A 72,089-nucleotide genomic window follows, 5' to 3' on the forward strand; every position below is an offset into this window, starting at 1 on the left:
GTGCTTTTTATTAGTGGGGATTGTGATTTTTGTAGGTCAGGAGAATTTTGGGGTGAGTATATGGGCAATTGTGTTCATTGGCTCCATGTATTGAGATGGGCCAGTTTATAGTTAATGTTTTTGTCTCCAATCTCTGACTGTAGGATGAGCAGTAGTGGTTCGACAGTAGGGCTCTTTGGAAGGGTGGAAGTAGGCTTAGTTGTACATATGAGCCAAGTCCCAAACGTAATTTCCTGTGACATCACTTCCGTCTACCATCTAGTTCGATGCAATCAGCCGATACCTTACTTCCTGTTGAAGAGAACAGGGCGGAAGTGCCCATAGTTTACATGCTGAAGGGAGGAAGAGGAAATTAGGTGCGGTGACACATGACCTAGGAGTCACCCCATAAAATCCCCACTCTCCCGGTTTGGTACACAGGTGTCCACACTAATAGGAGGATTAGTGAGTAATTGAAACATCTATATAAACTGTGAATTACTGACGGACGGTTCCCCACTTGCTGAAGAAGCCCAGTAGAGGGCCTAACGCATACAGGTGGGATGAGTCATTACTTTAGACGTTTTTTCATTTGTGTCAGCGATATAAGCTGATGATTTGCATGGTTTTTAGATACTTTTGTAAGTATTCCTAATCCCTGTATTATGTTTTATATAATAAATATTCAAAGCAGAGAGCAGTATAGTTCTCTTTTATAATTTTATGACCACACATGAATGATTGAGACCCTAAGAGGAGGTCAGCAAAGCTCACAGATAACTTGTGGAGGAGTACCCCTGTGGCATCCTGTGAGACATCCTAAGAGGTGATTGTGACTCTGCAGTGGGGTCATTATCTGGAGGTGAGCAGGCATTTTAGCCAAAGGTGGTGGTCACCAAATCACTGGATCACAATTATTTTTGGATTACTACTTTGAACTGTCACTTTGAGTTACACAGCGGGGGATATTATACACTGGAACTTTGTTTACTATTGTTTTTCAATACTTTGATTGTATTTATATTGGTTGCGCTACACTTATTATGGTATATATTCTTTTGCTATTCAGCTGCCACCTGCACGGGTATGCCCGAAGGCAGCAACCTGGGAGCCGTTCTGCAGCAAAGTGCATTACTCTGCACTGATGAATACCAGGTGGTTCCTTAGATTTGTGTCTCAGCTTGCACCTTTTCCAATCATGCAGACATCACCTGTGGCAAGCTATATTATTCTTGCAGCTGCAAGTATTCTCTGTTTGCTCAGTACTCAGCCATCTGATGGGTAACTATAGAAAACGAATGGCTGTAGAATTCATTGATAATGTCATCCCTCTGCTTTTCTCTACTTTAAAATGATTTACGGTAGGTACTTGTAATGTTGTAGGTTAGGTGTGATTGTCCATTGTTATAATTTATGTGTCTATAAAAAAGAAATTAAATATATATATATATATATATATATATATACATATATATATATATATATATATATATATATATATATATAGTGAAAAGGTTGCTGCCTATATTTGAATGTTTCAAAATTGTATGGGTCAAATGTTATCACAGAGCCCTATTTTTTTAAAGCTAAACTTGGGATCAGCACCCAATCAGCATCCCCACCCCCACCTCCCCTACAGGCCTCCCAAAGCTATATACCATACTTTTTTTTTCTTTCAGATGAAGCTTTTTTAAAATTCTTCAGACCATCATGTGATACAATAAAGTCCCTTGCTGCAAGCTGGGCTGTCCTCAATAATGCAGATAGTAACCCTGAGTATTGCTGGGTGTCATTTAAGAATGAGGAAATTTTTTGCTAAAACGAGAGTACTGCAGAGACAGCACTGGATTAAAGCTTAGTATTGCAGCCTAATGCCTCGTACACACGTACCGATCGTCGGCCGACCGATCGGCCGTCAAATGTCCACGGCTGTCGTGTTTGTTGTTTGTCTGTTGAAAAGTGCTCAAAACTTGCCCAGGACTTTTGTCTGCCGACAGAAAATGACATCAGAACGTTCAACGCACGTTCCACGCACTTCCGCCGCTACAAAAGAGGAAGTGAGTGTTTGGCCGTGACCCTTCTGGGCATCTCGCGCTGATTTCGGTAGCATTTGTTTGGTTGACGACATTTCGCTATTTTCCGAGACATCATTCGAGAATTTATTATGGAGACCGTGGATTCGACCATTGCTGTACTTAGCGTTGGAGTTTTGGCTCTGAAGCGACGTATGAGCAAGAGGAAAAAGAACCGGACCTCCTGGAAGAAAAATTGGTTGCTTAACCGTGATCAATTTTCCCACATGTCCTTGCTGAGGGAGCTCCAGGAAAATAATCCTGATGACTTCAGGAATTATTTGAGGATGACGGATCCCATCTTTTACCGTCTTCTTGCCCTGGTGTCCCCCTATATTCTGAAGCAGGATACTTGTATGCGGGTTGCAATTACTCCTGAGCAAATGTTAATTGCGACTTTGAGGTATCTTGCAACAGGGAGAAGCCTGCAGGATCTGAAGTTCACCACAGGCATCTCCCCCCAAGCACTTGGTATCATCATCCCTGAGACCTGCTCTGCTATCATCAAGGTCTTGCAGAAGGACTATATCAAGGTATGTTTTATTTTTTACATTACATTACATGTATTAGTCGTTTCACCCGAATTATGATGTTTTTGGATGTACAGCAATTGACACAGGCCATTATTTTGTAACTACCCTCTGTCCGAATGTACATAGTAGTAAAGATGTAGATTATCTTAACCATTTGTAAAATTACCCACTAACCACCCCACCATTCTCTCCTATGTGTCCCTAAACGCATTGCGTATTAACAGTATTTTGAATTTGGGTCATTTTATTACTTTCCCTCAAACAATTATTCCTTGGACAATGTTTTAGTACCTAGTTTATGATTTATCTTAAATACATCAGTCCATCCATTCCCACCTATGATTGTGTATGTTTATGTAATGATGTTAAAACCTTCACTGACCACAAGCCCTTATTGATGTATAAATGCCCAGTTTTACTTACCCATCCCTCCACCCACATGCTAAATCTAAAAGTCAGCATATACCAAAGCTCTAGCTCAGAGGTCTTAAAACTATGGCCCTCCAGTTGTTCAGGAACTACAATTTCCATCATGCCTAGTCATGTCTGTGAATGTCAGAGAATTACAAGGCCTCATGGGATATGTAGTTCTGCAACAGCTGGAGGGCCGTAGTTTGTAAATCTCAGCTCTAGCTGGTGAGTATAATGGGCCATACACACTGTAAGATTTTCAGAACATTTTTTCCTTACGATTTACCAAAACCAGATAATATGAGGTCAAACAAACACTTTCAAATCCTATGCAATCTGGCAGGCCCTTGCACTACATAGAAAAGGTAAATCTGAAGGAAAAAGTCTTCAGAGAATCTTATAGTCTGTATGGCCCTTTACAATATAAGAACAATAGGAGGTGTAAAATAAATGTATGTAGATGTTACATCCCCAAATCCAAACGATTGCCTTCCTGTTGTTTATATTTTTAAAAAGTTGCATAAGCATTTAACAGACAACTGTGTGTGTAATTAATAATGTGATGTGCTCAAGCACTAAATCTTGTTTTTTTTTGGTTTTTCCCCCACAGTTTCCTTCAAACGCAGAGCAATGGCTGGAGATTTCTGCTCAATTTCTGGAGAAGTGGAATTTTCCCAATTGTGGGGGTGCTATAGATGGGAAGCACGTCCGCATTGTCCCCCCTCCGAATTCCGGCACATTTTATTATAATTATAAAGGATTTTTTAGTATAGTCATGCTAGCCATAGTTAATGCAAACTATGAGTTTATTTTTTGGATATTGGCAAAAATGGCCGCAATTCGGATGGGAGAGTTATTGAGCAGACGGAGTTCGCTCGTCGTCTTCATAACGGCACTCTGAACCTGCCATCCAGGGAGCAAACCGTTGAGGGTATGAGCTTTGTTTTTATCGCAGATGATGCTTTTGCGCTTGGGGAGCATCTCATGAAGCCCTACCCTCAGAGGAACCTCACCCCCGACCAAAGGATCTACAACTACCAGTTGTCCAGAGCTCGCAGAGTTGTTGAGAATGCCTTCGGGATAATGGCCAACCGGTTCCGTATATTCCTGACGTCCATACACCTGGCACTGTACAAAGTTGATAACGTGGTCCTGTGTTGCTGCATTTTGCACAACTTCCTACGCAGGAATGCAGAAAATTATGTTATGCAGCAACTGGATACTGACCCTGCTATGCCAGGTACAAGTGGAGAGGAGTCCAAATGGAGTCCATGACCTCAATGCAAGTTGGACACTCAGGATTGGCATCACAGAGGGCCCGTCAGATCCGCCAGGAATATCTGGAATATTTTGTGGGGAGAGGAGCTGTGTCCTGGCAGCAATCAATGTCACACACCCATTAATGTTGTAAAAGATTTGACACACAAGATAAATGTCACAGATATCAGATTTTTCAACACATTAAACCAAAATTACCTTGAGTACCTTGAGTGTTGAGTCACACTTATGCGATGCGGGAAGTCTGCGACTTTGCAGCCTTCCTGCATCGCATAATGGTGACCCGCCACTTACTTTTTGCACAGGATTGTATTCCACAAGTGTGAAGCACTGTGCGATCCAATCCAGATACATCAGAAATAAAGGTTCATGTGCGACTTGTGTGCGTGTTCAGTGCGAATGTAGCCATACAAAGTGTATGTCTCAATTCACACTGCACATCTGATGGCATGTAATATCGCAGCGCACTGCTCCTTTATTACATGCGATCAGATGTTCAGGCCAAAATCAGCTATACAGTTTGTATGGCTCAATTCGCACTGCACTCACACAAAAGTCGCACATGATGCATTTATTCAGCCGCATCAGGATAGGATCGCACAGTTGTTCACACTTGTGTGATCCGATCCTGTGTGAAATGTCAGATCGCACTGTGATATGCATTACAACTGGTGGGATCTTTAACATTTCATTGACACCTCCAGCAACTCGCATATGGCAGTGTCCAAAATGCTTTCATTAACATGTAAATATGTGAATAGGACAGCCATCATACATTTAGTGCTTCTTTACACAGCTTTAGACCTGGACCCCCCAACGAAAGTCAAATAAAGAACTGAACACACATTGTTGAATGTAAAAATGTTTTAGTAACAAACATTCACAGGGTTAGGGTTAGGGTGTTGTAAAGTGCTTTTCCCAAACTTGGGTACACTCTTAACAGCTGAGTGTAATAAATATGCCATAAAAGATTATAAAAAATGTGTAACATCAGGAACATCCCAATAAAAACATTTAAAACTTATTAAAATTTTGGTTTAACATTTGCCAATCATGTCCACAAAATCGCGCATTTTGTTCTGTAATGCCATTGCAGTCTCCTTTATTTTTTCTAGGTCTGAGCAGCATTGTAGAGCCTCACGGGTCAATTTTGCTAAAGTGCAACTATGTAAAACATGATCTGTAAAAAAAAATACAACTGAGTCAATGTGAATCATCTACATGAGGTCATAATAGAGAAACATTTGGTGTCCAGGTTATCTTAAATTACTCTCGAGTTAATACCTACCCTGTTCTTATGCTCTTTTGCCCTAGGCTCTTCTTCTTCCTCCTGTCCTCCTCCGATGCTGTTGCTGATGATTCTGCCGGTCTCCTGAGCTTACTATATATTCATTAGGGGGTGAACGCATGATGACGTCATTGTGAGGGCATGGTCGTAATGTATATAGGAGGAAGAAGAAGAGCCTAGAGCAAAAGAGCAGACAACATAAGAGCAGAAGATTGGACAGAAGATTGGACAGCAGAAGAGTGGAGAGGAGAAGATCCAAAGAGCAGAGTGGAGAAGACCGGATGAAGATATTTAAGAACATTTCAGAAACGTCTCCTGTCGTTATTCACATACACTCCCATTTATGTGGTTAATGTGTAGGGGTACTATGTACCCCATACCCATTCACATAGGGATTTGGGTCTGGGATCTGGGGGCCACCCTTTGTTAAAGGTGGCTTCCAAAGTCCTAGGAACCCCCTGGCCGCATGACCCCCCAAAACCACCATACAGGGTTGTGGGGATGAGGCCCTTGTCCTCCTCAACATGGGAGCAAGGTGCTTTTGGGTGTGGGGTGCAGAGCCCCCCCTGGCCCGAAGCAACAAAACCCCCCCATGTTGAGGGCATGTGTCCTGCTGTGGTCCAGGGGGGGTTTGGTCCGCGTGCTCGTCCCCTTTCCTGGCCTGACAAGCTGCATGCTTGGATAAGGGTCTGGTATGGGTTTTGGGGGTAACCCACGCTGTCTTTTTGTTGTGGGCCTACCCTCAAACTCAATACCACACACAAAGGGCCTGCTTGGGAACTTGGGGGGGACACCCACGGTGGGTTATTCAATTTTTCTGTGTAGTTCCCCCTCAATAATCTTCACAGCGCAAGTGGCCCCGCAAGTGGCCCCGCAAGTCAGAGCATCCTGATCCGACTTACGGTGCGACTTCCATTCAAATAAAGAGGCTCCCATAGGGAACTAGTGTTGACAATTGGAGGCTAAAAGTAACACTGATAAAAATCATTATGAAAAAACCTACGTGGGCACACAACTGGCTCTCCGACACTTGGTCCAGGATCCTCCAAATTTTCTGATGTGCTGGCAACGCTGCTTGGCAAGTTGCCAGGAGATGTGGTTTTCGGATGTGTTAACATCTGACCTGGCTGGAGATGCCACATCCTCACATGAGGGAACATCTGCAATGTAAATTTGTAAGGGAATACAAGAATATAAGGTTAAACAATCATTGCAAATACACATATTTCTATGATCCCACTACCCAAAAATCTGTGTCTACCAACCTTCATGTTGCTCTGGTGTCTGGTTACTTGTTGGCTCCACCAGTATTATTTCTGGAAGAATGTCTTGATCTACATAATACAAAAAAGTTGCCATATCATAAAAGTCACAAGAGGTACATTTGTTAGGACATGGTGCCCTGCTTGATAGCTATTTTAGGAACAAATATTAAGACATGTACATGGTTATCTACTAAAAATATGGTACATTAATGTTTGACTGTGCATAGGAACCAATTACCTTTTGGAGAATGTGTGCCAGCATCTGGGCCCATGTCCTCAGCTTCTTCCTCCACTGCAGATGGAGCTGCCAAACCTCTCCTCCTCCTTTCCCATTCTTTGGCTTTTTGTTTTCTTTTTTCTCCTATTTCAAGGTTTGAATAATAGAATAATAATCTGTGATTAATAGGAATGTTTGCAGAGAAAATTCGTGCAGGAAAGAACGTTCGTTGCAACACAATACATATATTTTTAACTATGGCTTCCTGTCTTTTAATGTAATATACTTAAAAATCAACAATAGATCGATCTAATCACGACATGACCAATAAAATGAGTAATAGTACTTTTTATATAGACATTAGAATCTAGACATGTTAATACAACATACACCAAATTTCAAATAAACATATTGCATGATAAAAAAAAAAAAACTTACTTTTTTTCAAAATACGATGGATTTGCCCAAGCTGATCCTGCTCACAATGTTTGAGGTCGGACCATCCTTTCCTAATTTGATCTTTGGATCGCTCCACACCATATTTTTTATTTAAACAGGCCACCACCTTGTCCATGATGCGGTCTTTCCTGGCATTGGGCCGATCGTAATTATCCAACTTCCCATCCTAATCCATCCTTTCTAGGATTCCTACCATCTCCACCATTTCCCCCTTGCTCATGGGTGTAGCTCTGGTTTTTCTGGTGGCCCAACCACTTCGGCCCACACTAGTTGAACTCTCAGATCTTTCAGACATGTTTCTTGTCCAAGATTGTTCCACCGCCTCAGGTGTGTGTGTGTCGCATGTAGGCCTGATCTTCGGCACGTACACACCCCTGCACAAGCCCGCCACTGGAGGAGGAGTTGACGCATGCGCTGTATTTAAAGGACGCCAGATCTTTCGGTCGACGATTCGCTAGCGGACATATCATTGGTTGGAGCACGATCGATCGGCGAATCACGACTCTTCACCGCAAACAAAGGTACGACTATTTGATTAGAAAGTGTGTGTTTTGGGTCGTATACAGCTTTTATTAGGAATATCTTTATTATGTCCCAAAATACATGCTATTTTCATATGTTTTGTGTTGTGTCTTGCAGGCATATACTGTACTGGAAAATGGTGGACACTTTCACCAGCCATGAATTTTTGCTTCAATTCATTGAGGAGTACAGGCAACTGCCCTGTTTGTGGCAAGTAAAATCTGCAGACTACAAAAATAAGCATCTTAAACAACAGGCCTATGAACATCTAGTGGCCTTGTACAAGCCCGTATATCCGAGGGCAAATATAGAATATATAAAAAGAAAAATAAACAGCATTCGCACTGCCTACAGGCGAGAGGTCAAAAAAATTGAAGATACCACAAAGTATGGAGCAGCTGCAGAGAATATCCCTGTACTACGGCTGTGGTACTTTGACAACCTGCGATTCCTGGCAGACACAGTGGAATCCAGGCCATCAATTTCCACGCTGCCTTCAACTTTGTCAGAGGCCTCAGTCTCTGTTGATCCCAGCCAGGAGGAAGATATCCTGGAGGAGAATTTGACTCAGGTATGGCATTTCACAATATATCGTCTGCTAAAAATGTAATCATGTAACAAAATTATAAGCTAAACCATAATTGACCCTTTATGTAAACGGGCATAGCAAGGGGTTGGCATGACAGGCAACCGCCAGGGGCGCAGGCCAAGGGGGGGTGGGTCGCAAAAACATTGGCATTGTTTTAGTGATTTTTTAACAATCCACTCAGCCTGCACACCCCAGAACCCCCAGTTTGCAGGCGGATTCATGCAGGTGTAAAACATTGAGAGCTGCTTCATGCAGGTGTAAAACATTGAGAGGTGCTTCATGCAGGTGTAAAACATTGAGAGCTGCTTCATGCAGGTGTAAAACATTGAGAGCAGCTGAGCCAACAGGCCAGGAAACTGAGACTGCCTGTCACTGCATCCCCAGCACACCTTCGGTCTTACAAACACTGCTGCATCCCCAGCACACCTCTGGTCTTACAAACACTGCTGCATCCCCAGCACACCTCCAGTCCTAACAAACACTGCTGTAGCCTCAGCATTCCTCAGGCTCAACCTTTTTTTAACAAAACTAACAAACTACCAGCTCCTGCAAATGATACATCCATCCTTGCTTCCATGTCTCTGGTCTCTCACTCCAGGTCAGCAAGGCAGGTGGCTTCCTTATTCCTGTTTCCCTGCAACGCTTCACCCTCAATGCCCTACATCAAGCCCTCTGCAAGTTCAGGCCCCTCTCTCTCTGCAACCCCCCTCCTCTCTCTCTCACACCCCCTCTTTCTCTCCCTCTCTCTAGCTCTCAACCCTCTCTTTCTTGTTTTTCACACCTGAGACAATGATTGCCCACTAGAGAGCTCTACACTGGGCAAACAAGGGACAAATGAGAAACATTTAATGCCCTTTTAGATTTTTTGGGGGGGTTACATTTTTACATTGATCTTGGGGGGGGGGGGGTTGTTGCCAAATACAGCTCCTCAACAAGGGCACTGGAGACCCTAGATACGCCACTGTATGTAAAGTCTGCTATTTGTTCACAATAATATAACAAACATGCATTTTTATATACACTATAACATTCTAATCAATTGTTCATTTCATCAACAGGGAAGTATCACTGAGGAGGAGGCAGGTTGCAGCCAGGAGCCTGGGGAGCCCTTGGAATTATTTCCACCACCTCCTGCCAAACGGAGGCAAAAAAGGAAACACGTGGATGAGATCACATACCAGTTCATAAGCGAGGCCACCATAGCCCTCCGTAGGAAACCTGAAGCACATGAGTCCTTCGGGAATATGACGGGCAAAATTTTAGGGCAAGTGGAGCTACTGCAGCGGCACTATGCCCAAAAAATAATTTTGGATGTGCTGCAAAAGGCGGAAAGGGGCTTCCTTACGGAGCACAGCCACGCGTGCGAGGAGCACCCGTGCCCTCCACCTCCACAACACCCACCACCTCGCCAAATGCCACATGGCCAGTGGCAATATGGGCAGCATAATCCCAACATGCCCTCATGGCAGCCTGATAACAGTTATCAGCAATTATAATTTTTGTACCCTGTTATTTATTTTACCCCTGTTTCTCATTTTCTAAGTTAATTTTGTCCAAATGGACCTTTTTTATGTTTATTTTTATAATACGGAGAGTATTAATGTTTTCAGTTTGTTTTTTCTGATTTAAAAAAATAAATAAGATTGCACTTAAAAAATGGATTATCTTAATTTGTTAACATGTTTAATATTGTGCATAACCAGCAAAATATGTTTTATACATTAATTCCTAAAAGAATAAAGGGACATATCAATAGTTAGATCTATGCAGTCAAAATACAAAGATAATGGTGAAGAGTTAAAATTATTTAATTCTAAATTTTGATAGAACAGATAGAATAGACAAACATTATCTTCATCATAACAGAACACATGCCTTTTTATTTGAAAAAGTATTGCATTATGAGCAGCATCTTCCTTCTTCTCACATTTATCAAGATGAGCATGTGCTCCGCATTTCACATATTTTTTGGACTGCCGCGAGCCGAAAGTTCTTTCTGGATCAAATGTTGAGTTTACTTGAGAAAATTCTTCCGGGACCTTATTTGGTTCCGATCATGCGTGTTGAGATTTGTAGATGTGTGTCGGCCGAATTCTGTACTGACTGGCGAACAATCGGCCGTTCTGGTGTCGGCCTACAAAAATGTTAATGCTTGCACGACAGATTCTGTTCGGCCGAAAGTGCGCTGTCGGAAGCATCATACTAACAAGCCTACAATCGGCCACAATCTGCATGTGTGTACGGGCCTTAAGTTGCACTTTTTTAACAGGCAGGTGTCCTAATTTACAAAAAAAAAAAAAAAAAAAGCCTAGAGTTGGGCTTTCATAATTTTTTAGAGGAAACAAATAAATGGAGGTATTTTAGAGCACTTTGGTTTTAATTTTATCTATGTGCCAGTCAGATTGGCATGTAGTTCTGTTTGGTTACATTATAACAAAACAATGTTGCAGAATTTATTTTATCTTCCAGATCGCAAGCATGCAGAATAGAATTTGGAGAAGGGACTATTTTGACTTGAATAACACAAGTAAAACATCAAACATGGTGGACACAAGCAGCAAATGTAAGATAGCAATACACTTGTGTAGGAGCTAAAGAGACTACGTACGTTACCACTTACTAACACAGCTAACAGAGTGCCACCTACTGTCCCTCAAGCAATTCTATATCTGCAGCTGTTACTGTGTTCCAACAAAACAGCGCTAAGAAAAAAAGTGTTATTTCCCAAAAACCTGCCTTCATAATGAATTTTCACAGATTCTTAGGTCAAAACCCAGCTGAGGCTAAGCAGGAAAACAGATTACATTAGTAACAGCTGCCAGGGAACTGCGCAGACCTTAAGGTTGGTCTTGTAATAATAATAAAAAAAAAAAAGAGAATAAAGAAGAACTCTTGACAAATATATTTTAAAAATCCATGTAGCAATCTTGCTTATTCTTACAGAAATCATGAAAACCTTTTCTTTTTAAAGTCAAAAGAATCTGTATTAACTAAGGGTTGTCACAAACTAGTTGCACTAAAATCAGGCTGCAGTGGAAGTGGTTGTTCTGTAAGCTGTTAAACAAGAGGATAAAAAGGACCTTCTCTCCATCATTACATTATTAGTACAGGAAACAAGGAGCATGGGGGTACACCCAGGGCCCTGCACTCACGGGACACAGGCTAAGTGACACTGGGCATCATTCCACCTGGAAGATTGGTCACGGCTAAAAGTTTGTGTGGTGGGCAGCTCCGGAGAGGAGGTGGGTATTGTAGGCAGAGTTGCTTTTTTATTTTTACAATTAATGGAATACAAACAAATTAAATTAAGATGGTCTTTAAGTGGTTTAAAATTAACTGCCATTTTATTACCAAGAACAAAAGCTCCCATACTCACTGTGGGGTTTCATTGCGGTGTGCTCCTGCACACAAATTAAGGTGTAGTATTTTGTATGTTTACATGTGTTGAAGTGGGAGTAAACTCCCTTGGTTTATTTTACCTATAGGTAAAATAGTAAATAGTAAATATCTCCTAAACGTGCACCAGTCAGAAGATATTTACTTCAAAGCCACCGGTGACGTCACTGGCACATGTGCTCTGAAGGAACAGCATACAAGTGCCATTTCTCCAGAGTCCTGTGCCGGGAACAGCTGCTCCCATGCGCAAGCACGGGAGTTACATTGACGCAGCTCGTCAAATCAAAGGACGGAGCCCGCCAGCCCAGAAGGATAACTGGATGAAGAAGGAAGCTTTGTCAGCGGTAACAGGACACTGCTAAAGGGCTTCCTTTTTAGGTACGTTTCACATAAGTAGTAAAAAAATACCATGATGAAACAAGCCATCGTCCCAGATAATTTCACATAATGTGCTATATGCGATACATTAAAACTTTGTCTTGCAGGTTAAAAAAAAAAAAAAGATGGTTTACTACCGCTTTAATGCAAAAGAAGTACTTGGAAAAGTAAGCAAAAGTTGTACTGCCACCTTTTTGTAACACAGCACACCACAATGCACAGTATGTGTGTTGTAGTTTGTTGCAGTGCGGGCCCATTGGGACCTACTGTGCTGTACGTTGGGGTGCTATTCTACACATTGTATATTATTGGGTGCCACAACACACTGAACAGAGCATATCTGTCGCAAACAATATCTGGATTGGAAAGATTTGGTTAGATTTCCTCTTTAAAGTTATTCCACAAATTGTAGTTTACGATGTTCAAAGCAAAAATTATTTATTGATCTGAATTCCAAGGTATTCCAAGGTATTAGAAGAATGGGCGAAGGAAAAAGGACTCATTTCACTTTCTCTCAATTTATATCCAACAAAAGATTTCCTTTGGCTTTGCGTTCCCGCTTCTTGGCACAGCCCTCCTCAGCCAATTAAAACTTCAATGCAGCAACATCCTATAAAACAGGGAAGGAAAGCTTTGCAATTCTTTGTTTATTGAAAGCATTAAAAAAAAGAATAAATAGAAACAACATTCGTAAGAGATGTCAAAGGAGCGAAGGAGAAACTGACATTCCTATACAAGATTTTTTCTTTTTTTAAGGCGTTGTTATTCACTGTAAAAACAAACAGCGCTAGATTAAGTGTGGGGCACTCACATTACAAACGATACTGTATTCTGGATTTCTCATCAAGAAACAGGTTCCAAGTTAGACATGTTGCCAAATATGTTTTAACTGTTTGCAGCGTCAGGCTGACCTCCTTCCTAAGGCACTTAATGGAAGAGTGTTTATGCATTGTTGCACTAAAGGTGCCCCCAGACAGTAGATGGTGGTTGGAAGAGTAATCACATTTTTTTCATGGCAATACCTACAATCATATAGGCTGAGCATGCATGTTTATACACGTAACAGACATCTTCAGTGCTCATCTATGTGCAAAAGAATAGTAATAACCAGCCAGTAAATTTTAGCCCTGCTAATTATTTCCTCTCTTTAACCACTTTACCACCGGAGGATTTTGCTGTCTTACGTCCAGGCCACTTTTTGCGATTCGGCACTGTGCGATTTTAACTGAAAATTGCGCGGTCATGCAACGCCGTACCCAAAAGAAATTTACGTCCTTTTTTTCTCACAAACAGAGCTTTCTTTTGGTGGTATTTGATCACCTGTACGATTTTCATTTTTTGCGATATTAATTTAAAAAAGCAACAATTTTGAAAAAATAACAATATTTTTTCTACTTTGACAGTTAAAGAATATCCAATATAATCAATTTTTGTCATATATTTAGGCCAAAATGTATTTAGCTACATGTCTTTGACAAAAAAAATCTCAATGAGCGTATTTTTAACCGCTTTATAATTGGAAGGTCTTACCCCATTCCTGACCAGGCCATATTTTGCTATTCGGCACTGCATTAGTTTAACGGACAATTGCGCGGTCGTGCAACGCTGTACCCAAATTAAATTTATGTCCTTTTTTTGCCCACAAATAGAGCTTTCTTTTGGTGGTATTTGATCACCTGTGTGATTTTTCTTTTTTGCGCTATAAACAAAAAAAGAGCGACAATTTTGAAAAAATAACAATATTTTTCACATTTTTTTATATGAAATTCCCCCCCCCCCAATAAAATGTAAAAATCAAAATTTTTTATCGTTTTAGGCCAATTTGTTTTCTGCTACATATTTTTGGTAAAAAAAATCGCAATAAGCCTATTTTGATTGGTTTTCGCAAAAGTTATTGTGTTTACTAACTAAGGGAAAGATTTCTGTCATTTTTGGTGTTTTTTTTTTTTTAACGAGTAATGGCGATTTTTTTTTTACGGGACTCTGACATTGCGGCGGACAGATCGGACCCTTGACTGACATTTTTGACACTTTTGGGGGGTACCAGTGACATTACTACAGTAATCAGTGCAATACATATGCACTGTTACTGTAAAAATGACACTGGCAGGGAAGGGGTTAATTTTTATTGGAGAGGGAGGGGTTAATGTATGCCTGTTGCTTACTGACGTGTGTGGGGGTAGGTGACTGAGTGACATAGGGACAGATCGCAGGTTCAGCTATGCTGAACCTTGCAATCTGACCCTGCCTGTCACTTAGGAGATCCGCCCGCTTTGTTTACACAAGCGAGCGGATTTCCACACAAGATCCCCGACGATCTGGGAAGAGCAGTGGTGATCACCGCCGCTCCTCCCCTGGCCCGACTCCCGCTGTAACTGAATACAGCGGGAGCGAGCCTCCGGAGAGAGGGCAATGTCTGGTGACGTAGGTCTACGTCGCCACACGATAACGAGCCACTTTGCCGCAGTACAGTCAACGTAACTGGTCGGCAAGTGGTTAAACTGGCAATGAGGCATCTTCAAAGGTTGCAGACTACCACCAGACCTACAACAGTTAATTGATACAATAAATGCCCAAAAATATGTTGACACCTGGCCAATGGCCATCACACCTATATGAGTTGGTTCGACATTCCATTCCAAAACCATGGACTTAGGGATTGATTTACTAAAGGCAGAAAGACTGTGCACTTTGCAAAATGCAGTTGCACATTGCAAGTGCAGTTGCTCCAGAGCTTAGTAAATGAGCAAACGCTCTGCTGACTTCCATCATCCAATCATGTGCAAGCAAAAATGCTGTTTTTTGTCCTTGCATAGGATTGGGTATTCTTTGCGAAGTGAAGCCTTGCATCATTTGGTAAGTTCTGGATAAATTGCACTTTGCAAAGTACACAGTCTATTTGCAGTCAGTAAATCAACCCCTAATGTAGTGTTGTCCATCCCTCCCTTTGCAGTTATGACAGCCTCCACGCCTCTGGGAATGGTTTCCAAAAGATTATGGAGTGTGTCTGGGGTATTAGTTCCAGTATTTGTGAGGTTAGGTACTGATGTTGGATGAGAAAACTGGCTCACAATCAGTTTTCCAATTCATCCCAAAGGTGTTAAGTAGCACTGAGGTCAAGGCTCTATGTAGGATATTCAAGTTCCTCTACACAAAACTCATGCTGGCTTTGTGTACAGTCATGCTAGAACACAAAACAGCCCTTCCTAGAACTGATGCCAAAAGGCGGAAAGTGCACAATATGTAAAATGTCTTTGCATGCTGCACCATGAACAGTACTGTTCAGTAGAAACACCCTAACTCATTCATTTTGAGGGGGGTCCACACAACCTACTTTTAGCCATATAGCGTACAACTATATTTTGCCAGATGTACTTATCATCATCTCATCTACTGGTATTTTACAACAGGATCAAAAAAAGACTTGTAAATTAGTAAAACCTCTAAATTAAGGTTGGTTTCAAAAAGAAAAGAAGCATAAGTTGGAAGTTGGAAGACTATGCTTTTACTGTTGCAGGTAGAAGACCCTGAACAATCTCCAAACGAGCTAAGGAAGGTACTTGGATGAGAAGTGAAACGTCTTCAACATTACAAAGCAAGTACATCTGAATATTATTGTCATGGGCTTCCATGTCACCTAACTGTCCCCATGACCCTGCACGGTTGCCCTGTTCTGCACACATAACCCATGTATTCCACACCATCTACATTCATGGTGCCTGCTGTACCTGCATGTGAATTTGGCAAATGCAGGCTACAAACATGCCCTCTGCAAATGCTGTACTGCTCTGCCAGGAACTGTGTGTCCATGTTTTCTCTACTCTGCAATGCCTGTCTGAAACCAAAGCCATGCTCCTGCATGTGGTCAAATCAGAAGAGGGTAGAGTTTGTCACTAGGACAACCTAAAGCCAAGCATCAGCTTGCCTGGCCTACGGAATCCTGCCCCAGCACAGCTTTAAATACTTTAGCAGGGGCCAGGGGCCATCAGACTTCTTCCATGTGTCCTTTTTGTGTCTGAACCTTGAACTGTGGCTCACTGCACAGGACCTGTCCCCTATTCCCGCCTCATATCCTGGAGTCTCCTGTGCCCCCTGACCTTCCACTTGCTGTTGGACCCTTCACAATCACCAGAAGCAGCAAGTGTGAGTAGTCCACCCTGCTGCTGTGATTGCTGTCCTATAACCTGCTGCCCTATAACTGCTCCCTGTGAACTGCTGCCCTATGATTGCTGCCCTGTGAACTGCTGCCCTATAAACTGCTGCCCTGTGAACCATTGCCCTGTAAACTGCTGCCCTGTGAACCATTGCTCTGAGATTGCTGCCAATTCCTTGCAGTGACAAGTTTGTGACCCAGGACTTAATTGTTGCTATATCAGATTGCTGTCTGTCCATTGCCGTGCCAGGATTGATGCCCTGTGACCCTATACCTAATCCGCATGGCACCACAGTGCAATTTGTCCCTTGCAGAGCCTAGATTGCTGATCCCTGAACCTACATTCATCCCTTGCTACACTGGATTGCTACTACATGGACTTACTCCTTCATAAACCCCTCTGTTGGTCAAAAAAAAAAAAAAAAGAAAACCTTGTCCAGGAGTGCAAAACTGCCCTTGATCTCCATATGCGTACTGTTTCACCCATACCGTCACATAGTGGTGGGACCAGACTACTGAAGATAATGGAAAACAGCAGTACCCTAACAACTGGCCTAGCCTGGGGTAGTGAGTATAAAAATTGGATTGTGTCAAGTATGCAAGATGAACTAAGCCTCAACTGCAGGGTCTGTCGAAAGATCAGCTGATCAAAGCAATAGAGGAATCAGACATTCGAGATGTGGACATCCTGGAATAGCCGCAGTGTAAGAATAGAAACCCTGGATCAAATGGCCTGAGCTTCAGGTGCTCAAGGGTTGCTTGGTAAGAGGAAGAGATTCCCATACTCAGACCAACAAGTGGGAGGCTTTTCGAAGGGCTCACAAGACAGAAATCCTGAGGGTCTTCAGGGGACAATACCTTTTTCATAGCCCACGAGCCATGGTACCCAGACCGCCATCACAGTTACGTATGTATTCACTGCTACTAGGTATCACTGCTAGTACAACTGTTTATATATAAATACTGAATATGCTATACAGGTATACAGTATACCTAATATTATCTTCAATACAGAAACTGAAAAATGGTTACAATGAAACAAAGCTTGATGAGAGCATAGAATATGGCTCTCATACAGTACTGTGAATAAACTAATTTAAACCCGCGCTACTAAATAAATAAGTGACTAAATAAGTATAGTGTAAAAGGTGTATGCAGCTGCTGCAACTCTAAGCAAACCTTAGATAAAACCAATAAAATCAAATTTATGCAGCGCTAGCATCAGTGATAATACTCAAGTGAAAATAAATAATAATAAATATTCAATTCATCACACATAAAATATATGAATAAACTCTAAAAGTGATCAAAGTAAAGTGCTCAAGTGCTGTAGATTATCATAAAAGTCCATATAAACAATTACTGCCACGTGAAATATATAAAAAAAAAAATAGTCCTTAATCGTGATCCAAAATAAGGTGCTGAAGTGCCAAAATATATAAAGTGCTTCAAAGTGATAGGTGCCCCTCTCGGTTCCCCACTCACCAAATTGCCAATAAATAGAAGCCTTGAACAGTATTGCGCAGTTGCCCTTGTTGCCAGGATCTTTTAAGGAAATTTTAAGGAAATTTCTCCATATAACCTTCGATGTAAGTAAATGCGTAAGTATCCATTTGGCTATATGGTTGGAATAAAAATAGTTCATACTTACTTCACCATGTACGGCCTCTCTTTTATTTAATGGTGGAAGCGGAAGCGGACCCATTTACTTACATCGAAGGTTATATGGAGAAATTTCCTTAAAAGATCCTGGCAACAAGGGCTACTGTGCAATACTGTTCAAGGCTTCTATTTATTGGCAATTTGGTGAGTGGGGAACCGAGAGGGGCACCTATCACTTTGAAGCAATTTATATATTTTGGCACTTCAGCACCTTATTTTGGATCACGATTAAGGACTATTTCTCATACAGTACTGGCTCATCAATCTGCCACTCATTTCTCTGAAAAAGACCCAAGACACCACTGAGTTATTATTGGACTTCCAGAGATGCTCTATTTTGGGTCTATTTTTTAGCCAAGGGTCCAGGACTATGGATAACTATGTTCCTAGTACAGGAAAAAGATCTTTATGGGACATTGTTTAACAAGCCCCACCCAAGTGCTAAACCTGGGAATGCTGGAACTGTCCATGCACACGGAAAGATGCTCATGAGTACAAGTCCTACACAAATACAACAGCTTTTAGTTAACCCTGAGGAAAAAAAAAATTACAGAATATTTTTCATGCTACGCTTGCAGAGCTACACAAACCTAAACAGTGCTTTTAGTGTGCTCTCCTGTATAATCATCCCAAGAGGGCTGTTACAGTTTCAAATTCTCAAGCCAAAAGTTCAGAAGCCAAATAAATAACTTCACAAAAGCAATTTCAACTTTGACATGGTCATTAAAATATCAAATATGACACTTACCTTGAGAACAGTATAATTCTTTCTTGGCCCAAAATTATGTTTGATAAACAATTGCTAATTGAGAACAGGACCTGTCATGGGCCCATGGGTGATATCGTGCCAAGTCTTTGTTCAAACACTACGGCCAAAATGTTTTTTCTTCCTAATACTTCATCATTGAGTTGTTCTGTGTTACAGAGACGTGGTCCCTGAGGAATACAACATCACCCATCTGGAACACAAGATACAGGAAATTGTGACTGTCAATAGCTATATCCTAACTTATAGCTTTTATTGTGTAGCCATTTTAACACCCTGACCCGGTAAATACAACCATATGTCAGAGAATTGAGTACAGGCTCCACAAATCGGTCTCATGCATAAAACAAATTAGGATTTCATTTACATGGTATTAATAATCAGCACTTGAAAACTAATGTAATCTAGTTTAAAAAAAGCTGTTCTTTGGTGGCTAATTAAATGACAAAGAACATCGAAGCCATGACATTTAAATTGGACATTTTTTTTAAAACTAGCTGTAAAGCCCAACTAAAGCCTGTTTTTTTTTTTTTTTTTTTACTTTGTGTATCTTCATCATATTGTAATAGCTGTCTTGTATCAGCAATACATTGAAAAGCTGGACATTCAATCTCACACAGTGCAGTGGTCCAGATCTCCAAGAGTCTGACGCTTCCCCTGCACAGTGCTCCCTCCCTGAGCAGTACCATTGGTTGAGGTGCAATGTGGGGCGGGGCAGGGAGGAGAGCAAAGGGGTGATATAGCTATGATCCAAAAAAAAGCAACTTTAAAATAAATTGTTACCTCAATGATACCATTTTAGACATCTTAAAATATATACAAAAACGTAATCCATATCAGTGTATGAACAAATCCACAATAAGGTGCATGAGTGTCCGTGTTAAAGAGGAAGTAAAGTCATTTAAAAAAAACGAGGAAAAAAAAGCCCTGTAAAGAGAAAGGCATAATGAGCTAGTATACATCGCATATACTTCACTGGGCTGTGAAGGATCGGCACGGGTGGACATTCCTTCAGAGCGCATGCGCCAATTACGTCATCGGCTGCATGCACTGTAAATATCTCCTAAACGGTGCAAGTTTAGGAGATATTTATAGCACCTATAGGTAAGCCTTAGAGCCGGTTCACACTTCTGCGTGTGCCGGGTTCGCATGTCATGTCGGAGCGCACTGCTCCGACATGACATGCGATCAGCTGTGCGGTGCGAGTTTAGCCATACAGTTTGTATGGCTAAATTCGCACCGCACCCGCAGCAAAGATGCACAGGAGGCATTTTTGCTGCCGCATCAGGATCGGATCGCACAGCGGTTCACACTTGTGCGATCCGATCCTGTGCGAACTGCACGATCGCACTGCGATATGCGATCAAACTGGGGGTGTCGTTAAGATTACATTGACACCCCCAGCGGATCGCATATGGCAGTGTGAACTGCCGGGGGTGCGTGTGCGATGCGGGAACAGGCTGCGAATTCGCAGCCTTCCCGCATCGCAATAGTGTGAACCGAGCCTTAATATAGGCTTACCTATAGGTAAAAGTTTGTGAAGTGGGTTTACAACCTCTTTAAGAAATTTGGCCTCAATTGTTGTATTAGTGATCTGTAAGATCACTTATTGTACTACTTGTAGTTGAGTTTTAACTCTTTAATTTTTATTTTTATTTTTTTGCTTTCCCCTTTTGTTCTTCCCCTCTCTCTTTGGGTAAGTAAGAAAACTTGGAATTGAAGTAACATGTAGATTTTAAATAGGTTGATTTGATTATGATTCAACAGTTGTATATTTAATAAAGATTTTATGCTTGTAAGTATAGAATGATTGTTAAGGAGGCCTCAAGATGATTCATGTATGTATTAGTAGGCTCCAGGTACATAATATTACAAATCATATATACAGTGCAGCACAACTAAAATCATGAATAAACATATTAATACAGCAGTCCAGAGCCAAAACAGGAAAAGTCCTTGCGAGGGACAACAGTCCAGAGCCCCAGTAAGAAAAGTCCTTAAGAAGGAAAGCTTCCTTCTGTGAAAGATCACTGGTAACATGCATGATTGAGCCCACCACCGGCACACAGATTGCTCGCTCACCTCCAATACATGACCCCTGAAGCAACAGATTTGTAAGACTTACAGAGGGCACTTAGATTGTTTTATTTTTTTATATATATTCCTGTGACCATTAGAGTGGCCAGGACCTCTTTGCACCAGTTATGCCTTATCCCTGGCTAGTGGGAACCTGTGTATTCTGACCATCCTGTAGGTTCAGGGGTCATGTATTGGGCTTAATCATGCATGTTACCAGTGATCTTTCACAGAAGGAAACTTTCCCTCTTATAGTGGAAGTAAACCCTTCTCTGCAACTTGTACCTATAGGTAAGCCTATGATAAGGCTTACCTATAGGTACTGTAAATATCTCCTAAACATGTACGGTTTAGGAGATATTTACTTTGCATGCAGCCAGTGACATCACTGGCGCATGCGCTCTGAAGGAACAGCCGCTGGTGCCGTTCCTTCAGAGCCCTGTGCCGTGAACGTAGGCCCCTGCGCGCATGTGCGGGAGTGACGTCATCGCGGCTCCAGCCAATCAGATGGCCGGATGCCGCAAACCCGGAAGAAGGGCGATCGAACATGTCACCCGTGAGAGAGGTGAGCGGGCGGCACTGTGGTGCTTCGTTCTAAGGTAAGTATTTCATAATGAGCTAGTATGCGATGCATACTAGCTCATTATGTGTTTGTCTTTCAGGTGGTTTTTTTTCCTGAGGTTTACAACATCTTCAAGGACTTTTCCTATTGGAGCTCTGGACTGCTGTCCCTCCTAAGAACTTTTCCTATTGAGGCTCTGGGCTGTATTAATATGTTTATTCATGATTTTAGTTGCGCTGCACTGTATATATGATTTATTGCTGTTTTGAGTTTTGTGAAATTTACCCTTGGTGGTCAGCTTGCATATGACTCTTTATTATTTTTAAAGGTAGCGCTGATTGTACTTTCTTAACATAATAATATAAGCATGTTTTTATTGTGATTATTATCATACTGTGGTGTCCTCTGGTGTCAGTGAACATAAATATATTATGTGACACTTGGTAGCTGTTCCATTTCTTATTATCATTTTAGTGGGAACGGAGCAGGGCTGGTTGGCAGGATACCAACCACAGCGGGTATATAAAAGTGGTGATTTAATGGGGCTGCACTCCTACTGAGGAAGTCCACACCCCGGGATGTAATGTGTATAGGGGGCAGAGCCTGAATTGTGACATAATCCTGCGGCCATCTTTTTATGTGGTTGTTAAGACGACACATGTGTATACCAGCTAGCACTGCTCAAGTGCTTTTTATGTTAGTGCAATACTCTTTAACTTTTTTATTAAATGGTTGAAAATGGAGAACACTAGATTCCGTGTGTTCTGGTCCCATCTTTTATGGTCATCTGAGATTCGGGGACCGGATATGCTGATATAAGGGATACAGAGGGATACACCAGCTTCTTTTACATCCCCCGTGGGGAACAGCGTGTTATGACCTACCGGTGATGCAGGTATCATAACGGTGAGGTGAGCGGCCAGTGTGCACTGGTGGAGGATAACATTGGCATTTGGGATTTTTTGTCAATTTGGTGGTGGAATACTATTTTTAACGGACTATTTTCAAGATACAAACAAGAAATCTGTTATTGTTTTCTAACACAGACACTTATGCACCTTATTGTGGATTTATTCATACACTGATATTGATTAAGTTTTTCTAATAGTTTTTGATGTGTATAAAGGTATCATTGAAGTTACAATTTTTTTGCACGACACTGTTTATTGGATTATAGTTATTTTATTGAGTGTGGTGAAAAAATGTTATGGTGTTAGCAGCAATTTCCCCTTACATAATATTCACACAAAGGTTGCGCTAATTGAATATTATGATCAGAATTCAGCAGCTAGGGAGACCAGATATATGCAGCTACACATGGAAACTGAGACTAACAATGTGTATATTTTTTAAGTGAGATTAATTACAGTGAAACACACAAACAAGCATACACAACAAACAATGAACATAGGTAACTCCAGCAAACAAGAACCAACCCCCAAAGACAACAATAACTAATGAACCTAACAACTGACTATATACAAATATATACAGTATAGGGACACCGGTTACAGGGATGCAAGGAAGAGGGGAAACAAGACTGGGTACTAGGGCAGAGAGCAGGAGCAAGGCAGAGGGGTCCAGGATAGAAATGGCTATGTATCAGAATCACAGAAACAAGGCTCAGGCAACGAGGCGATCAGAATAGTGATGCACTGGGGAAAGGGAGGAGCAGCCTTAAATAGCCACCTGGCAGCTGAACACAGGTGTAACTGATCATTACAGCCTGCTGACTTCTGGGAGACACCTGGTGGTGGACACTTGAACTGCAGCAATCAGCCCAGAGAAGCACAGTGCCACCAGTAGGTTAACTCAATCCTAACATTTTTTTTATTTAAGGGGTGGTATAGGACCTCTGCAGACTCGGTCAGGTGTGCTCTGTGTATGAGCAGCAGTCAGGCTCTCTAGTGTTCTGCCAACAAAGAGCAGCTTTCACAGTAAGAAACACATACATCAAAGTGAAAAAAAACATTTTATTAATTTGTTATGCAGCTTGCTGAGTGGCTGCTCTGTTGCTTAGAACAGGAGGATGACAAGGGCACCATTCAAAGAATACTTTGCATTTACTAATATGTTCAAAGCATTCTCTGATTGGATAAGGTGGAGATCATGATGTCACTCCGTCGCCTCTACACCTTGTACAATAAGAAAATGCAAAGCGTTCTCTGATTGGCGCCCAAGCTGTGCAAGCAAATTCCTTTATTCACTAAGCAGCAGAGAAGCCACTGAGAATGGGACCCATTGGCTAGAGGTGATCACTGTAGTAACGGTGCCTACTACAGTGATTTCCAGCTTCCGCTAGGCATCAGCCAGGTAGGGCCCATGCATACTTACTAGAGATGTGCACGATGGAAAATTAGATTCATTTCGGTTTCATTTGTTAAGTAAATAATTTTGTTTTGTCGTAATTGTTATGTTAGAATGATTAATTATTTTGAATTTGTTTTGTATATTCGTTGTTCCGAATCAATTAGTATTTTCGGAAGTTGTGTTATTCTTATTTTATTTCAAAAGATTGGCTATAACCCTTCTAGTCCAATCCACAAAGAGAAATAGAATGAGCTGATTGGACGATATTGACTGAAGTTGCTTGCATCCAAAAGTAAGGAATGGAACTAAATTTATTTCAGATTCATTTGTTATGTTAAATTTAGAGATTCTGATGGATTCACTTCCATCCAACCCAAATAATAAGTAGGAATCATCTTATTTAAAGTGTTTGTTACCCCAACACTTCATATTACTGATATGAGACTGCTGTACCATGTACTTGTATGAGAAAGTACCGTATTTAATGGTGTATAACACGCACCGGCATATAACACGCACCTCAATTTTAGGAGGGAAATTATAGGAAAAAAGCTTAATTGGAAATAAAACAGCCTTGAACTCAGAACTTTTTTTTCAAAAATCAAATGCAGCCTCACCATTGCCCATAAATGTAGCCTTGCCAGTGCAGTGTCCTGTATTGCCTCGCCAGCGCAGTGTCTTGTTTTGCCTCGCCATTGCAGTGTTCTGTATTGCTTTGCCAGCGCAGTGTTCTGTATTGCCTCGCCAGCACAGTGTCCTGTACAGGGGTGGACTGACAACTCATGGGGCCCCTGGGCAATCAGAGATCATGGGGCCCCCTGTGTCCACACTCAAGTCGCACAAAGCCCCACCTACAAATTGCAGCTCAGCCACACAGAGTGGGCATTTAAATATCTACCACAGCATAGCCTGCATGGAAGTTCCTGGCTTCTTTCTGTAGTGTGTAGCCTCTCACGGGGCCCCCTACTGACCCTGGGCCCTCGGGCAGTGCCCTAATCCCCAAATGGTCAGTCCGCCCCTGGTCCTGTATTACTTTTAGGAACGCTCCCTATGCACACTGAAGTGCTGTCATGAATCTGCCACCTAAGGGTTAACCTAGTGCAGACTAATTGCAGTAATTGACAACAGGCTGCCTTATTTAAACACCCTCAGCAGCACTGTGTCTTTGCTGTCTTGTCTGCAGCTTTACCTATACTTCTGATCCTGAACCTGCTGTTTCCTGTTGACTTCCTAATCGACCTCCCGGCTTGTCCACTACTTTGTCTGCTTGCTGCCCACCCTGACCTTGGCTCGTTCCTGGGACCACTCTCCTGCCTTATCCTTGTCGGCTTATCTGCTTCCGGTTCACCTCCTGGTGGGGCAACCCTGAGGACCATGACCTGGTGTTCAGCACGCAGCAAAACCCATCCTCACCATCAGAGGCTCTGGTAAAGACCTGCTGTCACTTAGACTCAGCACCTCTGGCTAGCCCATGTCTACAACCAGTGTGACCTGTCTGTGTTCCTGTTTTACCAGATCCCACGAGGCTACCTCTGCATGTCAGGCTCAGCCACCAGCACCATTACAGTACTGTAATGGTACTTCAGCACTTCAGTGTGCACAGGGAGCGTTTCTAACAATTGCCTAACCAGTGCAGTGTCCTGTATTGCCTCGCCAGCGCAGTGTCCTGTATTGCCTCGCCAGCGCCATTGCACAGAGCACGGGTGGGCCACGCCAAGGAGAAGGGAGGACGAGCGACCGCTGTCATCTGAAGTCCCGGCACCTATGATGAATGTCACATGTCATGGCATTGGGCCACTGTGCTGTCTATCATAGGAGGTGGGACTTCCTATGACATCGACTGCTCGTCCTCCCTTCTGCTCGGCCCGGCCCGCCCCCCTCTGCCTCTCAGCACTGCCTGGCCTTTTTTTTTTTTTATATATTGGCGTATAACACGCACTGCTATTTTGCCCTCCATTTTTAGGAGGAAAAAGTGCCTGTTATACACCGATAAATAAGGTATCTTGTTCTCTTTGTATTGCTTCCTGTGTGAAATCCCTGGTGTTCCTGCCAAGGTAAAGACATAATGTGCTAGTTTGCACCACATACTAGCACATTATGAAACGTACCTGTAAACGAAGCCCTCTAGCAATGCGATGTAATTGCTGGAGGCAGCATCCATCTTCACCTGGTCTTCCTTCTGGGTCCGTGGACACTGGCAGTGAGAAAGGCCAGAGCCACGATGACATCATTCCCGTGCATGCGCGGGGGAGCCATAATTAAGGCACAGGTATCTAAAGGAATGGCACGGGTGGCCGTTTCTTTAGAGCGCATGCGCCGATGACATCATCAGGGTCTTCTACACTGCTTACGCCAACGCCTTTTACATATGTCACGTACACTTCATCCCGTCATGCATCAGTAGGCCAGCTGCGGACTTCAAACGAGTAGCTGAACAACGGAACAGGCCAGCAATGTCAAGCCACTGATGGAGCACCCTCTTGAATCTGCATTTTTTTTGCTCTATTGGCACCGAAGTGAGACCTGGACTTGGATCTTCTGGCAGAGATAGGAGACCTGTCGGGTATGGAAGAACTCTAAAGACACTCTTAGATACCCTTGACCGATACATACTCCACGGCCTATAACAGCCTGTTCACTTGCCATTACAGCCCAGAGTAGATAGCTATTAGAGTATTTACATGCTTATATCTATACTCAGACTTTGGAGATATTGGAGATTGATGCTACTACTATCTTAGGAGCTTGGCAATCGTTTTTGAAGCTGGGACTATATTTACACATCATTGCCCATTCAGGTCATTGCATGACTGTCTTGAACCCCAACACCTGGGTTCCAGAAATTGATGAACTGACCTTTTGGAGGCTCACTTACCATCATGTATACCCTTTGAAGACTGGCAAAAGACTTGTTGCAATTCTGACATCAGCATGTTTGGCACCTCCGGTTTCCTTTATTTTTTTGGACTAATCGGCATTGGGAGTCATGGTTCAACATTATTAGGGGCATCCCTGAACTTGGATACAGTTGAATCATTCCCCACCATCCAATTATCCTATCAGAATTAATGGGAGGTATACAGGTGGCGCAGGAGAGAGCGTGAATGGGGCACTTTTATTTTGCTAGACAAGTTGTCTATGTGTGTTTAGGTGTATGTGGGGTGTTTGGGTGACACTATTTTACATTGTATTTTGTAATCACAATTTTTTTAACCATTAAACTTTTTGCATTTTACACTGTTGTTTGTCCTCCATTTACAACTACTCTCCGGTTACCCCGCTGTGGGAATTCCCGGTTGATTTTATGAATTAGGCTTATCTATAGGTACAAATTATGCCTTAGAGCTTACTTACTCTTTAAGAAGGTGTGTCATTAACCGCTTCCGGACCGCCCGCCGCAGTTATACTGCGGCAGGGCGGCCCTCCGGCGCGAACCAACGTAGGTATACATCGGTCGCGCGCCTGCAGCTAGAGGGCGAGCGTGCACCGCCAGCCACGCGCTCCCACTCATTAGCTGGGACTCCGATGCACGAGGCAGGCGGCTCCGATTGCCGACTGACACCCATGATCGCTCCCAGCTGAGAGAGAAGAATGGTCAGCTGTTGTAAACGGAGCTGACCGTTCTTCTCTCTGAAATGATCACAGAGCTCCTGTGATCCTTCTATATAGGAACACAGGTTTCTGTGATCATTTCACAAGCCATGCCCCCCCCCCCCCCACAGTTAGAAACACGCCCCAACACATTTAACCCCTTGATCACTTACTGTGTTAACCTCTTCCCTGTCAGTGTCATTATTACAGTAACAGTGCATATTTTTAGCACTGATTACTGTAGTAATGTCACTGGTCCCCCAAAAAGTGTCAAAAATATCAGTCAGGGGTCCGATCTGCCTGCCACAATGTCGCAGTCCAGCAAAAAATCGCAAATCGCCGCCATTACTAGTAAAATAAATGACATCAATCTTTCCCGTAATTAGTAGACACAATAACTTTTGCGCAAACCAATCAAAATACGCTTATTGTGATTTTTTTTTTACAAAAAATATGTAGCAGAAAACAAATTGGCCTAAAATGTTAAAACAATTTGATTTTTACATTTTTTTTTTGTTGGGAATGTTATATAGCAGAAAGTGAAAAATACTGTTTTTTTACTGAGGGGTAACTCAGTTGTGTTGCTTTTTTCCAGCAAAGAAAAGTCCGGTCTCCGTCCTGGCTGTGGGCTGTGGCTTGCAGCAGGCTTGTGTAAATCACATGGCATTTGAACAGAAATGCAAATTAATTGGCAAGTAAAACAGCTTCTAAATATTTATTTCAGTGCATTTCTCTTTTCACCTGGAATTCAACATGGAGAGGAATGCATTGTGGTTTTGCACAAAATATCTTTATTATTCTCAAGAACTGAAAAAATACTTTCCTAATTTGAAAATACTAAAGTGGTATAAAACCAAAAGCAAACATTTATTATATTGCAGCTTACCAATTCTTAGATGTGGTGGCTGCATTTGTTTTTTTTAGGCTTTCTTACCTTGATTTTCACCTGGTGATCTGGCCAGTAAGTCGTTTTTTTTTGTTTAACAAAATAAGCTCTCTTTCAAATGAAGCAGTTAGAATGTTGAAACAAACATGTTATCACTGACAATGGTGCTTCCAATGAATAACTTTTACTTACAGTATCTCACAAAAGTGAGTACACCCCTCACATTTTTGTAAATATTTTATTATATCTTTTCATGTGACAACACTTGAAGAAATGACACTTTGCTACAATGTAACGTAGTGAGTGTACAGCTTGTATAACAGTGTAAATTTGCTGTCCCCTCAAAATAACTCAACACACAGCCATTAATGTCTAAACCTCTGGCAACAAAAGAGAGTACACCCCTAAGTAAAAACGTCCAAATTGGGCCAAAAGTGTCAATATTTTGTGTGGCCACCATTATTTTCAAGCACTGCCTTAAACCTCTTGGGCATGGAGTTCACCAGAGCTTCACAGGTTGCCACTGGAGACCTCTTCCACTCCTCTATGATGACATCACGAAACTGGTGGATATTAGAGACCTTGCGCTCCTCCGCCTTCCATCTGAGGATGCCCCACAGATTCTCAATAGGGTTTAGTTCTGGAGACATGCATAGCCAGTCCATCACCAGCTTTATTGAGTTATTTTGAGGGGACAGCAAATTGACACTGTTATACAAGCTGTACACTCACCACTTTACATTGTAGCAAAGTGTAATTTCTTCAGTGTTGTCACATGAATATATATAATAAATTATTTACAAAAATGGGAGGGGTGTACTCAATTTTATGAGACACTTTATGTAAAACCTTTATCCCAAAAGGAAAAACACTGTTAATGTAACTGCTTATGAAGCCTAAGCTGGAGTTTGGCTTTAATTTGTTAGTGTATCTAAATCTGCTAGTACATCTAACACTCCCCTCCACCATACTGACAATGCTGCTGTTCAAAGGTGCCCCTGTTCTCCTTCGTCCGGAGTGAGGGCATTCACATACAAGAGGTGTGTTACTGGCCCGATCACAAGTATAAACAGAGGAAAAAGCCTAAAAAAAGAAAACGAATGCCACATCTAAAGATTGCTAAGCTGCAAAATATTTCATTTACATATATTTCATTTTCATGTCTCTGAGCCCTACTGTGCAAGGACTGCAATGGGCTGATACAAGTCAAGGTTAGGTACCTAAAACATAAAAACAAAAATATATTTAATTACTGTATATCACTAAGGTGTTAGAGGCACCTCTAAGTGCATCTCTAAGTGCCTGAAGATATAATATCTTATATAAATAATATATTATATATATAATCAGTATTTAATTTTCATATTTGTAGAGTGCCCCCTGGAACCCCAGGACCCAAAATGTAATGTACTATAATGCAAAATTCAGATGCCCATGTTCTGGCCAACCCATCCTCTATTCCTCCCTAACAGCATGTCTGCCAGTCATATTTGTTGGGCAATAGAAATTAACAGAGGAGGAGCCTAAGCACAAGCATCTTTTTGTAATATGCATAATAGAGCTGTTGGAACCCTGTCCTAGACAGTGGTATCTCTAGTCTAATGCTGGCCATACACTAGCCGAAAAATCGTTCGAAAATCTGTCATTTGGTCCCTTCGTTCATTTTTCATCCAGTTAATGGGCACAAATAAAAAATCGGTTTTAACTTTTCAGAGCTGCAAAATTGAAGGAACAGTTTGGAAAATTCTGCCGACCTTACAATAAATTGAAAATTAAATGTGTTTCACGCCTGAATTGTTTGCACTAGGCATATGTGACAAACTGAACGAAAAACTGATTCATTTATGTCCTTTGAACAATTTATCATTCGAAATTCAGTCATTACATGATGGCACGATCGTCTGCTCTCATAGCCGATTTTTCGTTTTTGAAAATGAGTTTGAACGATTTTTCTGCTAGTGTATGGCCAGCTTTAATCTAGTGTTGCTGGGCTATAGTCAGCTCTAATTGACAGTTTAGCTTTCCACAGGTTTTCCTAAGCTCATTGGTATTGTTTGCTTCTGCCTGCTGCTGGGAAGTGTCCCTGGCAATAGTGTAAGAGGATCCAATAACCTGAGTTATGAATAATATATGCCTCCCTGGACAACCACTATTAGGTTAAAAAATCGCTGATCTCCGCCATTACTAGTTAAAAAAAAAAATTATATTAAAATATACACCACAGTTTGTAGACAGTATAACTTTTGCACAAACCAATCAGTATACACATATTGAGATTTTTTTAACAAAAATATGTAGTTAATATTTTATAATAATAAAATATGTGTTACATTTTTTAACAAAAATACGTATTGGCCTAAACTGATGAATAAATGTGTTTTTTTATATTTTTTTTATTGGATATGTTTTATAACATATAATTAGTAAAAAAAATATATATTTTTTTTCAAAATTGTTTTTTTTTATTTATAGTGCAAAACATAAAAAAAGCAGAGGTGATCAAATACCACCAAAGAAAGCTCTATTTGTGGGGAAAAAAATAATTTTATTTGGGTGCAACGTCGCATGTCTGTGCAATTGTCAGGTACCATAACACAGTGCCATATCGCAAAAAATGGCCTGTTCATGAAAGGGGGTAAACCTTCTGGGGCTGAAGTGGTTAACATGGATTCCAATAGCCCATATTTTACATCAGTGCAGTTTGTTCCAGTTCAATCAACTAAAGTAGAACATGTTGGATTTTTTCTATATAGATAGCATCTGTCAAAACGCATCAAAATGCATCACAAAAGCACCGGAACATACATGTCCTCAGTTAAGGTATAGCAAAAATGAAGGGAAAAAATGAACTGGATTGCATCAAAAATGCGCACCAGGAAGCGCATCCAGAACACAGAAATTGTGGTGTAAACCAGCCATTACGGCATGATAATATACTATGGAACTGGGTTCTTTATTTCAGACCAAGTACACCATGGCAAACTGAAAGGAAGCATCTGATTGGCTGTTTTGGGGAACAGTTTGATACTTTCATGGATACCTGTCTAAACCCTTTAAATGCTGACAATCACTGTCAAAATCTTACCTTAAACTACAAGTAATTAGTGCATTTCTAATAACGATATAAAACTATTACTGTCATTAGGTTTTTGGGCCTTTGCCATGGATCGGGGTGGGCCTTTCAAAGTATTACACAGAAAAACATGTGGAGGCAAAGAAATAAAAATCCTAATTACTCAAAATGCTACAATGCAAAGGCAGTCATGAAAACAATTTTGTATCATAAAGAAACCACTCAAGAGACAGGATAATTACTCATTTATATAAGCCATTGAAGGTTTGTCATGATTAAATATCCCAGAATTAGCAAAGCTTGGAAGTTAGCTCATTATTACAACCGTTTTTGTAACTGCTGGGTCATCCCCCCACACAAAAGTCCTCTAGAAAATGACACGTTTATTAACATTTAACAGAACATTTTCACTGGCCATGTTTTTTTGCAAGATTCTTATCAGGCTATTAGTTAATTTTGGAAGTGAAATGTTTTAGAACAACACATTGTTCAAAAGATGAAAGGCTTCTGAGAATCAGAGAGTCTGAATTCCATCCAGGCAGTGTTTAAATGATTCCTTTTCTCTTTAGGTCAGAAAATCCTCTGTAAATTCTTCAATAGTTTGCTTGATAGACAAGATGGCACCACCGTGAGGGAATGCCGAGCCAAGGCTGCTTCAAAAAGCTGAAATGTAAGAGGCTGAAATTAGTTATCTCTTCACAAATGTTAACAGGGGGAAGAAAAGCAGAAGAGAAAAATGTGGACAAATGTTTCTAATTTAATATTGATGGGTGGTATGAGGTGGTAGAAATTGATCTCCAAACTCAGAGATCTGAGTTGTTAAGCATATTGGATTAATAAAACTACTTTAGTTTTTTGGATTTGTTTGAAACATGCTGATTATCAGTCTAAGGTTGTGTAATGTACTTTCCTTATTGTGAAATGGCAGGAAGTTCTAAAATACGCACATCCACACCCGGCTTCTAAGAGACACGCTGGAACGTGGAGGACTTTATGGGTTACTATAAGGAGAACATAGCAGCTTTTGTGATGTAACTAATGTTGAAGGCTTGTGTTCGATTTAATACTAAAAGCGTAACAATATCCACATTATCTGATGGGCTGCTATGGAGCCTGGGCCTCCCTAGGTCTATAGTCACAATCCAGATGATTTCCTGGATCCTTTGTCCCATGCAAACGTGTATATCCCTGCATCTTGGTTGACTGATTTTACCATCAATCAGAGTTGGGACTTTACCCAAGGCACAAGAGAAGAGAATTTCTGTATCCAGCAAACTCAAAAGCCCATCAACCCCTTGCCTAAAGAATTACAAAAACCCTTAGGTCTACAGTCACAACCCAGATGATTTCCTGGATCCTTTGTCCCATGCAAACGTATATATCCCTGCACCTTGGTTAACTAATGCCTCGTTTCCACTGAGCGGAACGGTTCGGGTCGGTACAGTTTGGAAGGGTTAGAATGGTCCGGTCTATTCAGGTGAGCGTTTCCACTGCAAGTCGGGCCACCAGGGACCATGCAGGGTTTACAGCAATTGAGGTGCTTGTTTTGCTCTTTCATTTGACGTGAGCATTGAAGTTTTCCTGTCCGCCAATCAGTGGAATGTATCGTGTGACGCCAGTAGCTTCGCCCTAACCGTACCGTACCATTTCCTATGGCCCTACATCTGAAGCAGGACCAGGAATGGTGCGGTTTGGTTCGGTTGTATGGGCCACTTTCATAATGGAAACACTCAAAATAGCGTACTGTACCGAACTGACCCGATCCCCTCAGTGGAAACGAGGCATAATTCCACCATCAATCAGAGTTGGGACTTTACCCAAGGCACAAGACAAGAGAATTTCTGTATCCAGCAAACTCAAAAGCCCATCAACCCCTTGCCTAAAGAATTATGAAAACCCCAGGTACTGCATAAAATCTTTTTTACATTAAGTTAAAGTTCCAACATTGCGCTTAACATACAAAGTATTTTTATTTTCACTTAAAACATCATACATAATAGTTAAAGAGACCCTGTCAATCCTACCCAAAGTTTCCTGCAAGAGAAAGGCCATTATACTCATCTCTCTGGCAGCATGTGTCTCCTACTCCCCTCTTTTCCTGTGCAGCAGCCTTTGTAAGACTCTGGCATTTAACTATAACTAAAGGAAAACCTTTTTTTCGTTTTGGATAGAGTGGAGAGGGATTAGAACACCTGTCAGTTTTTATTTCTGTCTGTGCCCTCGTTAAGGAGATTCAGCCTCTCAATTTGTCCTGCTTACCATTATCACTGAAAATGAAAATAAAATAAAATCCAAATTTTGGGTTGACATCGGAACAAAAAGAGAGGGGGGTGACATTCCGGGATTCTGTCACGTTGGAGGGATTTCCTGTATTGGCTATAGGACAGGAAGTGAAGTGAAATCTGTATGTTACTCGCGCCAGCGGGTAGGGGGTGCACGCCTGCCAACTTGGTAGTGATGAGATTCGTTCCAGAATCGATCAATCTACAGGTCCAGGCCAATGATTTATGGCCTGGATCTGCTGATTGGTTCTGACGAATCCCAGAACATCCTGTGCCTGTGTAATGTAAACACAGGCACAGGAAATGACGTGATCGCCTATCCTGGAGCCCTTTTCGGTTCGCGCGTGACAGGAGATCACATCAGCTAGTAAATAAAAGCACTACACTGACCCCAGCACGCATAGTTAGGGACATTTAACCCCTCGATCACTCCCCCAGTTAATCTTTTCACTCCCTGTAACAGCGTCACTATATACAGTGTACAGATATTTTACGATCACTGTATTAATGTCACTGGTGACGTCAGTAAGTGTCAGCAGCAGTTAGTGGCAGTTAGCATCAGTCCCAGATAGGTTTAGGGTGCCCGTCATATATTCATAAAATAAAGTTTTAACCCTCTCATCACCCCCAGGAAACCCCTTCACTGCCCTGTCACGGTGTCATTAGTATGGCGTACAGATCTTTTTTCTGATCACTGTATTAGTGTCATGGGTGACATCAGTTAGCGTCAGTGTCAGTTAGTGTAAATACAGAATAGGGTCAGATTGCCTGCCACATATTCAGTATTACATTTTAACCCTTTGGTTGCCAGTGATACACACACTAAACACCTCCATTACTAGTATAGTGTCTAAACAGGTCAAAATCTTTGATCAGATGAGAACTATACTAGCATCCCCAATAGTATAGTATAGTGTTCCCAAAATGCAGCGTTAGCAGGATCAGCCTCGACACCTGCCAGCACCTGTGTTTAGCTCCTCTGCCCAGCCCCCTAAGAAGTGCAGTATCTGTAGATCACTGTCACTTCCAATACACAGCACACAAAACTGCAGCATTAGCAGAGTCAGGCCTGATCTCTGCTAGCACTAGCAGTTAGATTTTGTTGGTAGCCGTTCAAACAGTCCTTGACAACCAGGTGCTTTTTTACCTGTGAGTCTCACTAGGTACCTATAAATTTTTACCTGTGAGTCTCACTAGGTACCTATAACTTTATTGAAAAAAAAAAAGAACATTGCATGTACGCCCATTATTAGAAATGGGTGGACAATGGGAGGTCTAATGGTGGGCATACTACACACTTTCTGGCAGCGATTTCTTCATCCACATCGATCGATGTGAATGGAGGAATCTGTTAGGTTACAAAGAAACTGAGACCTAAAGCAACCATAGTGACATACCACCATCCCTAATAATGCATACAAACAAAAATACAAGGTCATGGGACTTTAAATGAGGCAGGTCACTTTGAAAAAAATTATAAGAATAAAAATAAAAGATATGTATAGTTTCAGATTTGTTATGAAGTCATTGAACAATATTTCATGATCATACACAATACACAATGAAAATTTCAATATATGATACCAATATCTTAAAAGAAGTTGACATATAAAAATTCATAAGTGATAGAATAAATTCATATTGAGATAATATGTAAAAATATATAAATGAGAGATTGAAAATGCATGATTGATATAGATGTAACAGACACAGACACTGGACATCCTAGGATTCTACGTGTTTCAAGGATTACTGTACGCTTCATCAGGAGTTTGATGCCAGGGAGTATAATTTAGCTCAAAAAGTGAAACCAGCATCCAAAAAAGGATTTTCCGGGGCTGTGGCAAGAAGACCCATCCAGATCCAGGGGGACAGCAAGAGAGCAGGCCAGGTTGTGGAATATAGTCCATGAAGTGGACAAGGTGAATAGGCACATCTCACACCCATAGATGTGTGTGCATCAAAAGTGCCAGAAGTGTTCCAAATTCCATTCCCGTGACAAGATAAATGAAAATAGAAATTTTCATCTGGATGGGTCTTCTTGCCACAGCCCCGGAAAAGGCGTTTTGTCCAGCGTTCCCCCCACCACCACCACCTATTTTTTGGATGCTGGTTTCACTTTTTGAGCTGACTTATACCTCCTGGCATCAAATTCCTGATGAAGTGGACAGTGATCCGCGAAACGCGTAGAGTCTTAGGATGTCCAGTTTTTGTGTCTGTTACATCTATGTCATCTATATCTATATCAATCATGCATTTTCAATCTCCCATGTATATATTTTTATGTATCAGCTCAATATGAATTTATTCTATCAATTATGAATTTTTATGTATCAGCTTCTTTTTAGAAATTTGTATCATATAATGAAATTTTCATTGTGTATGATCATGGAATACTGCTCAATGACTTCATATTAAATCTGAAATTATATGTGTCTTTTATTTTTATTCTTATATTTTTGCAAAGTGACCTGCCTCATTTAAAGTCCCATGACCCTGTATTTTTGTTTGTATAAATCTGTTAGGTTCTCTTTTTTCGTTCAGCCCACAGGCCGCATGAAAAAAAAGAACATTACAATATATGCCCAACAAGGACCAGCAATGTAATGGTACATCACTGGACTTTGAGAGGTTATGCAGGGATGATGCCTGCAGGTTTAAGCATCATCTTGGTATTGTTTTTTTCAGCCAGTGGTCAGCTTTCCATGGTTTTCTCGGACTCTCCTGTCCCAACAAGTAACCAGAGAATGCAGCCGATGGTTCCATCAGCTGACCATAGAGCTGATCGGAGACCAGAAGGACTGGTCTAAGCCTAAGGCCTAAGAAACGGAAAGCTATGAGCATTTTATCATTTCAGTTTTGGCAGATGTAAACAGTGCCTTTTTTCAGATTGGGAAAGCATCTTATCACACCGATCTTGGTGTGGTCAGATGCTTTAAGCCCAGAGGAGAGATCTAGAGTCTAAAAAAGAGTACCTGTTACTACATATTGCTATCATAGGGGATATTTACATTCCCTGTGATAAGAATAAAAGTAATAATAAAATATAAAAAAATGAAAGGGACAGTATAAAAATAAAATAAAAAAGCAAAATAAATAATAAAAAAAAAAATGAAAGCACCCTTGTCCCCCATGTTTGCGCGCAAAGGCGAATGCCAGCATCAGTCTTGTGTCATATGTAAACAGCAATTGCACAACGCATGTGAGGTATCACTGCGAACGTTAGATCGAGGGCAGTAATTTTAGCTGTAGATCTCCTGTGTAAATCTAAAGTGGTAACCTGTAAAGGTTTTTAAAAATGTACATAATTTGTCACCGCTGCACTGGCATGCGCAATTTTAAAGCTTGTCATGTTTGGTATCTATTTTCTCGGCATAAGATCATCTTTTATACTTTACCAAACAATTGGGCAATATATTGTGTTTTTGTGCATTCAATTTCAAAAAAGTGTTTTTTTTTCCAAATAATTGGGTTTGGAAAATCGCTGCGCTAATACTCTGTGACAAAAAAAATTGCAACACCCACAATTTTATTCTGGAGGGCCTCTGCTTTTAAAAAAATATATAATGTTTGGGGGTTCAAAGTAATTTTCTAGTAAAAAAAAAAAAAAATGTTTTCATGTAAGCAAAAAGTGTCAGAAAAGGCTTGGTCTTCAAGTGGCCAGAAGAGTGGGTGATGTGTGGCATAAGCTTCTAATATTGGGCATTAAATGCCAGGACAGTTCAAACACCCCCCACCCCAACTTTTTTTACACAAAGTTGTCACTTAAGGCCCCTTTCAGACTTGTGCGACTTGTCCTGTGACTTGAGACTGAAAAGTCGCAAGACAAGTTATATTTCATGACCTCCAAACAGTACAGTTCATAACCATGCGACTTCAAGTCACAACAACTTCAAAGTAGTCCCTGCACTACATTGGCCCAATTTGAATGCGTTTTGAGGCAATAGACATAGGCATTGCTTCAAGTCCAGTCAAAATCGCGGTAAAGTCACGCAACTTTTAGGGCCCATAGGTGTGAAAGGGGCCATAGGCCATGAGTATATGTGAAATTAAACCCCAAAATACATTCTGCTGCTTCTCCTCAGTATGGGGATACCCCATGTGTGAGACCCACGTACAGGACCCCAAAAACAAATCACCGCCTTCAAGCTTTCCAAGGGCATACATTTCTCATTTCAATTCCTCACTACCTATTACAGTTTCGGAGGCCATGAAATGTCAAGATAGCATAACCCCCCCCCAATGACCCCTTTTCGGAAAGTAGACACCCCAAGCTATTTGTTGTTGAGGCAAGGTGAGTATTTTTCAGTTCTCACTTTTTGTCACAAAGTTTTCAAAATGGAAAAAAGAAAAGAAAAAATATATTTTCTCTTTCTCTCTTAATTTTCCAAATAATTGTGGCAACAAATGAAATCTGTAAAATACTCACCATGCCTCCTAGTAAATAGCTTGGGGTGTCCACTTTCCAAAAAGGGGTCATTTGTGTGGTTTTGTGCTATCATGACATTTCAGGGCCTCCAAAACTGTGATAGGTAGTGAGGAAGTGAAATGAGAAATGTACGCCCTTAGAAAGTCTGAAGGCGGTGATTGGTTTTTGGGGTCCTGTACGTGGCTGGACTGCCAAAATGTCTCACACATGGGGTATCCTGGTACTGTAGGAGAAGCAGTAAAATGTATTTTGGGGTGTTGTTTCACATATACCCATGGCATGCGTGAGCAATTTATCATTTCAATGACAACTTTGTGTAAAAAAATTGATATTTTTTTTTTTGGCATTTTTTAAACACTTGTGACAAACAAATTTAAGATTTAATGGGTTCAACATGCCTCTCAGCACATTCCTTGGGGTGTCTATTATCCAAAAAGGTGTAATTTGGGGGGGGGGGGGGGGGGTTGTACTGCCATACCATTTTAGCACTTCAAGAAATAAGATAGGCAGTCAGAAAGTAAAAGATCCCTAAATTCCAGTATATACACCATAGTTTGTAGATGCTATAACTGTTGCGCAAACTGAAAAAAAATAATATACGCTTATTGAGATTTTTTTTTTACCTAAGACATGTAGCAAAATTCATTTTGGCCCAAATTTTTGACAGAAATTTAGTTTATTTGATATTTTTTATAAGAAAAAGTAGAACATATAAATCTTTCTCAAAGGCCTTTCACTAAGGCTAATCAGGATAAGAGTTTAAAGTGTTACTAAGCCCAAAACAGTAAAATCAGTCTGTATAGATGCAGTAAAGCATGCTTGTTATACTCATTCTAATAGGTTAATCCTCTGCATTGTATAAAAATGCAGTTTCATCCTGTTTTCTCTGATCCTCCCCTTCTTTTACTGTCCCCAATCCATCTGCTGATAGTACAGAGCCTTGATGGCACTCTGCACATGCTCAGTTTGATGTGTATTGCTAGATATTTTTTTTTGGGGGGGGGTGCATGTGATCAGCACACGGCCAATCAGCACTGTCCAGACAGAAAATCAGCGGTCATGCAGCCTCATAGGACAGTCAGAGCAGAATGAAAACTCCTCCTACAAACTTTAACCAGTGATAGAAGTCACAAGACTGCTATATACTGCTGATGAGAAAAGGTATTTGGCAGTTTATATTTACAAAAACAATTGCATTTCCATGTTCTGTGTACTGTGAGAGACCACATATAGTGAATGCAGGCTCCTGAGTTTGTTAACACTTTAATGCTAAAATGGATCCAAGGCTGGAACAACTTCCCAGAAAAGGGTTATCAGAAACAGCAACTAGGATCAAGTTAATGTCAAAACCAAGAGGAAAATACCGAAGTCAAAGACAAATCACAATCCAATGGTCAATTCGTTCAGACAGGCAGTGAAAGTTAAAGGTAAAAAGCAAGCCAAGGACAAGAAAATAACCTATCATAAGCATTTACATACTCATCAGTGTTCTCAGCCCTGCTCACCAAAAACACAGTCTCACTGTTCCAGTTGTAATTTTAGTAATTCTAAATAAAAGGAAAATCCAAAGATCCTCCCATAATGACCAAACTAGGTAGGAAAAAACTGAGCCTCTGGTGCACAGATCGCCTCCCTAAAGTACCACAGATACTGTATAAGTAAATCATCTTGTCAGTGCCTATCCAAACCTGAAATACCAGGGAAGACTAGCTCTATAAAGCAAATTTCCAGGCAAAATTAACTCCCCCCCCCCGCCACTTAACCAACTACCAACCTTTACAATTTTGGAAAAAATGAAAATTTCTTACCCCCACTTCATGACACCATGACTGTGAGAACCCCAACAATGGTTTCTTCTTATGACCAATGGGAAGCATTCATGTGGGCACCTGAGGAACAACCCACCCCCCTACACACACATACTGCAGACCTGAAAATAGGACATGGTACCCGGCATATCACATGGACCTCGATACTAATGTATAGCAATTAGGTTTGCTTTTCTTTTTTAATAAAGGGTGTAGATTAGTTAACGGCCCATCCCTACCCAGAAATTAGCTTTAATCAACACCTATGCTCACAAAATTATCTGTGCCCTTTCTTCTCACAGTCTTCCAGTCGTTTTTTTTTATTATGTAATGCGAAGGAACCTTGTTGAGTTTAGAATGGCTTTTTATTTTTACATAAGTTGCACATTTAACTGCATGGTGTGAAGTTTATATGAACCTCTTCCTAGAATAGTAGTCTAGGAACACTGGTCTCTGTGTTTTTTGGATGGCGCTTTGTTCTCATTGGTGTGAAAACTCATTTCAAATTTTGTCTGCGGTATTTGGTTGGTGTAGAATTCATCTTGTTGACAGCCCCAAAACTTCTGTGAAATAAGTCTGCAGGAAAGTAAAATAATGAATGTCGAAAAAAAATCTACTGTAGATAATTTATCCCAGGTGATGCCGGTAAAAACAATTTCAAGTGTTGCAGAGGCAACACCATGTGGTGACAGTCCTGCTGGTAATAGATGACCTGGAGGAGAGGGAAGTGGAGGAGTTGCCATAAAGCTTTTTTTTTTTTAGACCACAGCAGAAAAAGGGAACTAGTAGTGCACAGTAAGTAGAATAATCAATTGGCCTTTTGGGTGCTGCACCCCAAATTTAACATGTTTAGATTCTAGAAGGGTATACACCCATAGAGATGGCGGGATTTTTATGGAACAACTAAAATTAGTTTAACAAAAGGAAGATTGGGTGTCTGGAGGTCATTTAGCACCACACCCCTTGTGTAAACATGAACAAATTGAACAGGAAAGCTAGGGCTTTAATTGGTGCAAAAACAAACAAAAAATATATTTAAAAAGTAGTAAATTTTATTGATACAGAATTATAAAAACATCAATAAAAAGACTTTTTACATATTGATTGTTAAGCAGTTGATCCAATACACTCGACATGTTTTGCTATTGAATATTTGCTTCTTCAAGACATAGTTGGATACTACATATAGAAACTATAAGAGATACAAACATTTGGTTATACACCAAAACAATACTCATTTAGACATACATCAAACCAAAAAAATTTAAAGAATTAAAAAAAAATCACTGTTAATGCTTACATATTGCAGGTCACCTGGAGAGAATCAAATAGCAAAAATGAATAAGCAGATTGAAGAGAGATGTTTTTAGGAAAAACAACACTTAGGCCTCTTTTACACGGAGCGGACCGTATTGCGATCCCCTACTGCACTTTTTTTTTTTTTTTTTACGGACACGGATGACACTTGTGTCATCCGGTCCGTATGTCCGCATATCATCCCATTTGTTTGCGGATGATATACGGACATAATGTATGTCTATGGGATTGCGGATGTCAGCGGATGACACCGCTGACATCCGATTTTGCGTCCTTTCCGTTTTTTAAACGGAAGAAAAAATACGGTTCTGTTCTGTTCCAAAAAATGGAACAGAACTGAAAGGATGCAAATCGGATGTCAGCGGATGGTCATCCGCTGACATCTGCAATCCCATTGACATGCATTATGTCTGTATATCACCCGCAAACGGATGGTGTGATATACAGACATACGGAACGCCCGTGTAAAAGAGGCCTTAGGCTTTTTTCAAATCCTGCCTACGGAGGGACATCAGCATGGATTGCACTGCATCCCGTATGCTGTTCCTGGGGATGGGGTTCAGGCTTTATTTATAAGTCATCTTTATTATTGTGGCTGTCCATGTATTAATGTATATTAAGGGACAGACAGATATATATATATATATATATATATATATATATATATATATGTATCTTTTGAGTCATCTGCACTATTATCCCTCTACTCAGGTTATCACAGGGGGCAAATAACATTGGGATGATGGGAGTTATATGTGTGTGGACAGTTGTGACTTACACATATATTTTGTTTTTATTCATTTAGGTAATAGCCCCCCCCCCTCCCCCTTTGGGGCTTGTTACCTCAGGTCCTATATTGCCTTTTGGTGAAACATTTCCTTCCCTCCATCCTATTGCCAATAGGCATGGTTCAGTATACATCATAACAATATTTCCACTGTTGGTGTTCCAACACTGTGAAGTGGAAATAGGCTGGGATTTGTGGTTTACTTATGTTCTGGCAGAGCGCTGCAGATCGGACAATTTTACAATAAACTATGAGCAATGAGCATATATATGATTGTGGATATTTTCAAATAATGTTTTTTCTTCTATTTGGTGAATGTGCATATGTAATTTATCGCATGTGTTTATGATGTATTCTTTCTTTAAGTCTGTAGAAACAATGTAGCCATATTTATGGTTCCTGACAAAGCAACTTTTGGTTGAATCCAGTTTGTGAAACGCGTTGAACTGGCACATTATAGTTCTATCTACAGGCAATATAGTTTGTATTGATATATCTGTTTCTACACACTTCTACTTACAATTGGATGTAAAATGTTTTTAACATAATATATTGTATTTTCAAAAAAATTGTATTTTTATCTATACGAGTGCTCACCCTTCTTTGACAACTCCACACCCTATAAAGTCCTAGTGATTTGGAGAACAACCTGGAGAGGCCTTCCTGTCCCCTGTTGTTGCTCCTTGTTCTCTTTCTTGGAGGGACATCAGCAGTCATAGGGGAAAGTAGTGGACCACAAACAATCCTAGAAGAGGGTATATTATAATATAGTCATTATATCCAAGCTAGTCAGTTTGCAAATATTAGTCAAGGGTAGTATGCTTTTAAGGAAAAATATTAAACATTAAGCCTCATATTTACCTTCACTTTAATTGCAAGGTAGTGGAGACCAAATTGTGAAGCCCGAAATCAACCATATCTGAATAATACAAGTATAAGCTAATTTCTCCTCCGGGTGTAGGGACTGGCCACAGGAATTCCTATTGAGTCACTACAATAAAGGCAATAGTAAATTTACTAGTTGTGATTATCCTCTTCAAAGCAATCTGCATGTAACTTGTTGCTGATAATTACCAAAGTGTAAAATTTATTTAAAATTCTAAATTTAAAAGGGACCTTTGTTCAAGAATTGCGTCATGTATGTGGAGGAACTGCATTTAAAATCTTTACTGCTTAGATAAACATTGAACAGAAGTGTGTATATGACACCTTGGACACCAAACATAAAATCCTTTGGGAAAGGTTTATGTATTGATAAATGTGAACTTTTAATGTGTGTCATTTTTAAAGAAAATGTAATTTTCTAACTTTGTAATAAACTTTAGAATTTTTAATTACCAGTGTACAGTAGGTAGATGGGGGTAGGAGTTTTTCTCTGGAGACAGCTGAGAAGACTGCAGTCTCCTGAATGGGGGACTATATTGTCAACAATTTTTATTAAAGGATGATAGAAGATAATAATCAGTCTATGGTTGCCATATGTTTTGGAACTTAGGGAGTGTATGAGCTTGCTCACACGGGTGGCCAGGGGGCTATAAAAGGTGGATAAGCCACAATTTTATTACCCCTGGCTGCCCACTTAAACACAGAAATGCAGCCCCCCAGGTCTGTACACATCATGCAGGTGGTAGCACCGCCGAACAAGACCCATTCAAATGAATGGGGCTGTGGTGCAACGGATTTGCAACCATGTGCATAGGTCAATAAGTTTCAGTATTAATTACAGTAATAGAAAGCAGAGGGGTAATATAAGGACGCTGGATTTCAAAAGAGTAAATTTCCCTAAACTGCGCTTGCTGCTAGAAAATATCAATTGGGATAGAACCCTTCGGAACAAAGAACACGGAGGAAAAATGGGAGTGCTTCAAGAGCATACTAAACAGGGGGATTGACCAGTGCATTCCAAAGGGAAATAAATTTAAAAGAGCAAAAATAAACCCTGGGTGGCTAAACTCCAACATAAAAATGCATATTAGTGCTAAAGAAAAGGCCTTCAAAAAATACAAGACTGAGGGGTCATTGGCAGCATTTAAGCACTACAAAGAGTGTAATAAGAAATGTAAAGACGAAATCAGGGCGGCTAAAATAGAACACGAGAGACATATAGCGGAGGAGAGCAAAAAGAACCCCAAGAAGTTCTTTAAGTATATAAACAGTAAGAAAGCGAGGCCTGAACACATTGGCCCCATAAAAGATGATAAAGGAAATATGGCCACTGAGGACAGAGAAAAGGCGGAAGTGTTAAATCATTTCTTCTCTTCAGTCTTCACAAAAGAATCGGGGGGCTACACGAACCCAGCTTGTAAGGCCGAACTAAATAATACACCTCAGGAAGTGCCGCCATGGTTAACAGAAGATAGACTTAGAGCTAAACTAGAGAAACTTAACATAAGTAAATCCCCGGGACCGGATGGCTTGCACCCGAGGGTTCTTAATGAGCTCAGCCAGGTGATTGCCAGACCATTATTCTTGATCTTTAAGGATAGTTTACAGACGGGTATGGTGCCAGCTGATTGGAAAAAAGCCAACGTGGTACCAATATTTAAGAAGGGGCTGAGATATATACCGGGTAACTATAGGCCGGTCAGCCTAACATCTGTAGTCTGCAAAATTTTGGAGGGGATGTTAAGGGACCACATACAAGACTTTAGTAATGAAAACGGTATTATAAGTAGTAATCAGCATGGATTCATGAAAAATCGTTCGTGCCAAACCAATCTATTAACCTTCTACGATGAAGTGAGCAGCCACCTAGATAAAGGTAAGCCTGTGGATGTGGTGTATCTGGACTTTGCAAAGGCCTTTGACACCGTTCCCCACAAACGATTAATGTACAAACTAAGGAAGGTAGGCATGGATCAGAAGGTGAGTACCTGGATAGAGAACTGGCTCCAGGGGAGAGTACAGAGGGTGGTGATTAATGGGGAGTACTCGGATTGGGCGGGTGTGGAAAGTGGGGTCCCCCAGGGTTCTGTCCTGGGACCAATCCTGTTTAATTTGTTCATAAATGATCTAGAGGAGGGGATATCGAGTACAATCTCAGTATTTGCAGATGATACCAAACTAGGCATGCCAATATCTTCTATGCAGGATGTGGAAACCTTGCAAGCAGACCTGAACAAAATAACGGGGTGGGCAACTACATGGCAGATGAGGTTTAATGTTGATTCTGGATTCACTCCAGAAATAAAGAGATTATTCTCCCGCTCTACAAGACTCTGGTCCGGCCACATCTGGAGTATGCTGTCCAGTTCTGGGCACCGGTCCTCAGGAAGGATGTGCTGGAACTGGAGAAAGTCCAGAGAAGGGCAACAAAAATAATTAGGGGAATGGAGGACATCAGCTATGAGGAAAGACTACAAGCCCTGAACCTTTTCTCTCTGGAGAAAAGACGATTGAGGGGGGATATGATATCAATGTACAAATACTGTACTGGTGACCCGAGCATAAGGAACAAACTATTCAGAGAAAGGGGATACAATAAGGCACGTGGCCACTCACTAAAACTAGAGGAAAGGCGGTTTAACCTTAAGGTGCGTAAGGGGTTCTTCACTGTAAGAACGGTAAGGATGTAACTATGTGCAATGAACGTGGCCGCAGCGTGCTAGGTCGGCATTTTATGGGCTAAAACAGGTGAAGAGAAGGCATCATATTGCCTCCTAACCCCCTGTCAAATGCCTTTTAAAAATGGATCTATTGTGAATCACTTTACAGAGGGGCGGCAATGTTAGCAGCATGTGTGAAGGAACTCTAGAACTCTTTTAGTGGCTGTAAAGAAATGCACAAGGACTCGGAGTCAGAATTAGTTTCCCGTGCAACCCTAAAACAGCACCCTTTTATTTTAAATTAGTCATAAATAGTTTTACGTTAGATGTGTGAATCAATTAATGTGAATAAAGCCACTGGATTAGATGGCTTATACCCATGAATCCGCAAAGGACCAAGCTCAGTTATTACTAAACCATTGTTTTTTATTTCTGGAGCCATTTTACAGACTGGCTTGTTACCAACAGACTAGCATTAAGAAAATATGTCATTTAAATATAAAAAAGCTATCAAAGGTCTTCACCCAGGAACTACAGGCCTATAATTCACCATCTGTTATAGAAAAGATATTTAGGGGTTGCTAAGGGACCTCATACAAGAGTATGTGATAAAAAATAATATCATAAGTGATAGCCAGCATGGATTTATGAAAGACAGATGTGGTTAAACAAACCCACTTTCTGTTCCCAAGGAAAGAAGCAGAAATGTGTACAGGATTGCAGGATCATAGCTAAGGATGTAGGGTAATTCAGATTTACTAATGTATTTGAATCCGTTTTTCACAGACACCCAATGTATAACCTAAAATATATGAGCAAAACACAAAAATGTGCTCAGTACATTTCTTCAATACAAATCCAGAAAGCTTGTAACTTTCTGTCTGAGCTCCTAACTCTGCCTTTGTTGCACTAAAATCTAAAATCCCAAGCAGTTGATTTAGCCCTTCCCAGTTCACATCTGTGAACTGCGGAACATCTCCCCCATATTATAAGCTATTGAAAGCTAATGCAGCCACCACATCTAAGGACTGGTAAGCTGCAATATATTTTTCTTGGAACGAGATACATTTTTAAGTCTTTTGGTTCAGAACACTTAAAGTGGATGTATATCCTTTCCTATACCCAGTGAAGTGAATAGCCTCAGATGATACACAGAGATTTAACAAATCCTCCTACATAAGTTTTGCATGTATATCTGCTGTCGTTCCCTTTCTATACTCTTTGGAAAGTGCAGATCCTGTTAAAAATCTTTTTTTCCTCATTAAGCAGTGGGTGAGGAGTCTGGGCTTACACTATGTGTGAGCTGATTGGAGGAAAGGCTTATACCCCCCTCCACATAGGCAGAGGAACGATGGAACATGCAGAGCTACAGTCTGAATAGACACACATTTTCAGCTGCTGTTATCTCGTGTGTTGGAGAACTTGTCAGAAATCAATCTGCTGATCACAGAGGAACAGAGCAGCAGAAAGATCTTTTGAGAGAGATAATTAAACACTACAGATAAATGTGCCTAGGTCAAATTTTATAAATGGGGTTTACAACCACTCTAAAGCGTAATTCCACTTTTGTTGAGAAAAAACCTTCCCCATTGGATGATCTATATATATTACAAGGATTATAACAACCTTTGTTGAAGATCCCTACCTTTTGTTATTTTGAAGAAATCCCTCTGTGTTCCTCTGTACCCATGTAGGAAAGTGAGTCTAATGGAAGTGGTTTCACTATTATTAATCAGCTGTGCACCTGCAAAGCACTAATGAGGAAATCTGCTGGGCCTGCGTCCCTTTAGACATGTTCCTATTGGGAGTATCTCACCAAAAATTAAATTTTTTGTTCCAGAGGATGCCTGAATTCTGACTTGTATCTTAGTTCAGACTTCTGGGAAAATTGGTGAGTCAATCACACAAGCAGGAAGTTATGTTTCTGGGGTGTGGTCAGTATACATTCTGTGTACAGAACACCTCCAGGTAGCCATATTGCATTGCATTTTGAGAAAATTACAGCGGCTGCAGATAGAAAAGGAAAGGTATTACAATATGACTTGTGTCGCAATTGTATACACTATATTATTTTTTCTTTATTTGCTATTTTTTTTCCCACGAAAGTGGAGTTACCCTTTAAGCCTAAAAGATGGTCATAGATGGATCAAAATTTGGTCAGTTGATTTTGATTAATGTATGGTGGTCCAAGTTGGATACCTTCTTGATCAGCAGCTGCAGCCAATTGGCCACTTCAAGTTTTGTGAATGAAGGAATACTGTACATCTGTTCTTTTCTTTCATCAACCTGCTGACTGATCGAAAAAAAAAAAAAAAGCCATCTATGGTCACCTTAAGTTTGCCTAAAAAATAAATAGACAAAATAAACACAAGGGGCATTACTTAATTCAGTGTTATGTGTCCCTTGTGCTTCTGTCATCTAGTTCAGTAGAAATCTTCTTTCTCCGATGCCCCCCCACTTGCTGCTGTCAACCTTCTAGCTGAGGAGCTGTCAAATGCACTAATCAAGAGTGCCTGGCTATGCTCGCCTTTTCCATCCTGATCCTCCATTCATAGAAGCCCTACTCCAGATTCCATTAATCAAATGTGATCTATGAATAGAAGGGGTGGACCTTTCAATCCTCCGTCCCTCCTCCAATTATAGATATTTGTATAATAAAAATTTATGACAATCTGTATTTTCAAGAGCTAACAAGATACTTTTTTGTATTAAAAAAAAACACAGAGATTAGGAGAAAGAGACGTTGGTCTGCGGTCTGCCTATATACAAAGCATTTGTGCAACTCTTTTTGGACATCAGTTCACAAGTAAGATTTGATGGGACTGGAAAAATGCATTGAACAGCCAAAAAGGAGCCTGGTCATATCAGTGTTCGAATAGGGAAAGTAGCATACACCCCTATGTACCCTAAGCTCTAAATGCTTGGAAAGGCAGCAAAGGAGGGTGGATTGGTAAGTATACAGTGCTAGGGTGCAGGGTATCTGAAGCACTGTCACTGTCCTGAATAGGCAAAGCAACAGTGTCACTTTAGGATCTTGTTTGAAGCATGCCCGCATGCTGGCTATAAATAGTAAGTTTGAAATACTTTTAACACATGATGACCGTAATAATAAAGAATATAGACATAAACAAGGAATATTTAAATTCCTTTAATCTGTCACAGTAATGCACGGTAACGCACATCAAATACGTTGCTGCATTCCAATGCTATTCATTTTGAATGGCAATCCAAAACACTTTTTTTGTAGGGTCATGTGCAGTTTCAGGCACATTAGGGAATGTTGGCAGCCCATTCATTTTAAAAGGGCTGCCTTAATGCAAAACGCATTAATATGCAATAAAACATGATTTTAGGAATATTAGGGTTGTGCTGTTAGCTCATTCATTTTGAATGGGTTGCCCTAAAGCAACCTAGGATAACCCACTGCAAAGAGGGAAATGGTCCCTCGATTTATCCTGCCATCACAGGACTTCCCACGTACATGCTGTAAACATTATAAAAACTGAAATAAATGCTCTGAAATATTGGGCAGTGCAAGAGTTGAAGAAATGCAGCTTCCATCTAAGCCCTCACACACAGGCCTTTTGCTTTGTGACAGATTTCCTTGAAAAGTGTTACTATAAGTGTCTGAGACTCCTGTAGCAGAGCCAGGTGCACTGGAAACAAAGACGGTTTTAGTATGGGTGGCTTGTCTGTTATAAAGGGATAACTTGTCTTTTCCTGTCAAACATCCAGAATGAACTGTAAGACCTTCAGGGCTAAAATTCCATCAGCCTGGAGAAAACGTATTTAGGATTTTTTTTTTTTTCATTATAATGTCAATTGCTCAAATTCCCAGGTGATCATGTTTTATACAAAGTCCTGAAAAAGGGATACTATAAACAGGTTGGAATGAGAATGAGATCATGCAACCAATTTTCACTCAATTATTTTAAAATTGTGTATTGTAACAAATAATGGACTTCTTAACTGTTAAAGGGCAAGATATGTACTCTTGTGATCCTCTCCATCCTTTCTGTACTATATGGCTGCATAGAATGCAAAGGAAAGGATAGCAACATCATCTAAAGCTGCAGTTCTGAGAACCGGCAGGTTATTTAAATCCATAATTATAAATAAAAGAAATAAGATAACAATTTGCTTTTAAAGTGGTTGTAAACCTCATGCATAAAAAATGAACAAAGCACATCCCGTTACAGTATAGTGTGCACTAACCTGAATCCAAAGCACCACGTTTGGTTCCTTTCTGATCTCTCCTCTCTCTGCATGACTCACTCCTATTAGAATAAGCGGACACCACAGCCTCCCGGGAGACAGCCTGCCCCCCTCCAGCGCACAGCAGATGGCTCATCCCCTCAGCTCTATGTTTCACTCAGCCTTTGAAAGGGTATGTGTGGGGGGGGGGGGGGGGTTGTCGCATTCCTCTAATCAGCCCTCAGATTACATTCAGCACTGTGCTCTAGATCTGCAGTGTATATGACATCAGATCCCTGCCCCCTGCATTCTGCTGCTTAGAAAAATCCTTTTAACTGTGTGTTGTAGAAGTTTTACAGGACATATGGCTGCAGATAAACAGGTACAACTTATGTAGGAGGATGTATTTCATCTCTGTGTATCATCTGAAGCCAGTCACTTCATTGGATATACTGTATGTAAGGTCTTACAACCACTTTAATGAGAAATTGGGACTTGGTTTTTGCTGCTCAAAGGCTCAATTCTGGGTGGAACTTGAAAATGAAAAACAATAATAACAACAATGAGAATAGGCAATAGTCCCCTTGCACCCAGTCATGTATGCCCTTGAGGCATAACTTTCTCTATACAGCAGTACTCAGACAGATAGTGGATGGGGCAATATTAGGAGCCAATTATTTGAGCTGTATGACATGTTGATGGGGGAGAGATTAGAGTGAAGGTTATAGGGTCCCCCCACCTTATTCCCTAAAGCAAAACTCAAAATTAATAGCCCATTAAAAAACAAAATCGAGAAAGCTTTAGCTGCAATACTCAATCTGGATCTGTCACTCCACAGTACTTCTTTTCCTGGATGATGTCTGAACAAAGCTGGCTCTGTCCTTCTAGAGAGAAAGGCAGATGAAGGTATTACCAGGGGAAGTACTGTGATCTCTGTGAGAAGTAACAAATACCTGGATGCATTACATCTAGGGTTTGTTGACACCAGGTAGTTGATTTACTAAAGCGAAAATATGGATTTTTCCTACAGCTTACCTGTAAAAAACATTTCTTGGAGTACATCACGAGGCACAGAGCCATATTCATTACTATATGGGTTATACGCCACCTATAGGTGAATGGACACTGGCAACCAATCAGACAGGAAGCCCCTTTATTTAACCCCTCCTACACAGGAAGTACCTTAGTTTTGTAGCAAGCAATAGACATCCCATAAAAGAGGGGAGGGACCTCTGTGTCCTGTGATGTACTCCAAGAAATAGATTTTACAGGTAAACCATAGGAAAAATCCATATTTTGTTATCGTCCATCATGGGACACAGAGCCATATTCATTACCCTATGGGACGTCCAATAGCAATGCACCTGAAGGGGGAGGGAGACACCATAAATACTGCTATATCTACATAGCTGCCTGCAGAACTCTGCGGCCAAATGCAGACTCCTCCCAGGTCCTAACATCCACTTGATAGAATCTAGTGAACGTATGCACCGACGACCAAGTCGCGGCCTTGCAAATCTAAGCCATAGAAGCTTAATAGCAAACTGCTCAAGTGGCACCTACTCTTCTGGTAGAGTGTTCCTTTTCCAGAAAAGGTGGAACCTTCCCTTTCAAACCATACACCTGGATAATAATCTGGCAAATCCATTGAGAAATCGTAGACTAAGATGCAGCATGAACAAAAGGTCGGTCTTTTGAATCTGACCTGACCTTTTCAAGTAAATCTTGAATGCACGTATTACATAAAGAGAATGTAATACGTTTTCCGTTTCAGGATTTGGAAAGAAAGAAGGCAGTAAAATGTCCTGTTTCAAATGATAGGCAGACACCACCTTGGGCAAAAAACCTGGATGTGGACGTAGAATCACCCTATCTTAATGTAAAATCAAGAATGGCTCTTTACAAGAAAGAGCTGCTAGTGCTGATACTCTTCTGGCTGAAGTTATCACAATAAAAAAAGACCAATGTTCTGGTCAAAATAACCAGGGGAATATGCCCCATGGGCTCAAAAGGCTGTTTTTGTAAAACTGCCAGCACCAAATTTAAATCTCAAGGACCCAATGGTGGCTTCACTGGTGGAAGCATACATAATACCCCTTAAACGAAGGTTTGAGCCAAGGAATGTGAAGGGATAGGTCTCTGGAAAAAAAACGTTAAGGCTGAAATTTGACCCTTATTAGCACCTAAGTCTAATTTCATATCCAGCCCTACTTGCAAGAAGGCTAGAATTCTCCCGACAATATATTTGCGGGGATGCCATTTTCTGGCCTCACACCAGGTATTGTAAGATTTCCAGACTCTGTAATAAATGCCTCTAGAGACTGGTTTTCTAGCATTTATCAGGGTAGAAACTTCAGGGCCAGACATACCCCACTCTTTCAAAATCGAGGCTTCAATAGCCAATATGTCAAATTTAGAGACTATAAAGCAGGGTGGAATATCTGACCGTGAGGGAGCAGGTCTGGACGCAGTGGAAGAACCCAAAGCCTTGCCACTGCCAATTTTTAAATTTGTGCATACCAAAACCTCCTCAGCCATGCTGAAGCTACCAGGATTACTGGTTTCCCCTCTAGCTGGATTCTGCTTAACAGACACAGCAGCAGCTGAACCAGAGGAAAGGCGTAGATCAGGGAAAACTCCTCCCAAGGAGTCACCAAGGCATCTACTCCGACAGATGCTGTGAGTGGATTGCTGGTTCTGGACACAAATCTCATCAACTTGTTGTTGAACCTGGATGCCAATAGATCTACATCTGGGACTCCCCAGTTGGCAGATCAATGCAAAGATCTTGGGGTGTAGGGACCATTCTCCCGGAAATATCTGTTGACGACTTAGAAAGTCTGCCTGCCAGTTTTCTATTCCTGGAATGAAAACTGCTGATAGCCATGGGACAATTTTTTTCTGCCCAGGATGGGATGATTTCCACCTACTTCTGTGCTGACTGACTTTTGGTGCCTCCCTGATTGTTGAGATAGGCCACAGTTATGGCATTGTCGGATTGTACCCTCACAGGCGTCCAGTATTTTAAAGCCTGACAAACTGCTCGGATTTCCAAGACATTGATGGGAAGACTCTTTTCTACCCCAGACCACTTTCCCTGAACAGTGGCCTCCTCCAGAACTGCTCCCCAGCCGGAGAGACTGGCATCTGTAGGCACTACTTTCCAGACTACTGGAAGAAAGGAATTCCCTTTCTCCAAATTTCTGGTCATCAACCACCAACTTAGACTCTGACATACTCTTGGTACCAGAGACATGCACCAGTCTAGGGACTAGACCTTTCTGGTCCATGCTAACAGAATGTTGTTCTGTAAAGGTCTGGCAAGGAATTGAGCACAGAGAACTGCTCCAAATAAGGACACCATCTTCCCTAATAACGCCATGCAAAGACGTTCCGAAGGATACTTTTGCCTTCTTATGAATCGAACCAGATCCTTCCAATCTGTGACCTTTCTTGATAGGAAGAATATCTTTGCCTGCATTGTGTCCACAAGGAAGCCCAGATATTTCATACACTAGACCAGCTGTAATGCTGACTTTGCCAAGTTCAGAATGCAGCCCAGATGTTCTAAGTACTGAACTGTCTGCAAAACGTTCCGGCTTAGAGCCAAAGCAGATCAATCTATTAGTAATAGATCGTCTAGGTATACTATCACTGATATCCCTTGAGACCTTAGAGTGGCCAATACTGGAGCTAGGATCTTAGTGAACACTCTCAAAGCCATGGCCAACTCGAAGGGCAGGACCACAAACTGAAAACTATGGTTTTGTACTGCAAAGCGTAAAAACCTTTGATGGGCCTGAAAAATAGGCATGTGAAGGTATGCATCATTGATGTCTATGGATGCTAGAAATTACTTTCCCTGCTGGGAGGCCATGACTGATAGAATTGACTCTATTCAGGAAAGTACGAATGTTTAGAAACTGGTTCAGAGCTTTGAGATCCAGAATAGGCCCCACGTCTCCATTCGGCTTGGGGACTACGAAAAGGTTTGAGTAAAAACCCCTGAATCTTTTGTTCTCTGGAACCTCTGTAATCACTCTTTGAGACCTTAAATGGTCCAGAGCCCAAAAAAAAGATCTTCTTTTCAGAGGATCTGCAGGTATGTTTGATTTTACAAATTGAGGATGCGGGAGCACCCGAAATTCCAGTTTGTATCCCTTCGAGATAGTGGAAAACACCCAGTTGTCCTGAATTATTTCTACCCAGACCTTCGAGAACCGTAGCAGCCTTCCCTCCACCCAATTGAGTGGGGGCGCCCCTTCACAAGATAGGCTTAGAGGTAGACTTGGTAGATCTCTGGGCCCAGGGTTTCTTTTGCCCTTGCCCTAAAGGCTTCGCTCTAGATCCAGATGGCTGGGGCCGTCGCACCTGCCTGGGATTTGAAGCACTGGGAGTCAGTGCTGGGAATCTTAAAAGAAGGAGGTTTGCTTTTCCTCTTAACTGATAGCAATGCACTCTTTCCCCCTGAAATCTTTAGGATATATTTATCCAGATTATCACCAACTAGGCGTTCACCATGAAAGGGAAAGTCAGCCAGTAACTTTTTACACAGTAGTTCTGCAGACCAGCTTTTTGCCAAAGCATTCTGCGCATATGCACTGTAAAAAGAGCAAACCGTGACATTTGTTGTATGGAGTCTTTAGGAGCATCCACTGTAAAACATAAAGTGCGAAGTAGATCTGTCAAACCTTCCACAGACTCTCCTTGAGAAGGAACCATCCTGGAAACTCGCGTAATACGGTCTTTTAAAGACTGACAAACTCCTATAGCTGCTACTGCTGGTTGTATCACAGACCCTGCAACAGCAAAGGAGGCCTTTAGTAAAGGTTCCAACTTCTTATCAGCTGGATTTTTAAAAACCTGGGCATTATCCAGAGGGCAAGTTAAACTTTTGTTAACAGAAGAAATGGAAGCATCCACGGAAAGTATACTCCGTGTTCTTGTGAATTTTTCTTCCATAGGATACAATAGTGAAAACCTTTTGGGAGGAACAGAAATCCTATCAGGATGGTCCCAATCATTATACATTTCTTGCTCCAAGAGCGGATGAAAGGGAAAAGCCTGAAGACTATGAGGAGGGCGCAATGAGCCTAGAAAGGAAAAAGAGACTTCAGACATCTCTAAGGGAGATCATTCGTATCCAAACCGGACCATTTCAGTGCGAGACTGAATCAACAATCTCTGGGATTGAGAGGCTGAGTATGACTCCTCTGCCCAATCCTGAACTGCCTCAGGGGGCGTGGCTCAGGTGAGGGGGATCTATCACCTTTCCTCCCTCCCTGTGTTGCTGCAAACATGCAATCTTACCCTTAAGGCTGGCCAATGCCAAATTGTCCTTGGTGACCTATGTTGTGGCAGAAGCACTAGATGTGGCTACTATGCCTGACAACTGTAATGGCTCAGATTGGCTAGTCTCCTCTGGCCCTTCAGGGGAGGTAAACACAGAGGAAGCATGACTAGGATATTCAAGTTTTGTCGACGACACCCCAGTGCTCCTTCCAGCTGTGCCCTCCCACTCCTCTTTTGGGAGGACATTGTTCTTGAGCAAGATAAACTTGAGGTACTAACCTTTGTGTACTCAAGGCTGGTGCCAAGCTATACAGCTTCTCACACACAGCACTGATTATCCCAAAGTAACAGAACCAGACCGTGACTGTAAATATGCACCCACAGTGACTCACGCAAGCCAACTGCTGCTGCTCTGTGTCCCCTCCATTCCTCTGACAGAGGCTTGCGTGCTGGAAAGACTTCCTTAAGAAATCGCTCCGTTTGCGCTTGTACTGCACATGCACGACATGCTACTTGACTTTCACATGCACTCCAATCGTGTCATGACACGCCCCTCCTGGCTTCATGCGTATGCTTGTGCTTAAATGGCGAATATTGGCACCCACAGGCGATCCTTCACCACAGACACGCCACTGAAGGAGTTGCATTGACGGTGCTTTCCGAGGAGATGAACGCAAGGGCGCTTTCGCGCCAAGGTGAATATCTGTACGCCAAACATAGGGTGAGAGCATATTAAGCAAAAAAAGTGAGTTTTTTCACAGCTTGTACACCTTACAGGTGATCGGCACATATGCAATATGTTTACGCAAACAAGATGTGCTTTGACACAGCTAATACATCTATTATCTCTTTATAGAGACCAACATGGCACACAGCATCTGTTATCTTTTAAAGGGAACAGTGCATAAAAATATTTTTACAAATATTTTTAAAGTGGACTTACCAGTCCTGCCGCAGAATTCTGTCTTGTAACAAGAATCTAATCTTCACCCATCACAGTGAGTTTCTGTCACTTGTCGACCTTTAAGGACTGGGTCCCCTTTGTTTTCGAGGGGCCACTCCCTTGGACCTGTAGAGCACCCTGCCGGAGCGCCTTTAGCATTGGTTTTACCAAGGGTCTGGATCCCAGGGTCCAGTGCCTTAAAAGGACAACATTACAGGCAAAACCACGTATCTCCTTTCCTGAGGCTCAGGTACCATCCTTTTAGTCTTTGACTCTTTTGGATGGATCTGATTGCTAACCCCTTAGATTCAGAGATCTTTGATTGGGGATTGTAGCATAATATTTCTTTCTTCTTCTTTGAAAATACATAAAAATGTGGAGAGCTTCTTCACTGTGACCATCACCTTTAAGACACTGGCGAAAAAACTGGGGTACTTCCTGTGTAGGAGGGGTTATGTAGGGGGATTTCCTGTCTGATTGGTTGCCAGTGTCCATTCACCTATATGTGGCATATAACCCATATGATAATGAATATGGCTCTGTGTCCCATGATGTACAATAAAGAAATAGGGTGTTCACTGTACAAGAAAATTTGCCCAAAAGCTTAGTGAATGTAGTAGTTTTACTTTGCAAAGAATACTCAATTACATGCAAGGAGCATGAAAAAAATGGCATGTTTGCTTGCCCTCTATTGGATGATAGAGGTCAGCAGAGCTACTAAAGGCCCATTTGCTTTTAGCAAATCATTGCAAGGTGTTTTGAGATACACTGAGCATTGATCAAGGCAGATTCAACGCATGGACACATGTCTACATTTTTACGCAATGCACAAAAATGTTAACATACCTCAGTGCCTTGCAATGCATCAAGATGAAGGAAGTGTCAATTAGGTTTAAAAAAATAAAAAAGTAAACACTGTGATGGATTTTAATAACATATTGCACTACCACTACGCAACATACATCAGTGCAAATGCGTTATAGGAACCATTATATGCACCCTCTGTTGAGCCCTTTTGCAAACTCTTAAAATAAAATTTTAAAAAATGTTTATATATATATATATATATATATATATATATATATATATATATATATATATATATATATATATATATATTGTATATAATACTAGGTCCACGTTGAGAGTTTCAAGAGAAGAAAAATCTACAGGTGAAATGGGGAATCCCTTTAAACATGAATGTCATTGTGCAAAGGTTGTATAGCAAGCAGGACAGAGCACCCCACCCCCTCATAGAGTTTCCAGAGCCTCTGCACAGAAGGGAGTGACATTGTTAAACGAAGGAAGGAAGGAACTGTAGGCTTACCTCCGCTGATGACCTTTCAATGACAACACACTCAACGACACCCAAGAGCAATTGCAGCGAGCGGCCTTTCCTGTACTCCTCCAAATAAGCTGCATCTCCAGATAAAACTTTCTAACAAGCTTTGAGTCCTTGGATTACTTCATCGCTTTTCTCCAATCTGGCAAAGACAGGAAACAATAAAACAAAATGGTCTTCAGATGATTTTTTTATTATTTCCATCGCCACTTCAAGGAAGATGTCAAACGATTCGGAAGTAACAGGACAATTCATCATAAAAGGATGTATTTATTTGGGATGCTGGCGAAGAAAAGAAAATGTGCTGTTAAAAAGCTTAATTGACAATAATTTGGGCATTTTATATGCGTTGTTATTTTTAGTCTGTCCAATATAAAAATACAACAATACAAACTAGAACACAACAATAAAGTCGTGGCTCGTTAAAGTCCAAATTAGAAAAATGGTTTTAATTAATTCTATTGTATGCTGAGTGGAGTTTCTGTGTGTTAATATTATTATTAATATTATTATTATTAATATTACTATTAAAATCTTGTTAAAAACAAAACAGTGTTCACATGATATTTTATTATTTCCTTCACCTCTTCAAGGAAGATGGCAAAGTTTGGAAAGTAACAGGAAAATTCATCATAAAATGACGTATTTATTTGGGGCGTTTGCAGTGAGAAGAGGAAGCATTGCTCAAAGGTTGATTGACAATCTCTTTAACTAACAAACATGCATTATAGCTGGCCTTGTGTTCTTCACCTATAACAGCCCCCTTTCCCATAAGACAAGTAGGCCTACTGGTACTCGTTTGTCCTCAGGTATTATAAAAAATGCTATAGTGCCTGGCTATCTCACCAGGGCAGGCATGAGCTAAGCACAGCAAATAAGTACTTGCAGTTGGCAGACGGAAAGAGTGGTCCACTGGTAGTCCAGGTTCAAGGCAGGCAATGTTCAGAAAGTAGTCAGGGTCAAATCCATGGTAAAAAGGCAGGCAGTGTTCAGAGAGTAGTCCAGGTTCAATATGAGGTCCATAACATGGGAATCCAAACCAGCAGGTAGTGCAGGGATCAGGTGAAGGTACAGGAAAAGGGCAGGCAAATAGGGAGCTTGAAACACATGTTGCAAACACTATCACAAGCATGGCACTAAGAGCCGGTTCACACTATTACAACTTGCCAGGCGACTTGGTCAGCCTGGCAAGTCGCGCACCGTCGGGTCCATTGAGTAGTACAGGACCGGTTCTAATAGGAGTGACACAAGTCGCTCCGACTTAGAAAAAGGGTTCTGTACTACTTCGGGGCGACCTGGAGGCGACTTGCATAGACATTCATTAGATGAAGTCCGTGCAAGTCGCGCCGAAGTCGCGGTGCACGCGACTTCACAGGTCGCCCCCAAAGTCGGAGCGAACCTAATGTGAACGGGGACTAAGGGTTGGCAGGCTTAAAACAGGTTTGGTCTCCACCCAGAGGCTGTGTATACTTCAGTCGCCATCGCCCTGCAGATGGACAGCCAGACAGGGAGAGTGCAGCTCCGCTAAAACCAGGATGCTGAAAAATGACCAGCAGCTGCCATGGAAAAGGAGCGTTACATGGTCCTGACAGATCCAAACGGGAACACAACAATAAAACCATGCTTTGTTAAAGTCCAAATTAGAAAAATGATTTTAATTAATTATATTGTATACCAATTACAGTTTATGGCTTCTGTTATTATTATTAATATTATTATTATTGGTATTATTATTTTTAAAGTCTTGTTAAAAAGTAACAGGACAATTCCTTATAAAGGGACGTAATTACTTGGAGTGTTGGCAGGGAGAAGAGGAAGCACTGTTCAAAGCTTGATAAACAATGTCTTTAGCATTTTAAATGCATTTTTTTTATAGCAATACAACAGCACAGATTAGAACGCAACATTTAAGCCATATCTCAGTAAAGTCCAAAACTGCAAAATTCATTCTCTGGTAATTTATATACTGATTAGAGTTTTTGTGCTTTATTATTATTATTATTATTATTATTATTATTATTATTATTATGTTAATATTATTATTGTTATTGCTTTTATTAAAAAGCCTTGTAAAAAACAAAATTGTGTTCATGTTATATTTTATTTTTTACATGACTACAGTACTTAAGTGGGGATGTCAAAGGATCAGGACCAGCGCTTTTTTCTCAGAGAATAGGTGCAGGAACTCCCCCTTTCTGAATTACCCTTGTCTCCACCCCTACCCTCCTCCTTGCACCTTTCCTTGGTTCCAACCCCTTCCCACCTCCTAGTACTGCCCCTTTTAGAGAATACTGAACCAAGTATTATTTTGTGGTACTAGGTAATTTGTATGGAATTTGTTAATAATACCAAGAATAGCAGTATAATAGATCCCCTGCAGCCAACAACCTAAGGCGCCCTCAGCAACAGATCCCACTATAGATCCCACTAGCAACAATGGACCACCCACAGCAAAATACCCCCAGCAACAATAGACCCCCAGCAGCAACAACAGATCTCCCCGTACACAGCATCATTAGAAGCCTGACACAATGGACTGCTCCCTCAACAGAAAATCCCTCCCAGCACCAACTGACCCCCCAGCAACATAAGACCAAACCCAGCAACAATAGAGCTGCCACAAGCAACAATAGACCCCCCCCCCAGTAAAAATAGATCCCTTCCAGAAATAATAGGTCCCCCAGCAGCAACAGTAGACCGCCCCAGCAACAATAAACCCCCACAAAATGATATCCACTTAAGGAAACATTAGATCCATCAATAGACACTGTAGCAAACCCAGCACCCCTTTCTATTACATACATTCAGGGCTGAAGGTCCAGGAACTGCGTTCCCCCCACATTCCCGCTAACAAAAAAAAGCCCTGATCAGGACAATTAATCATAAAAGGATGTATTTATTTGGGGTGTTGGTGGGGAGAAGAAGAAGTATTATAAAAAAGCCTGATTAATAATTTCTTTAGCATTTTAAATGTATTTTTATTTTTAGCCTGTTCAATATAACAATACAACAATACAAAACACTTTTAACGAGACAACAATAAAGCCATGTCTCGTTAAAAGTCCAAAATTGCAAAATAGTTTTATTTAATTCTCTTGTATAGTGATTTTAGTTTCTGCATTCTTTGATTACTATTAGTAGTAGTAAGGTCTTGTTAAAAACAAAATGGTCTTCAGATTTTATTATTTTTACTGCCACTTCCAGGAAGATGTCAACCGATTTAAAAGTAACTGAACAATTCATCATACAAGGATGTATTTATTTGCAACATTGGTGGGGAGAAGAGGATGCATTGTTAAAAGCTTGATTAACAATCTAATTAGCATTTCCTACATTTTTTATTTATGATATACTTTTAGGCAATATAACAATACCACAATGCAAACTATAACACAACAATAAAGCCATGCCTCTTTAAAGTCCAAAATTGTAAACTGTCTCTTGCATACTGATTGGACTTTCTGCTTTCTGTTATTATTATTTTTTTTTCTGGTATCTGGATCTGGACCAATAAACTTGGTCATTGCACCATATCCCCAATAGTTTAATATAAACACTATTGCAACAAAATTCTTTTGTATTATTACAAAAAATCATATAAAATTATAAAATATAATAACACATGAAAAATGCTTTAGGAGATTTTTTATGGTTTTTGTAATAATGAAAAAAGACGGTTTTATGAATTGTGTAATTTATCACTATAGCACCTGAAAAGTTCCAGGAATTTTGTTCTTTTTTTTTTTTTTACAAATAACACCAAGTTAAAGGCTGACTTTACTATTATTGAAGAGAAGGTTGTTAAACACGTACACTCCCTTTCTAGGCACTTTAACCTTTTCTTCCTAAAGAATGATAAAAGTCGAGGAGTTTTACTAAGCTTGCCCATTGTCCTTTAAGGTCTTGTTTAACGACATCATGGTGTGCTGTTACCATAGTAACCATTTAGAGGTAAACTTTGTTGGGGTCAGCTGCAGTCACTGGTTGCTAGGGGATACCAAGGACCTTTGTTCTTTGTATCTTGTTCTTCCATAAATCTCTTTGTCTGCATTAAACATTGCCCGTTGACAAATAATAAATGGTAGTGTCCTTTAAGCCCTCTTCTAATTATCTTGTAATTCATGACCCTAAATTTGTACACAGCTTGACCCTCCTCTCAATGAGTCGTGTGCAGTTTAACTAATATTTCTCCAACAAAGTCATTTTTCACCAACCCTTGTTGATGTGATGGCCACCAAGCATGCCATAGAAGAGACCACAAGGCTTACTAATTAGAAATGTTTAAGTGTCAGGCTTCAGCTCCTTATAAAGGAAAAGGGCACTAAAGTCGGCCATACACTAGCAGATTTCCAAACAAATGTTCATGTGAACACTCCTACAACATTTCTTGAGAAAGGTTGCTCGAAAGTACTTCGAAATTGTGTTTCCTTTTAAATTCAATTTTGAAATCATTTTTCCCCACTTGTCGACCGCCCGCGCAAATTTACTGTGGCAGGGCGGCACGGCTGCGCATAATCACGTACAGTACAGCCACGATCACACTAGACACAGCCTGAGCCAGACTGCTGAAGGAGTGGGCTCGATCACCGCCGTTGTCCCGCGATCTTCAGAGAAACTGACAGGAGAGCCGCCTGCCTATGTAAACAAAGCAGACGGCTCTTCTGTCAGACAGGCACACAGAGATCAATTGTTTCAGCTTAGCTGAAACACCAATCTCTGTGTGCCTGTCACAGAGCCCCCCCCCCCCCAAAGTTAGCAAGCACATTTAGGAGCACACTTACCCCCTTGATCACCCCCAGTATTAACCCTTTCCCTGCCAGTGTCATTTATTCAGTAAAGGTGCATATTATTTAGCACTGATTACTGTATTAATGTCACTGGTCCCCAAAAAGTGTAAAAAATGTCAGTTAGGGGTCTGTCTGCCGCAGTCCCACTTAAAATCGCTGATTGCCGCCATTACTAATAAAAAATAAATTAATTCATTCATTAAAAGTCCAAAAATCTATCCCAAAGTTTGTAAACGCTATAACTTTTGCGCAAACCAATTAAAATTCGCTTTTTGGGATATTTTTTTTTACCAAAAATATGTAGCAGAATAGAAAATTGGCCAAAACTGATAAAAAAAATGAATTTTTAATTTTTTTTTTTTTATTGGGAATGTTTTATAGCAGAAAGTAAATAATATTGTGTTTCACAGAGGTGATCACATACCACCAAAAAAGCACTATTTGTGGGAAAAAAAGGACATCAATTGTATTTTGGTAAAGCGTCGCATGACGCAATTGTTAGTTAAAGTAACGCAGTGCCGAATCACAAAAAATCTGCCTGGTCATTAAGGGGGTAAAACCGTCTGGAGCTGAACTGGTTAATTTCTGGAATGAAAAAAAAAAAAAATCTTATTACTGTGGTCAAAAACCAATGTTGATTTGACCCTAGTAAAGATTGAATGAGTGTTCTTAAAAAGAAAAATTTGGAGCAAAAAGTTTACTAATTGTATGGCCAGCTTAACATTAGCCATGGCTAATAAAATATAATCCCACTATTGGAAATAATTTGAATGAAATATACAATATATGCAAGCTTTTCTGTAAAAAGTAGATGTAAACCCATGTTGATGTGATTTGTATTCTCTTTAACTCTGCAGCATTAATTAAAAATATTGGGTTATCCTGCCACAAGGGACCTTGGTATTGTACTTCCTGTCATGGGGTGACAACTGCCTCCCAATTGTGCTCCAGCATTGCCATTCTGTCTTAAACGTTCCTGATAGAGACTACAAGTAGACATGCAATATACAAGCATGGCCCAATGTTAACAATATCAGAAAGCCGCTCCAGAGCATTGATGTGCAGCCAACGCTGGAGAGTGCATATAGACAGGAAGCGTATTTTAGGAAGGAAAAAAAAAATGAGTGCCAATCCCTCCACTGGCTTTCACTTACCCAACAAATAAAATTCCTTGCAACAACCTAAAAAGCCACCCACAATTCTGCCCTGAGCTACATCATTAATCTCATCTTAAAATAGCACCCAAACCATCATCTTCTCTCCTCCCAAGACCTCTTGCTCTCTAGTGCAGCACTACTGCCTCAGGAACCACTGGTAATGATGGGCCCCCTGTTCTGCCATGACTCTATAGGCTGTTCAGTCCCCACCAACACACCTGATTATTAGTTGTTAGCTGCTCACAACTGTGTAACTTTAAGCGTTTTTATGCTACCATTCTATGATAGTATACAGTAAATCATGAGAAACTTGAGAATTAATGAGATGAATGTATTATTAAAGGGTAAGCAAATGCAATGTATAGAACAAATAAACAAGACAACAAAATGCATTATATAGGCTGATGGCAGGTTGGTTTAAACTGCGACCTTTAACGTATGCCACAATAAGGCTAACCCTATTACACTAGTCAATACAGTGTCAGTAAGAATAGCATCAACCATGAAAGCATGAATGCCATAAAATAAACCTCATTGTAATTCTTAGCAAGAGCTACTCAAACAGCATTCCTGAGTGTACTTTATGTATACAGCCATTTAGTGGGTGGGTGTATACATTTCTAACAAAGAGCTACCCCTAAATGTGACTGCAAAGTACCTGGCACCTTACTGTCAGTGTTGGCTGGCTTTCGTTGGGGCCCTTATGTAGGTGTAGCTGTCCCTTTAAGAGTGTGCAAACAGATGGTTAGGGGGCTGCTAAATAAGAAGCAGTCTCCAATGGCAGTAACTGTATGCATCAAAGGATTGAACTTGGCAGTTCTGCTCACCACTCTTGGCGTGCAACCAGGCCAGTCTCATACATTTGGCGGTCCGTTGTCTCAGAAGTCTCAGTCCTCACAATCAGGTCTCCTACAAGGCTCAGTCCCAGCGTTCATACTCTCATCAGCTCTGTCAGGGTCTGCCTTCTGAAGAGATGAGAGCAGCGGGTCTGTGTCTCACAGTCCGCATCACCAGAGGTTCTCTGTGACTCAATCCTCAGCCTCTCTGGACACAGCAAACAATTCCAGTCCCGACAGGCTCTCTCCTAGAGCAGGCATGCACAGCACCAGGTCCACACAGTCTGACTTCCCCCATTGTGGTCCTGGTGTCCTTCGCAGACCCCAGCAGCAAGTCTACACTTGTGTTCTCCCCACGCTGTTCTCCCCCAGATCAAAGCACATGTGCCTGGGAACAAGTTATATGTCTTCTTCTCTGTATGACAGGAATTGTGGGTCTGTAGTTCTGCAGCCATTAGCCTTCTTTCACTTGTACTTATCAGCGCCCCTTAAAGGACTACATACCCCATGATCCTTAGTATCTGCCTGGCAATTTTCTCCTTCCCCCTGATTGGCTCAAGCACACAGTCGCCGGGGGGGGGGGGGGGCAGGAGTGGTAGGTTTTCCATAGAGCCCACTCTGATGCTTCACAGCAAGAAAGTGAGAGGAGCGAGCCAGCTGCAGCACACCCTGGCACTCCACTCAGCCACAGTTTTCCAAAAGGAGAACGAGGGGGGGGGGATACAGCCCACTATGTCATTGTTCAGCACAACCGCTCTGTACACAGCAGCGGCACCAGCAGCAAGGGGGGGGGGGAATCACACAGGCTGCACCTGGCTACATAAGCCTCCCTGCCACCTCCTCAAATGCTTGCCTACAGAACTTCCACAGAGTCTCTCCCATCTTCTGGAACTCCCCACCCCAATCTGTCTGACTGCTCCCTTCTGTCCAACTTTAGATGTTTACTGAAAACTTTTATTTATTATTATAACACAGACTGATTAGGTGGTCATAATGAAGGCAGACTCTCCACTTTAGTAGTTAAATTGATAGAAGTGAAGGCTAGCCAACATCAGTGAGTATCTTTAATAAAGAGTACAGTAAATATTAGTGATAAAGTTTGCTAGAAAGCTTGGAATGTATATTTCTTACCTGCTGGATTTTTTGTTTTGTTTTGCTGAGCACACAACCCCCTGAATCACCCAGACATTATACAATGACTCACTGAGTGAATGAATTCTGTAATCTCTTTGTGAATACATAGACACTTGCATATTTGCTAAACCCTGACTAAGTAATATGTTATATGACTGCTAAACTTAGTACATATTGCCAATGCCTAGAGAAACATACAGATGGTAACAGACATAAACATTACGGTAAGCCTAAATGATGTATAGAAGGTACTCTTGCGCTATCATACAAGTGTAGTCAGATAATCAACTGCCGCATGCACTGATCAGCAAATCCTAAACCGAAACACAACATGTAATAAAATACTAGTGCTGCGCTATTAAATGACAACTAATATAAGTGTAAAAAAAAATAAATGCATCCGTGACATAATAATACATATACATATAACAATGTAAGAGTGTGGAAGATAAATGGTGAATAAACATCAAATGATATACATCAAAATATATAACCATGCAATAAGTGGGTAATATATCAAACAAGGCAGTAGATTGCAGTAAATTAGTGACCCGTAGGTCCACACTCAAATCATCCATCAAGAGTCATATAGAAATCATAAAGTGATCAATATGTGTCCATCAGTGACAACACAAAAACTCAAAAAAATGTTCATAAGCAAAACAGTGGAGTAGTGGACTCCAGAAGTAGGTCCGTGTAGAATCCCAACAGCAAATATACAAGTGACTGATGTCTCAATTATCCAATGTGATGACACCTCTGTGTGCTATTCCCACATCTTATAGCTGTAAGGTTACAGCATTGGGTAGATAATAATGAGCTGGACAGGCTTAACTCTCCAGGTGCCTCCGGGGGGGTCTTCTGGGGTGGTCTTAGATAGGCAGCCTATCTTCTGGATGGTCATCATCTATGGTAGATGATGTTTGGTCAGCAGTGGTCCGATGGATAGTCCGGATATCACCTCCGTATGGATGGTGCATGAAAGAAGGAAGGGTCTCTGGTCTGTGTATCACCTTTAGGCACCTGCAAAGTTACCCTGTCCAGCTCAGTATTGTCTACCCAATGCTGTAACCTTACAATGGTACGCCTAGCTATCACCATATGGGCACTCACAAAGTCTATATTCTATGAATGAATTTTATAGTGGGTATAGCCGACTTTCCAAAGTTCGATTTTTAAAGTAGAACTCCAGACAAACATAACAAGATAAAAACAAATAGTACAATAAAGGATATAATGACAAAAAAAAAACAGCATTTGCTGCAAACTTCCACTTAACTCCACAGATTTACAGTGCAGTACTTTTTTGACCACAAAATGTCCTCAGTCTGATGGCCAGCATCATTCAATCCACTTCCTCTGAGCCCAGGTTGTTCTGTACCACATTTGCCTGTGACTGGACTGTATAATGAGAAGCAGCACAGTGATAAGCTCATCTCTCTGTCGCTTTGCTTTCTCTTCCTATCAGCATGCCTCTGGTCAGCACATGAAGAGATTGGTTTCTTGTACTGCTTCTTCCGCTCACTCCAGCTCTGCTGTACAGAGAGTACAATATATAAAACATAAAATAAAATAAAAAAAATAAAATAATTGTAATTATTTTATTTTTATTTTATTTTATTTTATATTTTAGAGAGTACAATATGCTGATCCCCAAGCAAATCAATGTACTTACACTGAATTTAAATATTGTATTATATGTATTAATGAATACAAAATTAGCCCTACCCCCCACCCCCCATAGGAGTTGCAAATATTAGGGTTCCCCACTGCCACACAGCCGGTCACAGGATTTTCAACATGCATCCAGACACAGGAAAACAGCCCTTGAGTTTTGTTTTGTTGTTTTATTAGGGGGGTTATAACTTGGATAGGGATAGGGATTTATGGGATGCCCACTTGACAAACAACAATAGATCGAGGGACAACTTCTATTTATAGCTCCACTTCTGCAGAAATTGCTAGCCCACCTGGCTGCCTCCTCAGCAGCCCACCTGACTGACCTTCCGGAGATCTCCTAAGACCAAAGACTGAAGCACAATGATGTCTTCAAAAGAGACTTGCTACATGTGGCATTCTTCCCTCTTGTCAGCCCTTGAGCAGTGCTGAATTGCAAAAAATGTTAAAAACAAACAAAAAATATATAAAACTATTTAAAGTTGATCTATAAAAGGTTCACAGTTGATCATGCAGAAATTAAAGCCAGCCTGTATCATTACCCATTATTATCCACGGGTCAGCTTAGTAGACCCATAGTTTTATAGATGTTACATTCAATAACTTATGTAGCAGAATTTCCAGCCTTTGTGCTGGATGTGGGTCTGCCTGGGTTACCGCTAACAACAACAGCACATTTAAGCATGTTCTCCAAGTGTGAGCACTGAGACAATGACCAGTCCAGTATCTTTGGGTTTTTATATTTATTGAGAACTTGGATGCGAGAAGGGATGAGTGGGATACTCCGTTGGCTCAACTATGCACAGTCTTCTAGGGACAACTGAAAAATGCTTGTTGGCGCTGATTTGATGCCGGTCAACGCCGGATAATGCTGGTTAACGCTGGCCTGCTGCCTATTAACTCTAAACTGACTTCCAATCACCTACTTGTGACTCAAAGTCCTTGTTGAAGCTCCTTTTGGCGCTCCTTGCTGAGATAGCTACTTTATCACTGCTGCACTGCTGAACACTTGTACGCTTCAAGGCCCGCACCGGCACCCTCTCTCACACACTTATCTTCAGGGCTTAGACACTGGCACCCCTTTTTCTAAGCCCTCTCTACTGGTTAGCAGGCTCCCAGATCCCTCTGACCTTCTGGAGTGGTCCCCTCTCCTAGGCAGACCCTGGGGCAGTTTACAGTACTCACGACACTGCTTTCCTGGAAACCTCTCCCCAGCAGCTCCACTCAGTCCACAGCACACTGGATCCCTCTCTGCAGCTCAGCTCAACCCTCCATCCTCTAGACCGACTGCCCAGGACACTTTCCTCATGCTGACAGGAGGAGAGACACCCGTCACCCCCCTCCTGGGACTCTGCTTCCCGCCCAAAGACGTTCTGTCATGTGCTCCCCTCAGACTTATACCCCCCCCCCCCCAGGATGCATTGTGGCAAATTCTGCCCTCTGGGATAGATACAAGCCCTTGTGTGCTATTGGTCAGGTTTCCTCCACTGTGCAATAAGAGCCCTCATTGGACATAGTGAGGAGACTCCCCAAGCTCAACAGGCACACCTGGAAAACACATGACAGCCTGCTGAACAATCAGACCCCCCCTGATAAGCAGACAGGGCCTCCCTTATAGTTTTCCTAGCACCTACCTAGGAGGGTGCTACACTTATTAGTAGCTGAGAATCACAGTGCAGTAAGGATTGCATTCATTCGACACATTTTGTAATGACCCATCTGCTTCTTCAGGAAAATAAGAATTGAAATATATATGCATTGTTTTCACACAAATAGAGCTTTCATTTGGGGGTATTTAATCACCACTTGTTTATGTTTTATTTTTTATTATATAAATGACAAAACACTGAAAATTTTGAAAAAACAATATTTTCTACTTTCTGTTATAAAAGTTATAAAACATATCTAATAAAATCTAATTTCTTCATAAATTTAGGCCAAATAGTATTCGGGTATATGTCTTTGGAAAAAATAAAACAGTTTTTCAGGACACTATATTACTGGGGACACTAGATTAGTTCTGATCATGATCAAGATACTGACAGTATACTGGTAATGTCGGCGATCAGCAACTTATAGTGTGGTGGGCAATCTAGTGCTAACTGACACTGACTGGGAGGGAGTGAACTGACTAATTGACATTGTTAGTGACACTAATACAGTGATCAGTGATAATACTGTACATTGTACTAATGATGCTGGCTGGGAAGGGGTTAAGATCCAGGGGCAATCAAGAAGGTCGCACCAGCCTAGCACATTATCCTCAATAATAGGCTTTATTAGTTAAAAGAGTTTATACTCACAAACAAATGTTATAGAACAGCATATCCAATCCGAACATCTGGAACAATCAATATCTGTAACCACTGTCCTCAATAGATGATGGCTGACGCGTTTCAAGGCTAAGCCCCTTCTTCGGAGCCAGCTGGCCATGTCTAGACCACTCATTTTTTTATAACATTTGTTTGCGAATATAAACTTTTTTAATGAATAAAGCCTATTATTGAGGATAATGCGTTAGGCCGGTGTGCCCTTTGTTTGTTTTTGATTTTAGTGCCTTCGGACAACCTCAGTCTTATAGGGCAGCAAGGCCGTAGCCATTTGGGAAGCCAAGTGTGAGTTCCACGGAACGAACTAGACAGGGGACCTTGTTTCTGAGCGCAGGAGAAAGGTGCTACAGCATCGCAATTTTGTCTTGGAGCAATCAAGAAGGTAACTGTGTGTATAACAAGTGTAATATGTGCTGCTTTTTCTCCCTGAAATCAGAGTTGATTGCAGGGAGAAGAAACAGACAGATCGCTGTCTGTGCACAGTCCGGATCTGCTGACAAACTCCTGCTGTGTCCAAACACAGCACAGGTCAGCAGGGGGCGTGCACGTGCATGGCCCCAAACCAAGAGGTACACTGTGGTGTACGAGTACGTTGCGGCACCTGGCTTTGCCGTCTGCTTGCAGGACATCTACTTTGAGTGGGATGGCAAGAGGTTAAAAAAATGTCATTAGCATGTTAATTAGGGGGAAGGCAAAATACAAGCAGATTAAACTTCAGCTTTAACCGCTTTACGACCGCCTGCCGCAGTTATACTGCAGCAGGCAGCAGCTCCTGGGCAAACTGACTTAGCTATATGTCGGTCACGCTCAGGAGGCTAGGGGGTGAGCACTCCCGCCCCCGCTCGTCAGTGGGGAAGCCAAAGCAGTAGGCAGGCGGCTCCGATTGCCGCCTGACACCCGCGATCGTTCCCTGCTGAGAGAGAAGAACGGTCGGCTGTTGTAAATACAGCTGACCATTCTTCTCCCTGGAATGATCACAGAGCCCCTGTGATCCTTCTATATAGGATCACATGTCTCTATGGTAATTTCACAAGCCACGCCCCCCACAGTTAGAATCACTCCCCTAGGCTTACAATTAACCTCTTGATCACCCACACTGTTAACCCCTTCCCTGCCAGTGTCATTATTACAGTAACAGTGCATATTTTTAGCACTGATTACTGTAGTAATGTCACTGGTCCCCCCAAAAGTGTCAAAAATATCAGTCAGGGGTCCGATCTGTCTGCCGCAATGTTGCAGTCCCGCAAAAAATTGCAGATTGCCGCCATTACTAGTAAAAAAAAAAAAAAAAAACAATAAAAATGACATAAATCTTTCCTGTAGTTAGTAGACGCGATAACTTTTGTGCAAACCAATCAAAACATGCTTATTGCGATTTTTTTTACCAAACATATGTAGCAGAAAACAAATTGTCCTAAAATGTTAAAACATTTTGATTTTTACATTTTTTTTGGGAATGTTATATAGCAAAATGTGAAAAATATTGGGGTTTTTTTCAGAATTGTTGCACTTTTTTGTTTATAGCACAAAAAATTAAAATCGCAGAGGTGATCAAATTCCACCAAAAGAAAACTCTATTCATGGGAAAAAACGGACATCAATTTTGTTTAGGTACAGCCTCGCACGACCGCCTAATTGTCCGTTAAAGTAGCGCAGTGCCGAATCGCAAAATAGGGCCTGGTCATTAAGGGGGTGAATCCTTCCGGTCCAGAAGTGGTTAAAAAAGCATGCTGATTCCCACAAAGACTGTGGCTGGCAAGGCATGCTGGGAGTTGTAGTCACTTCCATAGGTAATGTTTGCCGCACAATCTCCAGCAAGTATTTGTTTTACCCTTCACCACACACCTGTATCGGGTTGTTTGAACAATAAAAGTCTTTTGAGCTTGTTTGACCAGACTGTGACCAAGAAGAAGACTGTGTGGGCTGATATTCCTGTCTGGAATGTAACAAATAGACAGAGGTAACGTCTTATTTATACATCTGCTGGGACTTTTCATACATGAAGATTGAGTCATGGTTTTTGTAGGCTCATCTTTGTTCCAAGCTCTATCGATAGGCTAGAATATAGAACCAAGCTTGTTTTAGAATGATTTTTTTAAAACATTATCCTTCCTGCCGGGCACAGGGCAAACATTTTATGAGTGGCCCCCAATTATTTTATAAGGAGAGAGCCCACCATCAGCAATCCCTGCACACCATGGCTATAGAAAGTGCGGCAGGAGCCTTCCTCACACTTGGCCTACATTCTACATAGACCCAGGGCTGTCTTTAACACAGGGCAAAAGGGGCCGCTGCCCAGGGCCTGGCCATTGGTGTGGGGGCCAAAGAAGCTGCCCCTTAAGCCCACACTGCCTGCAAATAGTTGGTGAGAGGAAAGATCTCACTCTACTAATTATTATGACAGGCAAAGAGGCTTATGGGGGGCAAATCTGTGCCCTATAGAAGGGGTATGTCATTTAACCACTTGACCTCCGGAAGATTTTACCCCCTTCATGACCAGACCGTTTTTTGCTATTTAGCACCGTGTTACTTTAAAGCGTAACTCCACTTTTGTTTAGAAAAAAACATTCCCCTCTGGGTGATCTCTGTACATTGCAGGGATTTTAACAAACGATGTTGCAGATTCCTACCTTTTTGGGAGTGGTTTCATAATTATCTATCAGCTGTGGAAGCTGCAGTACTCTAATAAGGAAATCTGCTGGGCCTGTATCCCTTAATGCCCCGTACACACGTGCAGATTATCTGAAGACTTTTGTCTTCAGA

The sequence above is a fragment of the Pelophylax lessonae genome, assembly GCF_965119305.1.
Source record: "Pelophylax lessonae genome assembly, chromosome: 3".
Taxonomy (NCBI): Eukaryota; Metazoa; Chordata; class Amphibia; order Anura; family Ranidae; genus Pelophylax; species Pelophylax lessonae.